Source organism: Perissodus microlepis, chromosome 23 (assembly GCF_051167445.1).
Source record: "Perissodus microlepis isolate ML-2025 ecotype Zambia chromosome 23, ASM5116744v1, whole genome shotgun sequence".
Classification (NCBI taxonomy): Eukaryota; Metazoa; Chordata; class Actinopteri; order Cichliformes; family Cichlidae; genus Perissodus; species Perissodus microlepis.
Window position 1 is genome coordinate 228,012 of NC_140482.1, and position 72,089 is coordinate 300,100.

The 72,089-nt window shown below is 41.0% G+C and overlaps 1 long non-coding RNA gene across 1 annotated transcript; it reads left to right on the forward strand.

Annotated features, from left to right (window-relative positions):
- The first annotated feature begins 1,126 nt into the window (after positions 1–1,126).
- LOC146360585 (uncharacterized) lies at positions 1,127–38,394 on the forward strand. The gene is made up of 4 exons (XR_014799459.1): positions 1,127–2,018; positions 36,650–36,690; positions 37,007–37,117; positions 37,387–38,394. It is a non-coding gene; the product is annotated as an uncharacterized LOC146360585 (long non-coding RNA).
- The last annotated feature ends 33,695 nt before the right edge of the window (positions 38,395–72,089 follow it).

Consider the following 72,089-nt stretch of genomic DNA (forward strand, 5'->3'; position numbering starts at 1 on the left):
GCACAAACACTTTAAAGGTGATAATTAGGTCTACAACAATAACACAGACTGCAATGTAGTTAAGCGTCTTACAGTTAGTTTTGAATGAATGAACTTAAAAAACAACACAAGCAAAGATCTGTCTCCTCCTGTTTTTTGTGTCACATAAGAAAGAAGCATCAATATCTGATGAGAAGACTTATTCATTTGGCCTTTCACGTGGTCTTACTCAGGTGATGCGAAGTGAAATATGCATCCTTTTTATGGTAATGTGCTGGAAAAGTTTGAAAATGGACATTAAACGTGCTTACAAAGTGCTTGAATTTGACCCTGAAAGGTGTATGAACCCAGAAAAAGTCACACTTGGACTAAAAAACTCTCATAACAAGTTAATCATATTCAATTGATTTGATGCTTTCAGCACTAAATTTAGCCACACAGTCAGGACAGCGTCTGATTTGCCTAAAAAGACTTGCTATTAATGATCAAGGCTTTTTTAATCACATGGATCGGGTGTTCTTTTTATTCATGCTTTTTTCTGGGGTCTATGATGGATATTTTTGCATAAATTAAGATCTGATTAAAAATATTAGTCTCACACGTTGCATTAATTTCATTCAAAAGTGAGTCAGGTAGGTGTTAAGTAGAAATACAGCAGAATAGTGAAATTAATCTTGTATTTATCGTCTAATCTTGATCACATGTTCAGCGCTCGTAAAAATATATTTGGAAAACAAAAATATTTGTGCTTATTATTTAGTTTATTTATTACAGAGGAAAAAAACATGACACTCTTCCTCACCACTTCCATTCAACCTCTTTCCTCAGGACTCATTTTAAGCTGCGTACAGAAGGATTCAATCAGTCTGCAGAACACACACATGCATCTGCTTCAGTGGCAATGAATGAAAACATCTGGCTGTGTTATCATGCATACTGAAATAGGAAAATAAAGTAAGATGAATGAGTTGAGCGCTCTGAGCTGGATGTCTTTCTGAAGTACAACTCTCCTGCCTCTGAGCTTCATGTGAAATGTCTTTACTTGCTCAAATTTAATCTCGTAAAAGTCGATCATAAAACTTATGAAACCGTGTCTAACTTCCTGGGTTCTAACTCATTTTAGATATTTGTTTCTATGTGCTGCGTGTGTTATTTGTTATTCAGATGTGAAGTTTAAAAAGGTTTAGCTGAGTCTTCATTTAATAAATGTTATTTCTGGGGTTTTGTTTTGCTTGCTAATCGTCGATACTGTGACGGTGTGTCACTGTACAGATCCTCCAGGGAAAATGTTTTTGTTTTTTCACATTTTGACTGTTGTGATTCATTATTTCCACCTTTCAATCTTTCCCGTTTCATTATCTAACACACACATTATTCTCTCCCACTGCGCTCCGACTTTTTAATTCTTTCAAAAAAACATTTGATCTGCACAGTACTGCCGAAGTGCAGCGATACATTGTGAAGTGCACATTTCCATTTCTCATACGGTACCGAGCAAAAGTCTTGAACCACCCCCTTATTTTTTCATGTTTTGCCAGGTCAGTCTGTGTTAACGGTGTTATTAACTGCATTCTTCAACTAAAGAAGTGAGAACAAATGATGTGGGGTCTTGTTTTTTTGCAATAGGCTGCAAGTAAATGTGTAAAGATACAATTTCAAATTGGTTCTTTGTTAAGTTTTCTGGTCCTTTCCGTGACTTAGGTGTCTGTTTATGTTTGAATGTTTCAGAGATTAGTGTGAAGGGTCTTAACAGAGAAAAACTGGTCAAATACAAGCCCTGGATTAAAAATCAGAAACACTTTAAAAAGCCTGGAGAGCTATTCCTTAATACCACTTTAAAGATTACAGGGAAGTCCGGATCCCTGGAAGCAAATGAGGGATGGCTCAAGACTTTTGCACAGTGCTGTACATGTCATGTTCCCTGTTTTATAGCTCAGCTCAAACTGACACGTTCTCACTAACTGCTTCTCATTTTCTCCACAGTAAACTTTGACCACTTCCAGATACTGCGGGCCATCGGGAAAGGAAGCTTTGGAAAGGTAATGCGGCCTCCATTTTTCACGCGACTTGTATATTGTTTGCCCTTAATTACCCACCACAGTCGTCATCTCTAAAGAATCGGTGCAAGCGAAGCGAAATGTGCTGGGATTACACTTTAGTTCTCGTGTGCTGCTGTTATTTAATAACAGTTATAAATGCAGCTTATGTAATTATTTCTATAAAGTCAGTTAGAGGAGAGCCGATTTATATTTCATCTCACTCAATCTAGGTGGGAATTTTGACCCCACGTCTCAATTTAATTACACAGCAGCAAAATTCTGCGGCTCTATTTGTCATCGCGCTCAACGGTTGGGCTGAAGGCAGGAGGAGAACTTAGTGTGTGTGTGTGTGTGTGTGTGTGTGTTTGTGTGTGTGTGCGCGCGCTGCATTTTGTGAGACCAAATTACCCACAGCTCTTTTCAACCTTGTCACAGGTGCCAAAATCACTGCTGGTGGCCATTGTTGATAAAACCGTCATTTTGGATTAACTTGTGGGCCATTTTCTTTCACCTCCTGCCGAAGAATTCCTTTGTGTACACATTGAACGTCTGGATGAGACTTCAGTAATGAATTCAGGACTGTGTGTGTGTGTGTGAGATACACAATTGGGGCTCCAGAGATTGGAATAGTTTACCTTCATTTTAAATATCACTGCCCTGTGCACATTGTCGGCTTTAAAATTCAAACTTAAAGAGTTTGTAAGTAAACTGGCTGAGATGAGACAGACGATGCACCGGGTCCTCGTCTGAGTGCTGGCTTTCAGTTGTGCTGTCTCTCTTCCCCAGCCATGCACACACAGACACTGTGCTACACTTACACAGTGAGACAGATGCTCACAGAGACGTCCAGATACATTTTGTCCTTGCTGGAGGTCATCTTGTGTGTGTTTTTTGGCCCACTGTGGCCTCACACCGAGCTCCTGCTGTTTTTTGAACACTTTAACAGCACCAGTCTTTAGCTTCCTGTTGAACACACAGTGTGGGGTGGGGGGGTAGGAGGTAATAAATCAAGTTTGATTATCCTAATGTATAGCTGTCTTTATGTTAAGGATTAAAATGAAATTCACAAGAGGAAGGTGTTGGTGTGTGTGGTTGGGAAGAGAAGGGAGAAGCTAGAATGAAGCACAAACAGAGGGAGGTGTTTGCCTCTCGCTGTAGCGCTGTGAAACATGATCTGTATATTGCAGCTTGTGTAGGTGCTCCAAGAAAATGGGTTCATCGGCATGCAGCACTGTAGATGTGCACGTATGCACTCGCGAAAGAGAGAGGATGCTTGTGTTGCTGAGCTCGTTCTTGCACAGCGGGGAGATGTGGGTGTGGCGGAGGTGTGGTCCCGGGCGCGGCTGCAGGGGAGGAGTGGTGTGGTGAGCTCAACGGGGCCGTGCTGGAGACGCAGGTGAGAACAGCTGATGGCGTTTTGGACTGATGATGGTTTCCTTCCCTTTTATAGTGAGACGGGAGAGGAGCGGGAAATCATCTGAGACCGACAGCTGTCAGACTGTGGTCGGTCATAACACAGGAAACTATAAATAAACGTGGCATCTGGAGACAAAGACCTGTGCGTGTGTGTACCTGTGTGTAGTGCATTTCACAGTGAGGTAGGTTGGGGCTACCTCATAACTCCCCGCTGTGAGGCTGCCAGATGGGAAAAAGAGGAAACCGCCTCGTTCTCCTGAAACGCTCATTTTCCTCTGCTCACTTTTCATCTTTACAATCTCAGCACTTGGGTGTGTATCTTCTTGCAGTGGGCCTCTCAGTTTCATTCTTATTCATAAGAGCTCCTCTTTGTGTTATTTAGTTTGTACCTGAAAAGTCTAATTTATGCCTGAGTACACAAGTACAAATAAAAGGAGTACCACGTAATTTAATGGGTCAGCTTGGGTCCAGAACTGAATTAGAGATAATGTAGGGCTGTTTTAGGTCTGAGCCACTAACCTGACGAAAACGCAACACAACTGCTGGTAAGTGCGTGTTGTTTAAAACAGATAGTTGGAGAGGCAGGTCAGTGCTTTTAAAGGTTTATCAGGTGCCAAATCATTTTATAGATGTGAAATGTAGGACTGTGCAAAAGTTTGAGCCACACCTTAATTCTAACATATAACTTGCTGGGTAATGGGAAACGGGTGCAACAGTTTAAATTTGAAAAGTTTACATGAAAATACAGTATAAAAGGCGTCATACAGAGTTGATATAATGAGCTAATGAGCTTGAGCATCTTTATCTTCAGCACGCCCTGAACTCTCTTAGGCACATTTCTTTGGAATTCCTTTAAGTAGTCTTCAGGAATAGTTCTCCGGGCTTCTTTAAGGACATTCAGAGCTCTTCTTTCGATATTAGCTGCCTTTTTGTTCCATTCTCTGCCGAGATGATCCCACACGGCTCAGGTCAGTCCATGAATGATGGTGTTTCGATGTGTTTAGTAAGCTGCTGCCGATCAGACGCTTTCCAGATGGTATTGCATGGGGCATCAAAGTCTGGTGGTACTTTTCATAATTCCATCAATTTTGACGAAATCCCCAACACCCTGGCTGAAATGCAGACCCAAACTATGACAGAGCTGTACAGTAGTTTACAGGTGGTTGTAGACATATTACCAGCAATTTCAACCAGAAATGTCAAATTTTGGTTCATCACTCCACCAGACCTGCTGCCACTGATTTTCAGTCCAGTTCTTGTGTAATTTGGCATCCCTCAGACTTTTCTCCCTGTTCCCTTCCTTAATAATGGCTTCTTGACAGCCACCCTTCACTGACACCATGAGATGAGGCTTTGGGTAACACTAGATGGATCAACTGAAGGACCAAGTGCATCTTTCAGGTCCTGTGTCAGGTGTTTGCTGAATTTTTTTTGACATGACTTTCAGGTACTGTTCCTCCACTGTAGATAGATTTTTCAGCCTGTCCCCTTTTTTTCTGTCTCCTACTTTCCCAATCCAAAGAAATTAAATGGTGTGTTTCTGTGACAGGTTGCTAGTAACAAAGTACCTAAAGATAAAATTTAAAATTGGTTCTTTGCTAAATTGTGTGTTTTGTATTGTATTTGACAACTCGGGTTTGTCCCCTTGAGTTAGGTTAAGTGGTTTAACCCCCCCAAACAACAAAAATATCGCTCTGAAAGTGATCAGGTACAAGGACTGGACTGAAAATGGGTGAAAAAGCAGTTAATGTCCAAAGAAAAACTCTAAATGACCTTCAGAAAGTCTAAAGAAAGGAAGAAGAAGAACATCTGGCTCAGTACAGGCAAAATATAAAGAACCGAGGAGAGGCTCAAGACTTATTCACAGATAATCAATCAAATTAATCAAGCGTCATCTGGAAGCAGCCTCCTGGCTGTAAGAGCGTCTCGTTTTTTGTCTCATTAACTGTCTGGTGGCGCTCACAGTAGTCTGCTGTGACGGGGTCCTCGAGGACTAATGTTACAGGGAAATCATTAGGAAAGTGCTTTGGACTGAGCTTTACTGAAATCTCAGTTTTCCCCCTGTCGGAGAGCTCCACCACCTCCACCCCCCCCCCTCCTCCTCCTCCTATTCCTTCTTTTTAAACGTCAGTACAGGTACCGTCTCCCTCCCATCCCTGTATTTTTGTTACATAGTACTTAGTGGCTGTGCTCACTGTTCAATTCAAGTTGGTTTAAGAGAGATGGTAGTTTAAAAAACACAAAAACAAGCTGTTTTGGTAAAGCAATATATATGATTATTAAAGATAAAATATAGTGTTAATTTTGTTTGAGTTCCTGCCGTCTCTCTTTACTTCTCACTCTGTTTTGAAGCATCTGCCTTCCAGCAGATGGGGGAGACTGTAATGGCAGCTGCTTTCCAGGAGGATGTAGCTCATCTGTATCATGACTGCTCTCTCTTTTCCTCTCTAACTTTTCCCTGTGTGCATCAGACTTTCGCCCCCCTCTTCTTTGTCACTCCAATGTTCTCAGCTCAGGCTGCATAGGAAGCTGGCATTTCTCTTGCCGGGCTTATTAAAGCCTGTGCTTTAGAGCTCTGGAGGGGGGCTAACACTCGAGGGGGACATGACAGTCATTGGCAGTGACAGCAGTTTAGTGACAGCTTCCCAATGTCAACAGTCACATGGACAGGTAAACATCTAAACGGATAGAAGAGAGGTGGATGGAGAGAGACAGGGAAGGTCAGAAGTTGTGGATGACTCAGCGTGCGGTTCCTGCGTCTTCTTTCCCTGCGCCGTGCAGCTGCTTCAGTGGGAATAAAGCCTCATTAGGATGGAAATGGGAAGGCAGACTAACAGAGACGGCTGCTGGAAATGAGTGGGAGTAAAAACGAGATGGAGATGAGGGAGTAGATGATCAAGCCTTCAACGTTTTCAACTTTTTTTCTTTTTTTTAACATCCGTTGGGCTCCCAGACGGCCAATCAGTCCTTCTGTCTCTAAAGACTGACAGTAGCTGCTTTTTACTTCTCATCCCTCCCTTCTTTGCACCTCTCAAAACCAACTCTCGTCTTTACTTGATGAAAGTTGGTTTTGCAGAGTTAATCTTGCAGCTCAGCCACAGCATAGCCCTCGGCAACCAAGAGCATGCTAGCAGGCCGTTGTTATTATGTTATTACTGTGTTTTTCGGAAAATAAGGCACTCTAAAAATCAGTCCTTTGATTTTTCTGGAAATCGACAGTGCTCCTTATAATCCGGTTCGCCTTATGTCTCTACCAGCTTTGCACATCTACAGACTGAAATCTTTGCCCATTCTTCCTTCCAAAACAGCTCCAGCTCAGTCAGATTAGATGGGCAGCGTTTGTGAACAGCAGTTTTCAGATCTTGCCACAGATTCTCGATTGGATTTAGATCTGGACTTTGACTGGGCCATTCTAACACATGGATGTGTTTTGTTTTAAACCACTCCATTGTTGCCCTGGCTTTATGTTTAGGGTCGTTGTCCTGCTGGAAGGTGAACCTCCGCCCCAGTCTCAAGTCTTTTGCAGACTCCAAGAGGTTTTCTTCCAAGGTTGCCCTCTATTTGGCTCCATCCATCTTCCCATCAGCTCTGACCAGCTTCCCTGTCCCTGCTGAAGAGAAGCGCCCCCAGAGCACGATGCTGCCACCACCATATTTGACAGTGGGGATGGTGTGTTCAGAGTGATGTGCAGTGTTAGTTTTCCACACATAGCGTTTTGCATTTTGTCCAAAAAGTTCCATTTTGGTCTCATCTGACCAGAGCACCTTCTTCCACATGTTTGCTGTGTCCCCACATGGCTTGTGGCAAACTGCAAACGGGACTTCTTATGGTTTTCTGTTAACAATGGCTTTCTTCTTGCCACTCTTCCATAAAGGCCAACTTTGTGCAGTGCACGACTAATAGTTGTCCTATGGACAGATTCCCCCACCTGAGCTGTAGATCTCTGCAGCTCGTCCAGAGTCACCGTGGGCCTCTTGGCTGCATTTCTGATCAGCGCTCTCCTTGTTCGGCCTGTGAGTTTAGGTGGACGGCCTTGTCTTGGTAGGTTTACAGTTGTGCCATACTCCTTCCATTTCTGAATGATGGCTTGAACAGTGCTCCGTGGGATGTTCAAGGCTTGGGAAATCTTTTTGTAGCCTAAGCCTGCTTTACATTTCTCAGTAACTTTATCCCTGACCTGTCTGGTGTGTTCTTTGGACTTCATGGTGTTGTTGCTCCCAATATTCTCTTAGACAACCTCTGAGGCGTCACAGAGCAGCTGTATTTGTACTGACATTAGATTACACACAGGCGCACTCTGTTTAGTCATTAGCACTCATCAGGCAACGTCTATGGGCAACTGACTGCACTCAGACCAAAGGGCCTGAATAATTACGCACACCCCACTTTGCAGTTATTTATTTGTACAAAATGTTTGGAATCATGTATGATCTTCGTTCCACTTCTCACGTGTGCACCACTTTGTGTTGGTCTTTCACGTGGAATTCCAATAAAATTGATTCATGTTTGTGGCTGTAATGTGACAAAATGTGGGAAAGTTCAAGGGGGCCGAATACTTTTGCAAGCTACTGTATGAATTCTGGTTGTGTTTACTGACCTCGAAACGATTTTATGTACACGGCGCTCGAAAATCTGTCAAATGTTTTAGTACGACTTTGCTAAGCTACGAACCCGCACCGTTTAATGGATTGTCGGAGCATTACGGCTATCGTAGGCAGGAGCCTCGCGGAGTGATACGTACTGTGCTTCAACATAATATTACTGTATTGTGTGTTTGTTTAACCTCTTTTTAAGTTTTGTGGATATTTACATGGTTATGCTGAGGATATGTCGGCCAATTTCCACTGGAAATGCCCTTTGGTTAAACTGTCAGCAAGGAATTTGCATTTGCACCGTTACATTTTTATATAAGTTTAATGCACATGAAAAACAGCTGCTTGTTTAAGTGAAAATACATTGATGGGTTTTTTTCACAAATGAAGTGGAGTTGTAAAGTATTTTGTCTCGTGTCAGTTATATCGTTATCGCACATTTTCAAATTTATATCGTGATGAATATTTTTGGCCATATCGCCCTGCTCTACTTCTACAACACGCCTTGTGTAGATGAGTTAGTGAGGCAAACGGACCAGCTGTCTTATTGTGTCTGTTGAGTGTTTGGTTTTGTGAACGGCCTCTTTAATGCACGAGGGTGTGACCATCCACATCCTTGTATCTGTCCACTGTCAGCCATTCATTTTGTGCAAATTTGGCCAAGTCTTCCAAGTGTGCGTGTTTTTTTCCTTCTGACCAGATGCAGCTTTCTGCAACATCACTTTCATGTCCTTATACTGATCACCACACTGTGTATGTGCGCTAAAACAGAAATCATTTCACTGCTCCTTCGTAGTGGCAGGTTACAAAACGTCATTAGATGCTGCGTGGCCGTACAAGATAGACTTTGGTTAGCAACAACTCTCTGAGGCCTTTACTGTGAAACAGAACGCTGTCTTATCCGGCTAACTTCAAGGTTTAATGTGGGATTTTTTTGTAATCCAAGACATAATGCCAGGTCAACTCATGCTTTGAACCTAATCTGCTCCAGAGCAAATCATGTTCAAATGTGAGATCAACAGGTAGAAAATCACAACCTACTAACCAGGAAGACCAAAAAGAACAAAATAAATAAAATCCCCGATCCTGGAAGATCCCTCAGACCGCTGTGTGCAGAGAGTAGGAGGGTGTAAAATCTTTTAGCAGAGTCTGATGTCTTTGTCTTTCCATGATGAGCAACAATAATGAATATAGATTCTCTACAACAACTTTATTGTTTTGGAAGTATTAATATATTATCCTAAAACTTCTACATTTAACCTTTTAATCAGACCAGCAAAAATCTAGTATTGAATTTTAGCGCAGTCATAAAAAATTGTTTGCTAAAAGCATTTTTGCAGCTGAATATTTTAAATTACAGTTAACTTTACTTTTTGGCTTTTTCACCTGTAAGACATTAAAATAACATGCTAAGGTTTAATAGTCTATAAGGAATACACTCTGAGCCCTGGGCAGTGTTGTGCTAATAAGAGAAGGTTTGTGTGTGCAGTGAAACAGTAATTTTTGTATTTCACAATTTATTGATATGTTTGATCCTTTCTGACCTGCGTTAATGAAGCAGCCATTAGAGCACCATGTCCGCTACAATAGTTCTGTAGTTTGATGCTTGAGTCGTTGCAGACTTGTTGAAACTCCCTCACCCGTCAAAGCAGCGTCTGTGTTATTCGAGTCCAGCAGATGGCAGTGTTTCACTGTCATATGACGGCTGTCTGAAGCTTCAGCTGGATTATTCGTTTAAATTAGATCGTTTTATAAAAATTACAACAACAGGCCTGAACCTGCTTAGCTCCAAAGAGCTGGCTAAACAATGGGGCATGTTCAGAATCTTCCTGAAGTTTAACAATTCCCCAAAAAGCTACACAAAGTGAATTTCCATATAAGACAAGAAAGAAAGAACAGGGTGTGACGTGGAAGGGGCACTCTGGCAAACAAATTACTGCTTTTATTAAGTTACAAAACTCGCAGTCTTGTTCACGAGTGATCGGAGAAGGGAACAGGAGATCGACAGATGGATTGGTGCTGCGGCTGCAGACTCTTTACCAGTCCGTCTTTACCAGTCGATTTACGTCCTTACCCTCTGTCACAACGGGACTGAACGGACTCACGCGTAGGCTCTGAGTAGGGAACAATAAAGGGTTTTTATTTACAGAAGCACCAGGTGATCTATTTACAAAGTGGGGAAAAGACGGGTTCTGGGACTCCACACACGAACAGGAGGGGGGAAAGACACTTGCAGTCCACACACGCTCCAAAGTCCTCACTCCATCCACGCTCCACGCTCGGCTTCACACTCCACAAGAAACACAAAAGCTCGCTCCAATCCTCACACACTTGATCGCTCAGGTAACACAGGGGCAGGTCCAGGGAAATCTATTCACAGAGATGCAAAAGGTTACTGTAAGAAGATCGCTAGGGAAACACGAGAATGAACTGAGCTGGGGTTAACACTGACGAGAGTCGGCAACGGTCCAGCGACGAGAAATACAGGGCTGCCATCTTATAAGGGGACAGGAACACTGTTGGGTGATGAGCCACAGGTGTGACCAGGTGCGTGGGCCAAGGGCAGGAGCCCACAGATGAGCTCCGCCCAGGCAGTGAGAGAAGGAGGGACAGAGAGGGAGGGAGAGAGCGGGTACAAAATCAAAACAAAAAAACACATGTAGCCACACTGAGGCGACCGGGTATACACAGGGACCCTGACACCTCCACAGGACAAGACTCAGCAGTCCATCTGCATCTTAAGGATAAAGGACACTCTTTCGAGGATGCCAATGTTCACATTTTGGACCGAGAGGACAGATGGTTTGAAAGAGGAGTGAAAGAAGCATCTATGTCCACTGTGAGCGACCATCTTTGAACAGAGGCGGTGGTTTACGACACCAACTCTCTGCCATCTATAATCCAGTTTTGAGTTCCCTCCCCAGACGCCTTAACGCCCACTCACATCCTGGGCCATCTGACCTCAGGAATTCGCATGATAAGGTGGGGCCAGGTTTCACAATGAACTCACCCGAAACTCTGGCTGATTGGGACCCACACCCACTTTCACACCTTGGCTCAGGCGATTAGAGGATCATCAGGGGGTCCTTTTGTCCCTCTGTGGGGGGAAACTCCCACTAGGTTTATATCTGGGACTCTCCACCATTTGACCTTAGAACTGAAGAAGCTTCTCGGATGAGAGGTGAAACGTCTTCAAGTAACTTAAAGAAGTCCAGACGCTTTTCTTTGCAAGCTCCTTTGACTGACACCCTCACCTTTTTCAGAAATGTCATGTATGAAAATCTATAATAACTCCAGTTATACGGTTATCAATATCCTCATATACTGAAGACTTCATAATTTACCACATATGGACATGACTAACGGACGTGTTCAGAAATTCGAAAACCAGCATATCAACATGATCCCACAAGGGGGATGTGATGATCTGATAGCAAACGGAGATAATAATGGTAACTGTAAGCGCAAGAATACCTTTATCATTGGTGACTTTAATCAAGTTAGAACAATTTGTGATCCAAGCAATCGTATCAATGCAAATAGAAATCTTTATGAAAGCCCCACAGACATGCACATTCTGTATTGTAAACTGCTGGGACAAACAACCGATACACATTGTACATACAAACAGATACAGATGAAAAGGCGTATTGTAATTGCATGTGATAAAATCAATAATTTCCTTCAGTCTGTACGCTTTGAATGTTGCTCTTGAGTTGAGAGATGCTGTAAGCTTGCTGCTATCTTTAAACATCACTTCATGATTCTGGTGTAGATGCTTTATAAGACTTTGTTACGTTTCTTAAACAGTGATGAAAATAATAAAGAGGAAATATGAGAGAAGTGATTTTCAGTGAATGTTGAAAAAAATACCACAATAACAAAAATTATGGCAACATTGCTACACTTTGCTTTCTTAGCTTGCATATTATACATTTTCACAGTTGTTTCTAATTGGCTACATCTTCTCTCGTTGTCACAGCTATTGCTCAACTTTCAGCACTCATTAAATTAAAAAAACAACAAAAAAAACCAAGTTGCTGCTGGTAAGGTTGGCATTCTTGCAAGACTCAGTAACACATCTAGAACTACATAAAAAAATAAATAAAAAAAATGCACATCCCATGTTTATCCCGTGTTATTCCAGGCTGAGTTTATGCATTTATGCTTATTTGTTTGTAAAATATTATAAGCTGGTCTGAGGTCATTTGTTACTAAAGAAAAACAAACAAACAAACACTGTGTCATTATTTAATCCACTAAAACTAAGACACAATGCAGAAGCAGTGTGTGAAAACTAAGTGCACCTTCACTGGTGTAGCATCTGCCTTAGAAATAATGAACTCAAATTAAACTGTTTAATCATCTCTATGTGCTAAAGGCTCATTTTAATGCAGCATTAATCACGTTGCTTTAACAGTGCTGCATTTTAATAATGTTTATCATGTTCTTTGTAGATTTTAATTATCACCATCGTCGCTGTGATAACATGTCTGGTTGGAGCAGGCGGCACTCAGGGATCATGTTGTGTGGAAGAAGAGTCATGTGATTGTTTTTTTTAAAGATTTTTTTATATGAGTGCACAGAGTGTGAAACAGAAAGATAGGATTGACAGAGAAAGCTGATCATGTCTGTTGTGACACCTGCAATCCCTGACTAGAGTTTTAGGTTTTGTCAGGCAGCTAACACGAAGAAAGCCTGGCTTCATTGTACAAATACAACTTACATATACAATACATGACATATTACACAGAGTCGTTATTTATTCAACAAAAACTAAGCCAGATGCAGTTTTTGGATTTTATTTAAAAATGTTCTTATTCTGATTGTTTACTTAATATATTTAGACACATTTGGTTTATTTATATAAAAATGATATTTTACACAAAACTTCAAATAGCTGCCTGCAAACATGGCTCTTTATTGTAAAGCCAGGTATGAACAACAACCTGCAGCTGCATGCTGTTGTGGTCATTGGTGTCACATTAAGTTCTGAACCACAAACAGAGAAGTTTCTTAGAACTGCTGGGCTAGTGATGTAGGTGTTGATGCAAATGATTGCTTAGGGTGGTGCTACAGCAATGTATAAAAACTGAAGCTCCCAGAGCCAAGTTTTATTTGTTCTTCCGTAACTGAGGTGAACTATAACCTGCTCAGGTAGAATTTAATAACAGCGAGTCTGAACTGCTCATCTCCAGGCTTCACGTCTCATTCTGTAAGAACTTGTTGTTTGTTTATTAACTTTTTATAAACAACAGGCTTTTGTATACTTCCAAGAAAGAGGGAGAACTTACTCTTCTGCCACACTCACATTCATCTTTATCTGTCATCAGTTCAGATAAAAGCATCACTGATTATTCTGAACACTGTTTTAAAGCGTCTGCGTCACTCTAATTTCTTCTTAAAGTTGGCAGACAGGATTGTGAAGAAGGACATAGTGGATCCCCCCTTTAATGAGCATATTATCAGTGAACACTGAATACAAACAACCCAAATGCTCATTAAAGAAGCAGGTTGGCTCATAAAGTGCTCTGTACTTATTTTATGCAAGTGCTGTTTGTTTCTGGAAACAACCACCATCTGTAATCAACACAGGACTTATTGAACTGTCAGGTGTGCAGACAACATGGCACATTTTGGGAACACCTATAGTTGATGTCTTAATTATGAAAATAGCTACTATGTAGTTGATGCTTCCTGTTCTGCCAGAGCAGGTGCAGCCTTTGTGGAAGTGGGTTCCACTGGACCTGCGTCTGTGAACGATCCATTGTGGGTGATTTTTTTTTGGCCTTGCATCTGTGTGTAAGGACCAACCACAACCATCTAAAATCTTTGCATGTTATTTTATCTTCTGTGTAAGAACATACACAGCATACCCCGATGATCAGCTTCAAGGGTTCTCAGCGTAGGATGCATACAGTATGTCATGCTGAAATATAGAGCACTTACAATAGAACCCACTAGAAACCAATTATTTTAGCCTAGTTCCTTAAATCTATGGCATTTTTCCATGCTGACTGATATGCTGCTCAGTGTCTTTTGCTGTCTGTGTCATGATCCTGGGCCATGTTGGCCCAGCATTCTTAGTTTCCGTATGTTTTGTGTGTTGTTCTTTATTTATGCCATGGTTTCTGTTAAGATGTTCCTTATTTGATTACCCCCTGTGTGCCCCTCTGTATATCTGTGAGCCCTCGTTTCCCCTCCTTGTGTTTTATTCCATGTTTTCCCCAGCCCGTTATGTCCGTGCTCTCCCCGTGCTGTCTCTCCTCCTCTCTGAACCTCCGTGTACTTCCTGTTTTACTTTGACAGTCTCCCGTCAGTTTTGCGTTTACTCCTGCCATGTCTCGTTATGATTATCAGTGTCACCTGTGTTCCCCGTGTGCTCCCACTTCCCTCGTTGACCCTCTGTGTATTTATGTCTGCGTCTCCCTCAGTTCTGTGTCGTGTTCTCCCTCATTCATGGCCGTGTGGTTCTCTGTGTATTACGTTATAGTTTCCCAGTTTAGGTTGTATGATTTTTCTCTCCAGCAATAAAGCTGTGTTTTGAGTTCATTCCTGCCTCCGTGAGCTTGCGTTTGGGTCCTCATCCTGCCTGCACACAGCCGCAACCATGACAGTCTGCTTTTAAATCAGATGTCACTCTGAACATAAACACAAGCTACAGCAGCCCAGCTGTCTTAGCTGAGTACAAGGATACATTTACTCTCTTTGTGTAAAATATTGTGATGATTTTACATTATATTAGGCAGGCAGCTGCCCAAATTAAACCGTGACTATTAGCAGTTTGGTTATTTTGAACGCCTCGGCTGGAAAAAATTCAAAATGGTTTGTAAGGTTGGCCACAGCTCTGTATGTAAAGGGGAGTTAGAAGATTGCTTCATATTTTAAGATTGATTAATATTTTTAATTGTTTTATTTTACATCTCACCTTTTACACTGCATTGAGTTGCTGCCATGTGATTGGCTGAGTGTGCATCGTTCTTTGTTTCAAAATGGACTTAATGCTTGGTTGAACATACAGTCATGTTTGTCTAGTTGTGATGTTTATCTCCTTTAGATTCATTTTTTATTTTCATGATGAAAAATGGTTTGTTGGTTCATACTTGTTACCAAAGTAAACTTCAAAACAGACTTTATTATATGATATAGTTTTAAAATTGGATAAAAATTGACTTCAATTCAATTCAATTTTATTTATATAGCGCCAAATCACAACAAAAGTCGCCTCAAGGCGCTTCATAGATACAGAGAAAAACCCAACAATCATATGACCCCCTATGAGCAAGCACTTTGGCGACAGTGGGAAGGAAAAACTCCCTTTTAACAGGAAGAAACCTCCGGCAGAACCAGGCTCAGGGAGGGGCGGCCATCTGCTGGGACCGGTTGGGGTGAGAGAAGGAAGACAGGATAAAAGACATGCTGTGGAAGAGAGACAGAGGTTAATAACAGATATGATTCAATGCAGAGAGGTCTATTAATACATAGTGAGTGAGAAAGGTGACTGGAAAGGAAAAACTCAATGCATCATGGGAATCCCCCGGCAGCCTACGTCTATTGCAGCATAACTAAGGGAGGATTCAGGGTCACCTGGTCCAGCCCTAACTATATGCTTTAGCAAAAAGGAAAGTTTTAAGCCTAATCTTAAAAGTAGAGATAGTTTCTGTCTCCCGAATCCAAACTGGAAGCTGGTTCCACAGAAGAGGGGCCTGAAAACTGAAGGCTCTGCCTCCCATTCTACTTTTAAATACTCTAGGAACAACAAGTAGGCCTGCAGAGCGAGAGCGAAGTGCTCTAATAGGGTGATATGGTACTACAAGGTCATTAAGATAAGATGGGGCCTGATTATTTAAGACCTCGTATGTGAGGAGCAGGATTTTGAATTCAATTCTGGATTTAACAGGAAGCCAATGAAGGGAAGCCAAAACAGGAGAAATATGCTCTCTCCTTCTAGTCCCTGTCAGTACTCTTGCTGCAGCATTTTGGATTAGCTGAAGGCTTTTCAGTGAGTTTTTTGGACATCCTGATAATAATGAATTACAGTCGTCCAGCCTGGAAGTAATAAATGCATGAACTAGTTTTTCAGCGTCACTCTGAGACAGGATATTTCTAATTTTAGAGATGTTGCGCAAATGGAAGAAAGCAGTCTTACATATTTGTTTAATATGTGCGTTGAAGGACATGTCCTGGTCAAAAATGACTCCAAGGTTCCTCACAGCGTTACTGGAGGCCAAGGTAATGCCATCCAGAGTATGAATCTGGTTAGATACCATATTTCTAAGATTTTCAGGGCCGAGTACAATAACCTCAGTTTTATCTGAATTAAGAAGCAGAAAGTTAGCGGCCATCCAGGTCTTTATGTCTTTAAGACATTCCTGCAGTTTAACTAATTGGTGTGTGTTATCTGGCTTCATGGACAGATAGAGCTGGGTGTCATCTGCATAGCAGTGAAAATGTATGCTATGTCTTCTAATGATGCTGCCTAAGGGAAGCATGTATAATGTAAACAGAATTGGTCCTAGCACTGAACCCTGTGGAACTCCATAATTAACCTCAGTGTGTGAAGAGGACTCTCCATTTACATGCACAAATTGGAGTCTATTAGATAGATATGATACAAACCACTGCAGCACAGTACCTGTAATACCTACAGCATGTTCTAATCGCTCTAATAGGATATTATGGTCGACAGTATCGAACGCTGCACTGAGGTCTAGCAGGACAAGCACAGAGATGAGTCCACTGTCAGAGGCCATAAGAAGATCATTTGTAACCTTCACTAAAGCTGTTTCTGTGCTGTGATGAGCTCTGAAACCTGACTGAAACTCTTCAAATAAACCATTCCTCTGCAGATGATCTGTTAGCTGTTTGACAACTACTCTTTCAAGGATTTTTGATATGAAAGGAAGGTTGGAGATTGGCCTATAATTAGCTAAGACTGCTGGGTCTAGAGATGGCTTTTTGAGTAAAGGTTTAACCACAGCCAGCTTGAAGGCCTGTGGTACATAGCCGACCATTAGAGATAGGTTGATCATATTTAAGATCGAAGAATTAATCAATGGCAGGACTTCTTTGAGCAGTTTTGTAGGAATGGGGTCTAAAAGACACGTTGATGGTTTGGAGGAAGTAATTATTGAAGTTAACTCAGAAAGATCAATTGGAGAAAAAGAGTCTAACTTAACACCAATGGTACTAAGAGTAGCTGTAGATAATATTACATCTGTGGGATGATTACTGGTAATTTTTTCTCTAATGATAAAAATTTTATTTGTGAAGAAGTTCATGAAGTCATTACTAGTTAACGTTAAAGGGTTGGTTGGCTCAACAGAGCTCTGACTCTTTGTCAGCCTGGCTACAGTGCTGAAGAGAAACCTGGGGTTGTTCTTATTTTCTTCAATCAGTGATGAATAGTAAGATGTTCTGGCTTTGCGGAGGGCTTTCTTATAAAGCAGCAAACTATTTCTCCAGGCTAAATGATGATCCTCTAAATTTGTGACACGCCATTTCCTCTCCAGATTACGAGTCATCTGCTTAGGGTACGTGTTTGAGAATTATACCACGGAGTCAGGTACTTCTGATTAGAGACCTTAGTTTTCACTGGAGCTACAGTATCCAGAGTCGTACGTAGTGAGGAGGTGAAATTATTAACAAGATAATCAACCTCTGTTGGGGTAGCGTTCAGATAGCTGCTCTGCTCTGTGTTGGTACAGGGCATTGAAGATGATAACAGTGGGTGGATTATATTCTTAAACTTAGTTACAGCGCTTTCAGAAAGACATCTACTTTGATAAAATCTACTCTCCACCGCTGTGTAATCAATTATTGTAAATGTAAATGTTATCAGGAAATGATCAGACAGGAGAGGGTTTTCAGGAAACACTGTTAAATGTTCAGTTTCTATGCCATATGTTAAAACAAGATCTAGAGTGTGATTAAAGTGGTGGGTGGGTTCTTTTACATTTTGAGAGAAGCCAATTGAGTCTAATAACAGACTAAATGCCATGTTGAGGCTGTCATTTTTAGCATCTACATGGATGTTAAAATCACCCACAATAATTATTTTATTTGAGCTCAGAACTAAATTAGATATAAAGTCTGAGAAATCAGACAGAAACTCTGTGTAAGGCCCAGGTGGACGATAGATGATAACAAGTAAGACTGGTTTCTGAGTTTCACAGCTGGGGTGGACAATGTTAAGCATCAGGCTTTCAAATGAATTAAAAGTCTGTCTTGGTCTTTCATTAATTAATAGGCTGGTGTGAAAAATTGCTGCCACACCGCCCCCTCGGCCTGTGCTTCGAGGTTTCTGGTAGTTAGAATGACTCGGGGGTGTTGATTCATTTAAACTAACATAATCATCCTGCTGCAACCAGGTTTCTGTAAGGCAGAGTAAATCAATTTGTTGGTCAATTATTAAGTCATGTACTAACAGAGACTTGGAGGAGAGAGACCTAATATTTAATAATCCACATTTCACTGTTTTACTCTTTGGTTCAGATGTGGATACTGTACTGTTCTTTCTTTTTGATTGTTTATGTTTAAGTTGTTTGTTGCTGGTTTTTAGTTTGTTTTTTGTCTTTTTGGAAGCTGACACAGTCTCTATGGAGATGGGTTTTTGGGGGGGTAGCAGGAGGAGAGAAGCTGCAGAGAGGCGTGTAAGACTGCAACTCTGCTTCCTGGTCCCAACTCTGGATAGTCATATTTTGGGGGGTTTAATAAATTTGTCCATATTTCTAGAAATGAGAGCTGCTCCATCCAAAGTTGGATGGATGCCGTCTCTCCTAACAAGACCAGGTTTCCTCCAGAAGGTTTGCCAATTATCTATGAAGCCCACATCGTTTCTGGGCTTCAGCATAATATAAAATAATGTGTTTTCACGATACCTGATTTTTAGCACTATGTATGCATTGGTCAACTTTCAGATCTATGAAGTTCAGCTAAGTTATCTATGTTTTTATTTTTAGTTTCCATTTGCATTTAGATGCACGGCCGATTCTCTGATGTGTGATCTGTTTCTACCTGTGCTGATGCTAGCAGGACTGAAGCTGATCAAGCAGCAGTAAATATGTGAAGCAAGGCTGAAGGATACACTCATAAAATGAACAGAATCATAAGAATATAACAGCACGAGCACTGCAAATGCAACTAAAACATGTTGACATCAAATGGTATGTTATTTGAAATCTACATGAAATAATGACACATCTATGTTTTCCATTTTTTTTTTTTTTTTGTATTTATTTAGTTTTTCCACAGTTGTGTAAATCAGTCTGTCTGTGGACTGGTACAGCTGAAAAGCCGACGCAGCCAGTTCCTCTTCTTCTTCTTGGGTTTTTTCTCTGGCACAGTCTTAGCTTCAGTTTCGAGTTCAGCTGGATTGGTAGTTATCATTTTCTCTCTGTCTTCTGTTTGTTGTAGAGAGTCATGCAGAGACATATCAGTTGATGTCAGGGAGTCTTCTTCTTCTTCCTTGTCCTGTTCTTTGGTGTCTTTTTCCACCAGAAGCTCAGATTTTCCATTTGCTGAGTTGGAATTTTGTTCATTTTGCTCCTGTGTGATGTTAATGTAGGACGCTTTGACTTCTTTCAACTCTTGATAAAGAGTCTCTACTTTCATGTCATGAAGCTCGTTGTTGGAGCACAGCTGGGATTTAAGCTCACTGATTTCCATGTTCAGTGTCTCCTGGTCCTGCCTATGTTTATCTTCCTGTTCCTTGAGTTGGTGTTGAGCTTCTAGGAGCTGTTGTTGGAGTGTTCCTATTTGCTCTTGTTGAGTCTTGTATTGGACTTCAAATTGAGCCTCCTTCAGACCTACACAGTCCGTGTGTGAAGCCTCAGTGGTTTGGGTAGAAGAATCCACACACTGCTCTGTGGTAGGGTCGCTGACGTCTTCGTGCAGGACACGGATCATGTCATCCAGCATGACAACTGCTTGGTTGTCCTTTGCTTGAACCTCTGTTTTGCTCGTATCAGGCTTATTATTATCATTAGCCTCCTCCAGTTGCTCTATGAGCTCTTTAATTGTTTCTTCATGCTGTTTTTTGTCGGCGATCATCTGTGCATGAAGTTTGGTCACCTTAGACTGGTAATAAGAAGCCCTCTTATTAGCAGCTACCAGTTTCCAGTAAAGCTCATTCTGGTGGTTTTGGGAAGCTTGTAGTTGATGCCTGAGAGCAGCAATCTCACAACATGAATCATACTGGACTCTGCCATGATGGGGTATAAATCTGGGATTGGGCTGATGTTGCCACGTCCCTCCATTTGGCCCAGGGTTTTGTCCACTGGCGTTATTCATGTTTGCCTCTGTCTCCATAGTCATGTTTGCCTCTGTCTCCATATTCACGTCGTCCTTTGGTTCTGACATAGGGAGGGATTCAGGGTTTTCCCTTTCAGAGGTTCCTTCAGGGTTTTCTGACACTTCTTCATTTCTCAGGTTGCTTCCATCAGCCACGTTGTTTTGGGCTTCTAGAAGAGCCCGAGCATACGCCCGAGTAATCGGTCGTCTGGCTTCTTCAGCCACTCTTTTCTGTTTTTGCCCCCTTTTTTTCTTGCCTTTCACGACCACTTCGGTTTGAACTTGTGCCAGAGGACGTGTTTCAGGATTTGGTGTTTGGGGTTTTTTGAGGTCATTTTCCGATCTTTGCAAAACTGTTATATTTGGGCTCACGACCACTTCCATCTGTGCTTCTGCCATTTTATATGCGTCTGCGTCTGCTTCTGCGTCTGCTTCTGCTTCTGCTTCTGCGTCTCTGTGTCTTCCTTATCTTGGTTTTAACAAACAGGTTGTTTTGTTGTTCTGCCACCAAAGAGTTGCTACAGTTGACTGAATTTCTCCTTCCAATGACAGAATGTGATGACATCACGAGCTTTGTGCCTTTGATTCTGTGATTGGATAATTCCAAAATAAAATGTACACAAGTTTACTTTTAAAAAAGTTATTTTATTTTGTAGTATATGTTGAATTAACACTATAAAAGCTACTCGACCAGAATTGCAGTTAAAAATAAAACAAAAGCAAAACACAAGTTTTTATAAATGGTTGTTACAAACAAACCTAACCAAAGGAGAAGACGACTGTTTAGTGGAAAAATATTAGACATGCTCACTCATAATAACTGTGTAATAATGTAAACTAAGACATGTCGAAAACATTGATATTTAGTTAAAGGTATTTATTCAAACTATCCAATGACCAGCATGTTTTACTTAATGTCTGTAGGCACTGGGAGCTTGGTGGTTGCCTAGGCGACAATATGTCATCTATGTTTTGTTTCTAATTCAGTTTCACTGGTGAAACTAAGAAACAACAGGCTGTAGAGGGACACGTTAACAGAGCTTTACTAACTCTTACTGTCATATCCAGTGTGGACAAATCTGTATAGATTTATATTAATATATTAATCATTCATTTGAATAACCAAGGATGCAAAATAAATATCACAGGAGAGTTTATGAGACCACAAACACTGATGAGGTCCAGTTCAAAGAAGCAGATTTTTTGGGGGGGATTTTGTGCAAGATTGATGGTTATTCTACATTTTAATAGTTTTAATGATAACATTATCACACTCCTTTTTTAACAAATGTAAATTAAATGTTTCAGTCTGTATGGAATTCAATTTAAATTCTCATCTATAAAATTGTGTAAAAGTATTTTTTTTTACTTCTTAAGCATGTTTTATTATTATTATTACTAACCCTGGTTAATGTAGCAGTTTGAGGAAAAATCCCACTGCAGACGCTCTGGTGCTGTCTCAGGATCGTTAATTGTTTTTGCAATATGTGTGGAAATAAAAGTTGATCACATGTTTAGCAAAATGTTTGCACCTGGAGATAAGACCAAAGTATATGAAAAACATCTTTCCAGTGACTTTCAGGTAGAATTTATGACACATGTAGTTTTTTTTCTTTCAAAACTGTATATTTGCTGTTAAAATGGAACAAATAAAGCCCGGCCCATATAGCCCTCCGTACTTCATGCAGACGTGCGGTCTTGAAGCTACATTTCACATTAGTTCTCCCTCAAAGTGCATTCAGAAAAAAACCCCACTTGTGATAAACCACGGCAGACCCGGAGACATTTTCAAGCTTTTCAGTATGCTTTATTGAGGCACACGGTTGCTGAATACACATGAATGGCTGCCGCATCCCAGCTGCCAGCCAACACATCCACAACACCAACAAGTCAGACAGCGGAAAGCCTTTTAAGTTGGCGAGGCGTGCTAGCAAATGCAGCGCAGGTACATCCATCTCACCTGCAGCAGCATCGCTGACCACGCCCCCCTCCACACCACTCTTTCCTCATAGTTGCTCGCCATCGTTGCTCTCAGAGGGCAGAAGGTCCCGATCAAAGTGCACAGGTAACTTCCCTTCACATTTCACGACAATGATCCTGTTAGTGAGAAGCCTGCCTTCATACTGGCAGCTGGGTTTCCTGGCTCCCTGATGCTTTAGCTTACATTTAATTATGCGAAACGTTGCGGTACTATACGTCATGCCGCTATTTTCATCGTACCTCCCATCACCTCTACAAATGGATTTGATCTTTGCTGGAATGCTGAGGATGAATGTGTTGGTTTCCTTACAACTGTTGTCAATGTTGTAGATATTCCTATTTGATATTTCTGTGTTACACTGCTTTTCAGTCATCTTAGCATCTACATGCTGTCTTCTAAACTTTTCATAAGGTCTTTCTTCAGGTCGGTTCTTGCTTGGTTGAAAATTGTTCACTTTGGAAAATCCCTTTGCAAAGAGCAGCACGAGCATCATGCAGACAAACAGTGTCTTCATTGTCTCCTGGAGAAGAAAACACATGGGCATTTTTTCACATTAAGAATTTGGTAGATACATCCTTTTGGATCCTGAAGCTCAGTAAGTCGTCTTTGTGAGCTGCAAACACACAAGACAAGAGGGCTGATAGACCTTTTTCTTTAAATGAAAGAAGTAGTTTTATTTATAGTTTTCTTTTTGATTTATTTATAATCTTATATAGAAATTTGTTCTGTTTATTTTTCAACTGTTAGGACGATTGAAAACTATCAAGCTTTATAAATATCCTGAACAAGCCTGATGTGGACAGACAGACTCCTGGAAGCAGATTCAGGCGTGATGATGTCATTTTCAACTGGAAAAAGAAGCTTTGAAAAGCTGAAGTAGTTGTCTTTGAATGTTTAGATATTTAACCTTGTTGTATTACTTTATATTTTATATTTATCGCATTAAGACATGAAGATATTTGTTTTTGCCTTAAAATTTAGTGTTTTCATTTGTACTTTTTGTCTTTTTTTTTATTGTGTCATTTTGCCTTTTTTACTTGATGTGATTTGGATAAATATATATTTATATCTACAGATATATTGAGAGAGTTTTTCTCTGGGTTTCACAAGCCCATTTTATAGATAAAAGTCCAGGTCATAATAAATCTGGTTCATTAAGAACAAAGTTTAAATCCTATTTAATGGAAATGCCTTTCTGCACTCAGTTATTCTTTCCTGTCATATGTTTCAGTGTGCTCTGCAGTAACAATGACACACTGCAAAATAGAAATAAAACAGAACTCAAGACACAATGGATTTTCCTTCAATTTGTATCTGTTTATGTGTAATTTATAGGATTTTTTATTTCAAGCTTTTCCAAATTAAGACACTCACCTTTTTTTTCCTTTACTAATGAGCAGTCGGCTGATTAACCTGCAGTGGTTCAGGTACAAGTTGGTTGTCTGGAACAGCAGGTGATGAAGATGTCGTGAAGGGTCTGTGGTTAATGTATATAGTGGGTTCATTACATAACTGGATAGGCAACATCTGACATTCAGTTCAAATACAAAAAGATCTTATTTAAACACAAATCAGCAAAAACAGGTCTCTCACCGTGCAAGCATACAGCTTACGTAAGTTTAGTATGCTCACCGAATCCAGTGTTTAGTGTAGCAGCAGAATTATCACAGTTTATGGAGATGTTCAACGTGAGCCTGCTGCCCAGCTTTAAAAGGAAAATCATTTAAAATTATACATAATAAGTTCTTACCAAAAGAGGAATGCAGACGGAGATGAGCAGAGATCTCTTCTAGTGCAGTTCAGATGCTGCTGTGAGTTATAGTTCACTTCTGTCACAGAGGAACAAAGTGTGTTTGGATCTGGACACTTTGATTTTTATACTTCTGATCAGCACCACCTCAAATAATCCTTTGCATCCACACCTACATCACTAGCCCACCACTTCTAGGAAACTTTAACACTTCCCTGCTTGTGACTCAGAAAGATAATGCAAATATGATGATCACTGACCACAAGAACCTGCATGTAGATGCAGCCTGTTTTTCCACATCTGGCTTTAGAAAAAAAATTCATGCACAAACAAATAGATTTAAAATAAAAAGACGTGTTGGTATATTTTGACCTTTCAAATAAACTATTAACACTTCTTTTTTCCCTTTTTTAAGTATATGTTTTGGCAAATAAAGTGAGTGTATTGACCATTTGCAGTTAAAATGTTGGACAATCTTTTTATTTTTGTTTTACTACCAGTTGGTTGTAATAATTTCATATGAGGATTTAAATGGATGTATAACAAAACAAAGGATAAAAGTGTATATATAAAAGTATATTTAATGAAGCTGATCGAACAACAGTGCAATATGTCATGATGACAGTGTTTACAATTTTGGCAGGAGAACAAAAGATAAATATTATAAAATACAAGACATGAAAATCTCAGAGGTCAGGGGTCGGGGGCCCAGGAAGTCTGACCCGCAGATTCCAGGTCTGACTTCAAGTACATAAAATATCATCTTTCTTGTGGGGAAGGAGCCTGAGTTAGAGCAGGAAGTTACACCATATTGATATTGTTGGGGTAGCCTCAATGCCAGTATTGGACTCTCCAGTTTCCTTGAAGGAGGTTTGACTTTGTGCCATTGTTGGCTGGACTCTGTGCTCATTGATATCCCAGTATCAGTGAGTTAAGACAACATGCATTTATTTTCTGTGTGGCACACAACAAGAAAACAAGCCAAGAGAGAACACATCAGCCTCCAATGACAGTTTATTAAAAAGTTTATTGGAGGTTATTTGTTGTGTTATTGAACCTCTGTGTTAATGAAAGTGTGTCCTTAATAAACGTACTCCATAAGGAAGTGTGTTCACAAGTGCACAGAACACATTAGGGCACAGGTCAATGATCGATTTTACAATTGTATTGTTAGATCGATGGACACTCTCGGATACTTGGATACTCAGGTGATTAGAGGAGCAGAGATGATCAGCTGATCAGGATTTGGTGGGGAGTTGGATCAGGTGGTGGAGAGATACAGGACAGGCCTGACATACACAAACGTATAGTGAAGGTGCAGAGGCTCAGATCTGTGACATCGTTAAGTCCCAGCTCAGTGTCCATATTTAGATGTAACAGTGCTATATAGACTTTACCTGGTAACTTGTATGAGTAATGTTTTCATCTCAGGCATGTAAATTTCATTTGTGAATATATTTTTAATACTTGTACAACAGATTTCTTTGAGTGTTAAATAGAAAATATATGCTGAAAATGAAGTGATGGGTAGCACTGTTTAGTTCACCCCTGCTCTCGAAACAACGTAGGTGGTCCAATTAACATATTTGCATTTTTTCATTTGCTTTTGCTGTTTCACTTGCAAAATATTTCCAGTGTGACATTTGATCAGGTCTTGTAAACCTCGTCGTTAACCAAGGCTGCTGTACTGATCACCGGATCTTAACTTAATTGTCACAGTGCACTCAGAACAAAACAGCCATGCAGAGATATGAGTCACAGTGACATTAAAACTGATGAAGACAGTCGTCGTTAGAACCAGCAACCTGAATGAACTAAAAAAAATAACCTAAATTCAACTGGTCTAAAATATCAGGATCTCAGTGTTAAGTCCATATTTTTGAAGTAGAAGCTTTTACTGGTTTTACTTAAGAAAAAGAAATAATAAGGATGAATATGATGATTATGTTAGTTTAAATGAATCAACACCCCCGAGTCATTCTAACTACCAGAAACCTCGAAGCACAGGCCGAGGGGGCGGTGTGGCAGCAATTTTTCACACCAGCCTATTAATTAATGAAAGACCAAGACAGACTTTTAATTCATTTGAAAGCCTGATGCTTAACATTGTCCACCCCAGCTGTGAAACTCAGAAACCAGTCTTACTTGTTATCATCTATCGTCCACCTGGGCCTTACACAGAGTTTCTGTCTGATTTCTCAGACTTTATATCTAATTTAGTTCTGAGCTCAAATAAAATAATTATTGTGGGTGATTTTAACATCCATGTAGATGCTAAAAATGACAGCCTCAACATGGCATTTAGTCTGTTATTAGACTCAATTGGCTTCTCTCAAAATGTAAAAGAACCCACCCACCACTTTAATCACACTCTAGATCTTGTTTTAAGATATGGCATAGAAACTGAACATTTAACAGTGTTTCCTGAAAACCCTCTCCTGTCTGATCATTTCCTGATAACATTTACATTTACAATAATTGATTACACAGCGGTGGAGAGTAGATTTTATCAAAGTAGATGTCTTTCTGAAAGCGCTGTAACTAAGTTTAAGAATATAATCCACCCACTGTTATCATCTTCAATGCCCTGTACCAACACAGAGCAGAGCAGCTATCTGAACGCTACCCCAACAGAGGTTGATTATCTTGTTAATAATTTCACCTCCTCACTACGTACGACTCTGGATACTGTAGCTCCAGTGAAAACTAAGGTCTCTAATCAGAAGTACCTGACTCTGTGGTATAATTCTCAAACACGTACCCTAAAGCAGATGACTCGTAATCTGGAGAGGAAATGGCGTGTCACAAATTTAGAGGATCATCATTTAGCCTGGAGAAATAGTTTGCTGCTTTATAAGAAAGCCCTCCGCAAAGCCAGAACATCTTACTATTCATCACTGATTGAAGAAAATAAGAACAACCCCAGGTTTCTCTTCAGCACTGTAGCCAGGCTGACAAAGAGTCAGAGCTCTGTTGAGCCAACCAACCCTTTAACGTTAACTAGTAATGACTTCATGAACTTCTTCACAAATAAAATTTTTATCATTAGAGAAAAAATTACCAGTAATCATCCCACAGATGTAATATTATCTACAGCTACTCTTAGTACCATTGATGTTAAGTTAGACTCTTTTTCTCCAATTGATCTTTCTGAGTTAACTTCAATAATTACTTCCTCCAAACCATCAACGTGTCTTTTAGACCCCATTCCTACAAAACTGCTCAAAGAAGTCCTGCCATTGATTAATTCTTCGATCTTAAATATGATCAACCTATCTCTAATGGTCGGCTATGTACCACAGGCCTTCAAGCTGGCTGTGGTTAAACCTTTACTCAAAAAGCCATCTCTAGACCCAGCAGTCTTAGCTAATTATAGGCCAATCTCCAACCTTCCTTTCATATCAAAAATCCTTGAAAGAGTAGTTGTCAAACAGCTAACAGATCATCTGCAGAGGAATGGTTTATTTGAAGAGTTTCAGTCAGGTTTCAGAGCTCATCACAGCACAGAAACAGCTTTAGTGAAGGTTACAAATGATCTTCTTATGGCCTCTGACAGTGGACTCATCTCTGTGCTTGTCCTGCTAGACCTCAGTGCAGCGTTCGATACTGTCGACCATAATATCCTATTAGAGCGATTAGAACATGCTGTAGGTATTACAGGTACTGTGCTGCAGTGGTTTGTATCATATCTATCTAATAGACTCCAATTTGTGCATGTAAATGGAGAGTCCTCTTCACACACTGAGGTTAATTATGGAGTTCCACAGGGTTCAGTGCTAGGACCAATTCTGTTTACATTATACATGCTTCCCTTAGGCAGCATCATTAGAAGACATAGCATACATTTTCACTGCTATGCAGATGACACCCAGCTCTATCTGTCCATGAAGCCAGATAACACACACCAATTAGTTAAACTGCAGGAATGTCTTAAAGACATAAAGACCTGGATGGCCGCTAACTTTCTGCTTCTTAATTCAGATAAAACTGAGGTTATTGTACTCGGCCCTGAAAATCTTAGAAATATGGTATCTAACCAGATTCATACTCTGGATGGCATTACCTTGGCCTCCAGTAACGCTGTGAGGAACCTTGGAGTCATTTTTGACCAGGACATGTCCTTCAACGCACATATTAAACAAATATGTAAGACTGCTTTCTTCCATTTGCGCAACATCTCTAAAATTAGAAATATCCTGTCTCAGAGTGACGCTGAAAAACTAGTTCATGCATTTATTACTTCCAGGCTGGACTACTGTAATTCATTATTATCAGGATGTCCAAAAAACTCACTGAAAAGCCTTCAGCTAATCCAAAATGCTGCAGCAAGAGTACTGACAGGGACTAGAAGGAGAGAGCATATTTCTCCTGTTTTGGCTTCCCTTCATTGGCTTCCTGTTAAATCCAGAATTGAATTCAAAATCCTGCTCCTCACATACGAGGTCTTAAATAATCAGGCCCCATCTTATCTTAATGACCTTGTAGTACCATATCACCCTATTAGAGCACTTCGCTCTCGCTCTGCAGGCCTACTTGTTGTTCCTAGAGTATTTAAAAGTAGAATGGGAGGCAGAGCCTTCAGTTTTCAGGCCCCTCTTCTGTGGAACCAGCTTCCAGTTTGGATTCGGGAGACAGAAACTATCTCTACTTTTAAGATTAGGCTTAAAACTTTCCTTTTTGCTAAAGCATATAGTTAGGGCTGGACCAGGTGACCCTGAATCCTCCCTTAGTTATGCTGCAATAGACGTAGGCTGCCGGGGGATTCCCAAGATGCATTGAGTTTTTCCTTTCCAGTCACCTTTCTCACTCACTATGTATTAATAGACCTCTCTGCATTGAATCATATCTGTTATTAACCTCTGTCTCTCTTCCACAGCATGTCTTTTATCCTGTCTTCCTTCTCTCACCCCAACCGGTCGCAGCAGATGGCCGCCCCTCCCTGAGCCTGGTTCTGCCGGAGGTTTCTTCCTGTTAAAAGGGAGTTTTTCCTTCCCACTGTCGCCAAAGTGCTTGCTCATAGGGGGTCATATGATTGTTGGGTTTTTCTCTGTATTTATGAAGCGCCTTGAGGCGACTTTTGTTGTGATTTGGCGCTATATAAATAAAATTGAATTGAATTGAATTGAATTGTGTTGGAATTTGTCCAGTTTAACAGCTGCAGTTTAACAGATGAAATCATGTTCAGCGCTTTGTCCTGTCAGTAAACAGATTCTTTATTTGCACTGAATGGGACAGCATATATTTTCACTGCTTTTGGCATAATGACAATAAAAGATAAATAAAAGATAGTTTCAAAGTCTGACCTGCAAAGCCCGTCCACCCAGTGTCCTCCTCAGTCATGCTGGTTGCATGATTGCTGTAGAAGTGCTAAACTACTGTGACCTGATTAATTGAACTGAGCTCACACTGCAATAACTAATCAGTGAGGTGGTAGTTTAAGTACTTCATTACCAGAATGTATAAATGAAGTACATCAGAAGATGTTGGGGAAGAAGGACTTTACCGGGTGGGCCTGGACCCCCGAGGCCTGTCCCTGTGCCGACCTCGTCTGAGTCTAATAGATTTATAAGATAGAGCTCATCAAAAGACTAAGATATGAATATAAACATGATATTTGTCAGTTTAATTTAATGTTAAGTTAACCAGAAACCTTTACTCTTCCAACTCCTCTACTTTGTCTAACAGTTAGCTTAGCTTAGCCTAGCCAAGTTTTCTTTGGGTTTCTCGTGTTTGTTGTTCTAGCGTGTAAAAGAAGTCATCTTGCATCACTTCTGATTGGTGAGCATGACTAGTACAAGAGAGACCATCAGTTTATATAACATCATTTTATATAACACTGTATTTCAAACCTCGATCAGGCAAAACATGGAGGCTAATTGCAGTTTTTGCAAATTGCTAATTGCATGGTTTCAAATTGCAATTTTGATTTTAAGTTGACTAATTGTTCAGACCTGCTCTGGGGCCTGTCTGAAGTATTAAATTGACATATATTTGTCTCCACACCTACGCAGGAGAACTTTTTTGTAAGTGTGAAATGGAAAATAGAAGAAGTAGAGATGTGGGTGTTCCTATTTACATATTTTTATTTTCTGTTTCTTTAGCCAAACATGTTATTTGATCAGAGCACCTGCCTGTACACCTGCTGTTAACCAAGCAGTTATTTTCTAGCTGCTACACTGATCACAAAATCATGACATATGAATGACAAGAAGTGTCCAGTGTCACGTACCGATATTAATGACAACAATGATGGGTCAAAGCAACATATGATGAACATTTATTACGATATCATGATAAATGTAATGCAGTGGGATAACTTCTACAGTTATTATGTTAGCGATGATGCCTCTTTGCTTTTCATTTATACACAGCTTTGTGGCGTATGATGGAGTGTCAGGGCCACATTAAGATGATAACCTGCCACGGCTGCTGTACCCTCTACAACACGGCTTGTGTCGATGATTTAGTGAAGCAAACTGATCAGCTGTCTTATTGTGTCTTTTGTGTGTTTGGTTTTGTGTTTTCAATGAACTGAAAGCCCTCTTTAATGCACGAGGGTGTGACCATCAGTGTTGGGTAAGTTACTTTAAATTAGTAACTTAGTTACATTACTAGTTACTTCCATCAAAAGTAACTCAGTTACTTCAAGTTACTCGCTACTTTCAAAGTAACTAGTTACTAGGGAAAGTAACTTTGGTTTTACTCAGACTTCTCTTGTTAATGTGTTGCTAACTGGATACCCAGCAAGAGTGCCAGTCTTCTAGCTTGCTTACTTGCCACAGTGCACTGTGCTACCTACCAAAGGAAAAAATAATGTGCATATTTCCACGAGAGAAATCCCACGCCTGGACCGTCGTTGACCGCCGCATGATTCTAGCCTACGTTACAGCGTCATGTGCGCTTTTTACATCCAACACAAAAACTGCAGTCGTGGTGCTTTCGATTGTATTCAGAACTCAGAAATTCTGCCTTCCGAATAGGAAGATGTAGGTAACACCAGACTGCAGATGAGTTGCATACAGAGCTGGACTGGGACAAAAAATCAGCCCGGGCATTTTGACTAGAGACCGGCCCACCATTATAGCAAAAATCATAAAGCCTTTGAATGAAAACAAACACTGTTGTGACAGTGATGTTCACTGTCTTGATGGTATACATGTATCAATCTATCAATCGTTTGTTGTAAGACTCAGATAATTATTTATTAAAAGCTAGACATTTTAAATGAGAATAAGAAGGTATTTCTTTGTGCCCCCCTTTCCCTGTTAATGCCCTACCTGGCCCCCTGGCAAAACTTTGCTAGATCCACCCCTGCACAGTTACCAGCTGTCAGCTACATAGAAAAGGATCCTGGTGTTATTTGTCTCTCAGATCAGTTCATAACTTCCCTTCAACTCATTCATGTCACCTAAAAGGTAAACCTGTTTCTCCATCACCTGTTCAGCTCTGATGATTCAGTAAGGACATCTCCTGGTCTCATCTTCATGTTTCCCTCTCACCACATATCCAAACCGATATCATGACCAGCAGCTTTACAGCTGTGGCTCCAGCAAACATCAGCTGATACTAGAAAGTAATATTAAATAAATTCTAACAACAGCTGATCAAACGTGCTGCTGTTGTTTAACGTGACATCCGGTGGTTTTCTCTTTCTGGCGCAAAGCAGATGATAAATAAACAAGAGGGAAAAGCCAATCAGCTGATCATTGATCAGTTTCATGATTAAAGTAGCAACAGGAGAGGGAGGGGAGAGAATGAGAGAAGAAGAGGCAGCTGTGCAGCGTAAACACAGAATAAATCCAGCTTTGTGTCTTTTTCATTGTAGCTGAAGTCCGGGACAAACTGTGTTCCTTTTCACCTAAATACGAAACCCGTAATATTTTGTCTGAATACGAGACGATTCCGTTTTTTAGGGAACGGTTGGCAACTCTAATAATTAACCGTATGAACAAAATAAAGTTCAACATCAGTAACATAGCACCACCCAGCTGTATAGAAACTCCGTCATGCTAGCTAGCACGCAGTACGAAAAAGTCAGCACAACGAAAATAAACTCCACCTAAACTTGGTTCATATCTGACCCAGATAGACTGCAGGTTATAACTTCTTACCTGAAGTTCAGTTCACCTGACACTCAGACGGGCGGCCGCTTCGGGTCTCTCCTCCTGCCTCCCCTTTCTCTCATCCACCTGCTGGCTTCCACCACTTGCTAATGTTACTGAATCTGTGGAAGCTCCGCGATAGCCACCACACGAAGTAACGAATAACGAGCCTATCTAAATCCCAGTAACGAGTAACGCGTTCCTGATTTTGGCATAATAACTAGTTACCGTGCTCGTTACCACAATAATAACGTAGTTACTGTAACGCGTTACTTAATAACGCGTTAGTCCCAACACTGGTGACTAGGGATGGGTACCGGTATCCGGTGCCATGATGGCACCAGTTCTGACATAAACGGTAGTAACCAGACCGAAAAGCAGCGCACATTTCGGTGCTTTATTTCGGTGCTTTTTTTTCCTGAGCTGTGATACACTTTAGATTCTAGCCAATCATTTTACGTTTCCGAGGATAGTAGGCGGGTCCAGGTACGTACGTTCTTTTAGAGCAGAGCTACAGATTAAAAATGCCCAAGGAGGACCAGTCAAATGTATGGCTGTACTTCACAGCAAAATATGCAAACTCAGCAGCCTGCAACAAGTGCTTTAAGCTGATACTGTGATACTGTCAAAGGAGGTAACACCTTGAATCCGATGAAACACCTGGCGACGCATAGCGTTTTTTTTAAAAGCCGAGAAATGCGCCGTATTTGATAGCTTGCTGCGAGACCTCACACCGTGCACATCTACTGCGGGTGGGTTGCCAGTTATCGACCCGGAGTTAGCAACATCCCCCAAAAACCCGAAGAATAGAGTCCTGGCCCCTAGCCCTGCCAGTGTAGCAGAAATGATGACGGATGATGATGGCGGCAGCAGCCGTTCTTCTCTGCGTGAGTAGCGTAATGTTGTTCGTGTGTAATTTACGTTGAGTAGGCTAACCACGTTATTACATTAATGCATGTAAGGTGAACTAGCAAACATCATCATAGCTACATGCGGCTGTCTTGTTTGATGGCAGATACTCCCTTCACCCTGGCCAAAAAGGCTAAAATGACCAAAGAAAAAGTGGAAAACAGTTAAACATGAGAGGTTTTTGGATAAAGTTTGTGTTTTTTCCATTGTTTAAGCACTGCTTCCAGCCAAGAGTGATACCATATATGCCCCATAGCTGCAGAAAAGGCTAACATTGTTATCTTTTTACAAAAAAACAGCTGAACATGAGAGGTTTTTGGACAAAGTTGGTGTTCTCCATTCTTTAAGCACCGGTTTGAGTACCGTTTAAGCACCGGCACCGTTTCAAAAGTACCAGTTTGGTACCGGTATCGGATAAAACCTAAACGATACCCATCCCTACTGGTGACCATCCACATCCTCTCATCTGTCCAGTGTCAGCCATTCATTTTGTGCAAATGGTCTTTTTGCACCATAACTTTATTGTCCTGATACTGATCATCACACTGTGTATGTGCGCTAAAACAGCAATCATTTCACTGCTCAGGTTACAAAATGTCATAAGATGCTGCGTGGCCGTACAAGATAGACTTTGGTTAGCAACTCTCTGAGGCTTTTACTATGAAGCAGAACGCTGTCTTTTCCGGCTAACTTCAAGAGTCGAGTTATCCTTTGAACCTAATCTGCTCCAAAGCAATTTATGTTCCAAATGTGAGATCAACAGGTACAAAATCACCACCTACTAACCAGTAAGACCAAAAAGAACAAAATAAAATCACCAGTCCTGGAAGATCCCTCAGACCGCTGTGTGCAGAGAGTAGGAGGGTGTAAAAATTTTTCAGCAGAGTCTGACGTCTTTGTCTTTCCATGATTAGCAATGATAATGAATATAGATTCTCTACAACTTTACTGTTTTGTACGTATTAATATATGATCCTAAAGCAGGACACCTGCACTGTAATTAATGACCTCACATCACATGTTTAAATTACGCTTTTACATTTAACCTTTTAATCAGACCAACAAAAAGCTCATACTCCATTTTAGCAGCGGTCATTGTGACACTGATGATAAAACTTGTGTAAAATTGCAAAACTGTAAAAAGAAATAAAAAATAATTAATTTTAAAAAAAAAGCATTTTTGTAGCTCAATGTTGAAATTACAGTTAACTTTACTGGTTGGCTGTTTCACTGGTAACACTTCAAAATAACATGCTAAGGTTTAATAGGTTATAAGGAATATACTCTGAGCCCTGAGCCCTGGGCAGTGTTGTGCTAATAAGAGAAGGTTTGTGTGTGCAGTGAAACAGTAAGTTTTGTATTTCATAATTTATTGATTTTCTATTATCCTTTCTGACCTACATTAATGAAGCAGCCATTAGAGCACCATGTCCGCTCTAATAGTTCTGTAGTTTGATGCTTGAGTCATTGCACACTTGTTGAAACTCCCTCACCCGTCAAAGCAGCGTCTGTGTTATTCGCGTCCAGCAGATGGCAGTGTTTCACGGCTGTGTGAAGCTTCAACTGGATTGTTCGTTTAAATTAGATGGTTTTATAGAATAGTTTGTGTTTGCCATGTTACAGTGGGGAGGAAAAACTCCCTTTTAACAGGAATATCTAGACATGAATGAGTATTCCAGTGGGGCACTATCTGTGCTATCTATAAGAAATATTAGGAACAACAAAACAAAGGATCGCGTCCAGTGGCATTTTAAGAGAGTGAATACCGACGCTAAATGTCTTTGTAAAGCAAAAGCACTTTGTTAGCCTTTACAGTGTAAAGCTATGGATCAATGTGCAGTGAAGAAAAATCGAGGTAGCCAGTCTGTCCTTTCCTAACCAATCACAGAGCTCCTTACATTGCACCATGTGGCTAATTTGCATTTTACTGATATTGCTGGGCTGCTGTCAATCATTTTGTCTTTATATTACAACAGAGCATTGACCTTTAACCTGTTTAATTCATACTGAGTATTTAAAAAAATGTATTGTCATAATAAATTCTGCCTCACTGAAACACCATTTTGCATTAGCACCTGACTTGTCACTGATGATATCACTGCACGAGCAGCTTTTAGGGCAAAAGGGGAAGCTACATTTAAAGGCTTTACTATCTGGACTTTTTGTATCCCTCCCATCTGCTCATAGCAGATGGCTAACCCTTCCCTGAGCCTGTATCTGCTGGAGGTTTCTTCCTGTTAAAAGCGTGTTCTTTCTTCCCACTGTCACCAAGTGCTTGCTCAAAAGTGATCATTTGATTGTAGAGGTTGTGTATTTATGTTGTACTCACTGGCCTGCATAATGCAGGGTGAATACTTATTTTGCTGTAATATTATCTTAGAAAAACCTGGTTGACAAAAATTTACACATTATAGAAATATAAAGCTAACATGGCCACCACTTCTGCTACTTTTACCACAAATAATTTCCTGAAGCACAGTAAAAGTCTCTCTGTTACCGACTGTTAGAAACCCAGCTCATATTTGGAGACAGTGGCTTGTAGCCTCCTAAAGGAGAGAGAAGGACATTTGTTTTAGTAATAATCTAATAACAGGCCAATTTTCTTCCTTCATCCAGACTTCATTCAGCAGAGAGCCATAAGCACAAGAAATGAGATGATGAGTGAGATCCACATTTTTTTTCTCAAACCCAGAGATTTATTGCTACGTGATAATGCCCACTTACAAAGCATGGAAGCTTAGTTGCAGTTTACACTCACTGATCACATTAATCAAATGTCTTTATGTTACAGGTTTAAAAGTTTTATCCAAGCACATCTTCTCCATCACTGCTGGCTGGACACCTGTTCCATGGATGTGTCCTCTCTCTCTGTTTTCCACCCTTTCCCTGTGTGCCAGTTCCCCTCCGTCTGTCTTTTATGCGCTCGCTGTCTCTCGCTTATTTTTGTTGTGAAATGTATGAATTTGTAACCGTGTTAAGAAATGACATCAACTGAATGCAAGCAAAACTTCCAACAACAGTCAAGTATTGCTTCACTGTAAATCTGCAACCTCTGAACAAAGATCCACAAAGTTCCTTTTCCAGGACGTCTTTTTAATTCAGGAAAGTCTTCAGTTTTCATGTCTTGAATTTTCTTTTATTATAGTTATTAAAATGTACTGAAGATCGACCGATGAGCTAAAAGTCAAAGCAGAAGAGAGGACTTCTAGCTTTTTGCTTTGTCTTGCCTTGTTTTAACGCTGTGAAAACGCAGTGCAGAAAGAAAAACTAAAGCTTGTAGTGAAACAAGCAGCAGGTTTTACAGTTATTTACTCTTAATTATACAGTGACTCTGCTGTAATTCTATTGTAAAGTGCATTTTATAGCAACTCATGAGTCAGATGTTTTTCTTTACTTCTGTGGGGTTTTGTTTGTTTGTTTGTTTGTTTATTTCCAGTATAGGTTTTCAAATAAAATGGGGGGGATGTGGTTGTTAAACTGTTGCTTTGTGGAGCGGTGACACTGATGACTAGGACAGTGTTGTAAAAGGTGTAGCATAAAAAGAAGTCACAGAGGAATCCGTGTCCTTTTTCTTTCTGTTGCCTCCACAGGTCTGTTCTCTCCTTTCTGCATGACCCTCAGCTGCACACAGGTCAGTCTTTGGACTCGTCATTTTGATCTTCTATAATGTTTTGCTTGAGCATGTCCTGCTTTTCTGTAATGTTATTTCTACAGTTTTAGCAGTTCTTCTTGAGGGAAAGAGAAAGATCTAAAAATCTTATACGTTATATATGTTAAATAACATGTGTAGTGCTCACATGTAATGCAGATGTTAGCTTTGATCTAACTTCCAATAAATCCTGATTGGATGTTGTTAGCGTTAGCACTTGTGTTTGCTTCTACACGTTAATAGGAGATGCCCATATAACCAGGCTCTGCATAATGAATTCACTGTTACCATTTACCAGCTTCAGAGAATTTCACTCAGCAAAGACGTCTTTACCAACTGGTGCTGCAGACGAGTGCCTCCTGATTGAACAACTGGAACCAACCACTCATAAGTCAAGGAAAAAATGAAGGTAATCTTTAAAAATGGTGTTACAAATGCTGGGCAAAACAGAAGAAGGTGTTTCTAATTAAATACTAACATTTATGAGATGAGGTTTATTCTACTGCGTAATTATTACGCAGTAATTACGCAGTAATTACGTAGTAATTGCTGCGCAGCATTAACTAAACATTTCCAATAACGTTTTTTACTGGAACTCAACAAGCTCTTAAACACCGATTTGGGAAAGTTGATCATGTCCTGAGATTTCTAATGTAATTCTGTGTTTTTCTTCCTCAGGGAATCACGAGGGTTCAGTGTTCCTGCTTGCTGCTGCTTCTGCTCTCTGCTGCTGTGCTCACACAAACCTTTGAGTTCAAAAAGGAACACATCCTTCCAGAGGGGTCAAAAACGTGCAATGACATGATGAAAAAGATTAACAAAGAAAATACATGCAAGGCAATAAATACTTTCCTGAAAGAGAAGGTGGCATCAATTAAGGCTCTGTGTGAAGACAAAAAAAAATGACACCATCTCCCACACGTGTGACGTCATTGACTGTAAGAGGACGAGTGAGGAACCTTGCAAATACAAAAATCTAGACCTTGTCAGATTATAATATTATTTTATGCCATGTTAGACCCTTAATTAAAGATGGTGAATTATTATGTAGTTTTAGTTTGCATTATTCTCCTGAATTAGAAGAAGGTGATAACTATTGCATTTGTTAAGCTGAGTTGCATTACATTAGACTGCTGGTTTATTGTGAATGAATGATATTGTTTTATGATGCATTATACTGCTGAGTTATGAGAAATACTGTTTGCAGAAAGTCATCGCCTTATTTGTCTGATTAGAAGAGAACAGAACATACTGGAGTTTTCTGCCCCATCTCAGCAGGAGCAGATAAACAGGGAGCCAAGGTTGTAGCTTAGGCACTGTGTGAGAGAAAGAATGTGAATGTTTAGGCTTTTATGATTAGGTGGGGCCACTAGAGGCTATAAGAGTTTGATCAATGCTCCACCATTTTGAGATCTGATGCTGTCTGCGTACGGTGTCCATCTCCCACGCGTGTGATCATTAAAATCATCGTTTGACTCAACCCGGCCGGACCAGTGTTGTTATTGTGGTTTTTCCTCTTGTATCCATCCCCAATATTTGAATCCGTAACAGTTTGGGGGCTCGTCCTGTGGTATTGGGGTGGAATTTTGGAGGTTTGGACGGTCCGAGGTTGTCGAACGGACAGGCACAAGCCAGTGGTCTGACGTGAGTGGGCATAAGCCGGCTTATACAAAGGTAAGGCACTACCTGTTGAATTGCCAAATTGGACATGATAAAATTAAAGTCTACTCACTGAAAGTACTGGTAGATGTCTGTTTGGATTTTGATGAAAAATCTCATGAGAACTGTGACAGTACTGAGTAGTTAGAGCAGTTGGACTGCTGAGTGAATTTAGTTTGATAGGGAATTGGTCATTTTGTGGGTTAGAGTCCCCATTGGTCAGACAGGTTGGACCTGCGTCAGTCATACACTTGTTTTGGGGTGTTGACTGTTGTTTCAAAGTATTATAAATTTTTCAAGAACGGCAGTTGGACTGCTAAGAAGCGCATAGCCCGGAGGTTACGCTCCCTCCTGGCCGTGGACGCGCGACCTTGACCTGTCGGCGAACAGGGTTAGTTCAGTTTGGCTTAACTGTGGGGTACGGGGCATCCTGGAATAAGCTAGGAGTTAGAGGCTCCTTACCGTTTGGAACGGTATCTGCGCTTTTTTGGGCAGCAAAGGTTGGACCTTGGGTGTCGGACACTTTTAAATTGAGTTAGGGACTTTAGAAATGAGGCCAGAAACTGTTGGACAGATACTGGTTAATTGATCACAAAAAAGTTGGACTTTTTCGGTTGGACCGTTAACTTAAATTTGTCAAAATTGTGTAGGCGCTAAATCTGTCAGGCCTGACAGTGGTTGTAAATATAAGACGTCTTTGTAATATAAAATAATAGAACTGTGTGTGAGACGAGGCTGTGTGTGACGAGAACGCGCTGCAGCGCTGCGAGCTATTTTTAGACGGTGTGTGAACATGCAAATGAGGTGGCTGCTGTGAAGCGCACGGAGGACTTTTGCTTCCTGTTTAGCGTGTTTTTTGAGTTTTATAATTATAATTTGCAAATACTGTTAAAGACCTGTAAATAAGACGCTGATTTTGCTGATTATAATATTACAAATAAGGTTTTGAATGACTAGGGTGAATGTTTGATGTCTGGCTGAGGTTTGAAATAGACGAGACAAATCGTGCATGATTTAGACCGACACTTCAGTCGGCAGAGTGAGATTGTGTGAGAAATACAGCTGTGATTTGTTTCAGTTTTATGGTGTGAAGCAGGATTTATAAGATTTTTAAAGTGACTCTTGGTTCAGCCCAATAATATAAGCGGTTACATTTGATTTACTGTTGGTTTGATCATAATATAGGGTGTGATCAAGCACGAATTTCAGCTGTGTGTGTGACAGGAACTCTGCATGCCCATAAAAGGCAACGGCCAGACTGTGAGAAGTATGCACCGAGAGAGAGAGAGAGAGAGAGAGAGAGAGAGAGAGTAAAATCTAGTCAGATGAAGTGAGTGGATGTTTTCAGAAAAGTAATAGTAAGTGAATGTTTTAGTGTGTTAATACAGGTGGATTTCTCCCAACCTGGAAACCTGAGTACAGCGACAAAAGCATAAACAGAATTGGGACGACAGACAGGCCAAGCTTTGGCTCAAAAGTTTACAGCTTGACCTCACTTTGTCCCCACCCGGAAAATAAGCTTAAAGGACATCTTCTCCTCCAGTTATCAGTTACCATCACTGGAAATTTGCAGGCAAGTTTTTGACTGAATTGTTATTGGCACCATGTGTCCCTGAATCTCACAAGCAAGCTCTGACTCCTGGCTGAAGACATGGAAAGCTGTTATTTAAGGTGGGAAATCAAAATTTGGGAAACAAAATAAAAACACACACACAACCAAAGAAATATATGAGAAAGGCACGTGTTAGAGAAATGCCTCGTTTGAGAAAAAAGTTAAATTAACCCACCTACAAACGCACACACACGCAATGAAGAAACAGCTTTGGGTGCCTTGAAAAGCGCTATATAAATCCAATCCATTATTATTATTATTATTATTATAATTATTACATTCATGAACACGTGAAGATTTTCCAGCAAGGTTAAAGCAGCGAAACTTAACATACACCTGTTGTTGAATGAAAAAGTTTATCCACTACTAACAAATAAACTCTCTGGGTTGCAGGACAACAACTTAACTTCAAAAAAAAAAAAAAAAGACACTGGTCTGACCAACCAGTGATGACACGACAAATTTAGTGGTTAAAAGATTCAAATTGTGACATGTTTTCTGCTGATTGATTAATACAAGTGATTACTGAATGAAAGAAAATTCCTTTTTGGGCTTTTAAACATGATCTTAAGAATTTTAACATGTACCTGTGTTGTCCTGTCAGCTTGGTGGGTTATGAGTTGATTATATAGTGAGAAAAAAAACAAAAAAAAGGGGGAGAGAAGGCTGACACAGGGCCTGGCTCCGTTGTTTCTCCCCTCTCTGAATAACACAGCCAACACAACATCATTTTCCTGTTCGTCTGTTTTTGTTTTGTTTTTGTTTTGTTTTTGTTTTTTCTCTTTATGCTTGATTACAGGCTGCTTTGCCGAGGCTGACCTGGACTCCTGCTCTCCCCTCTACCATCTTTGATGTGACCCTGACCAAATGCTACAGCAGCTGGACCCACAACAACAACCTGAAAATGTCAACAGAGCGGCAGGAAAACGATCTCATGCAGCGGAGACGGAGAGCATTAAATCCAAGGCCCGTTTCACTACACGGGGGAGATTTCCAGACAGCTTCAGCTAACAGAGCTCTGACGAGACGCCCATTAAGCCCAGAGGAAAAGTGAGGCCGAGCAAAAGAATGCTGACCTTAACAACTCTGCATTAAAACTGTGCAGGACAGTGACGGACCAACACGGATGATCGGGCAGCAAAAAGGGCGTGCCAGAGACAGGAGGAGTAACTGAGGTCAGGAGGCACCTCAGAATGGACAAAAGCACCAGAAGAAAATAAGCTGAAGGCACAGGTGTCGGGGCTCGGCCAGGAGCTGACCTCTGAGAAGAGCCGGACAGCAGAGCTGCAGAAGGCCGTGGAGCAAAGCAAGGAAAACATCAATAAACTTCAATCTGACGTGTACGGAAAAGACTCTGAGGTTTCTGCCCTCAGTAAGAGCTCAAGGCATCAGAGCAAAAACTGAGCATGGCTCAGGAGGAGCTGGCTGCTAATCGAACCCATCAGTCAGGCTTGGAGCCCCAGACACAGGACTTGAAACCAGGCTGGAGCTTGCTGGAGCAGGAGGTCGCCAAACCTGACAAGAAGCTCCTACAGCAGGAGCAAGCCCTGAAGGAGCTACAGAAGCAAAAGGGTCAAGTTAAGGAGGAGCTGGACAAGGAGAAGATGCAGGACACTGGAGAAAAGGACTGCCTCAATTGGGGCCAGAACCAGTATGGACAGAACTTTGAGCAGCAGCACCAATGGATGCAAACAGACTGAAATGGAGGAGGGCAGGACCCCAGGGCACGCCTCAGGCCGTGGTTTACCCAGAACACCAGAACAGGAAAGTGACGAACACAAACACACACAAACACACACACATCTACATGCACTGACTCAGAATGAAGAGAAACACACATATGAACACATATGCACTCGTTGATTCACTGACACACACACACACACACGCGCTGAGTCAATTGAGTGAGAAATGACACACACACATGCACACACTTGTGCAATGAAGAGTGATACACACACACACACACACGCTGCTGCAATGAAGAATGCTTTACTAACAAATGCTTATGCTGACACGCAAAATGCTGCACACAAACATCCAAATACAGAATCTGTTACAACAACAAGAAGCCATTGATTGTTTATTGGTTAAATGCATTTCATGTCACCCAGAGGGCGTTTGTGTAGATTTAGGGGACAGGGTCTAAGGCAGTTTGGTTATGAAAACAATGTCTGTGCGTGATGTCTGTTTATGGCTCAAGGCCTCGACTGAATTGTTTACTGTGCTTCACACAGCCTGATAAGGAGCAGTGGTACAGAGTGAAAATGATGAATTAACGGAGTGAGATTTATATCGGAGCGCCACATTTTTGTGATTGAGATTTACTTGAAGGAGGAACACACTGAAAAAGAAATAAAATAATAATAATAAAAAAAATAGAGAAAAAAAGGGGCCAGCCCTTGGATTTACGTAAGCATCTCGTGTGTATTTAACACAATTGCCTCAGGCTTTAAAGATCTGTACGAAATCCAACAACTCAATTTGTTCTCATTGAGATGACACGATACAATCTAATAAGAGTGGTTAGCTGCTGAACTCACGGAATCCACAACACCGCATAAGATTTCAAACTACAGGAAAATCACTGGAGTTATAAGAGGCAGACAGCGACACACACACCACATGCATGCTATTGCTATTTATTGTGAATTAACCTGTCAAGGACAAGAACAAAATAATTCTGCATCAAATACAGGAAATCATAGCTTTCCTGTATTTCCTACATTGTTGGCATGCTGGTTGGTGCTGTTGCTCCACAGTAAGAAGGTCTTGGGTGCAGGTCCACAGTCTGGCTAGTTTGCAGTGGTTTCTCTCTGGGTGTTCTGGTTTCCTGCCACAGTGAAAAGTCATGCAGCTATTAGAGCTAGGTTAATTGATGATTCTAAATTATCCATGAATGTGAGTGTGAATGGCTGTTTGTTTCTATCTGATAGACTGGTCAGCTGTCCGGGGTGTACCCTGCCTGATAACCTATCACTTTAGGGTTATTTCCCGGCCCTGCTGCAACCAGGATAAAGATAGGAGGATGGTAGTTGTTGTAGACCCATTCAGTTTTTATGGTAACCAGGATCTAGACTTTGTTGAACCGCATGCAATATGAAGACAACATGTAGTATTTAAGTGACCAAGTAGAATTTGAATAAAAGTTATTGAATAGTGTTGAAATAAACTGACAGAATTGAAGGATCAAAATATTCCAGGATCTCAACTTACTCCATCTGAACATGTTTCAATCGTGTTTTATGAACACAAAATGCAGGTTTGCTGAATATGAAAAGGTTGTGTTGATTTAACTCAGTTGTTTAAGTTTCTGTCGGAGCAAAACATTTGTGTGCAACCAGTGTCCACTATTGAATCAAGTAAATCCAACATGCTTTTGTCAGGGCAAAAAGGAGTTACGGTCCCTGTATTCCTACACAATATTGTCCCAGGAGGGAGAAAAACTTTCTGGTGAATTTTAGTTGATTTTTGGGTTTTGCTTAACACTAGGTTGATTTCATCAGTGAGGTTTGGATTGTTTTCTTTCTCTAAGAGAGAGAAAGATGGTTTTATGCTTGGACATGTTTGCAATGGGCCCCAGTATTTGTTATTATATGAGTATTTTATTGGTTACGTTTGTTTTTGCTTTTGTTACAGTGCACTGAAATAAGAACATCTGAGAGGTGTGATCCACCGGTGGCGATATTTTGGTATTTTGTGAGTTCCTGATTTAACAAATCAGCTCTTTAATCCAGGCCTGAGAGATTGAACTTTAAAGCGCTATAAAATATTCTTACTGAAGACAGTCGCAAAGTGTTTTTCTCCATGATTATAATGGGCTGGGGAGAAATTCACTTATATGGGACACTGATCACATGAGAAGTCCTGAGCCTAAAAGGATTGCAGCGAGTCAATCCAGTCAAAAAACAAGGAACTGTTTTCCTTTAAAATGATGACGTCATCTTGCTGGTGAGGGAGGCTTGAATAGGTTGCGCGTGAGACTCCATTATCAGCAACTTCTGGTATGAATGTGTGTGGATGTATGCATGTGGTTGGACTGTGATGGACTGACGACTAAAAGTTCTAATGGACTTGATACTGAGACAAAAACGGTGCCGACTTTAGGATTAGTAAATGTCCACAAACAATTCACCCAGCCTGTAAAAAAAGGTGGATGTTTTGTCTTGCTTTGTTTTGTTTTTACAGGAACAGAAGGATGACAGAGACTAAAGGGGGAGACTGTAGCTTCACATGAGCGTGAACTGCAGACTGAACCCTTTGGTGGCTAATTTTGAGTTACTGATGTTTGCATTAAGAAAATTGTGTTTTAGTAGCTGTGTTTCGATTAATGTATCACATTATATTGTTGGGAAGGTTAAATGCTAAATTGAAGAAAAGGTTTGATTTCACTCATGACTGAACATGTTATTATTAACCATAGCAGCCCACTGTAAAAAGTCAATTAACTTTTATAGAGGAAAAAAAGAAAAGAAAAAAGCCAAAAAAAAAAAAAAAAAAACACTCTATTGAGGTCTGTGAATAACAGGGGAATGATAGACTTGTCACATTCAAAATGGAGATATGTAAGGATAAACACTGGTCCCCATCTTTTAGGTCCTTTCATTGAAATAGTCAATAATTCAGAAAAGTAGAGATATAACCGACAGGGGCATGTGCTGAGAGGTGGTGCTGCACAGGAACAAGAGCAAAATAAAGAAAATTTTTGTGTTTAGCTTTGAGAAATTCAAATTAAAATGTACCATTACACTCAGAGGATCAATATGAAATCAAATATATGCTAATTTTGTATGAAGTACATGACTGGTGACTGTTCTGTCCTGGGCTTTTGTTTTTACAGCACCCACTTGACCACACCAACAGTTTCTCGCCACCAAAAGGGGGTACTTGCAAAGAATAGGGAGGAATATCATCAAAACTGGGAAAGGTAAGCCCCAAAAAAGGGGGTGATAACACCATAACTTTCACTTATGGTCAAATTCTCAAAATTTGACCCCCGGCTTGAAAAATTCTTCAAAACATTTAGAGACGGAGTGGAGTTTTAGATAAATATAATGTGCCAAACCACATGCGGATGGAGAGTTGGAATCGATACCATGGTGAAATAACACGCAGGAAAATATTGACCATGTTGATTATGTTGATTCAAGTGTGCAGAGATTGGCTAATCTGACAAGGAAATGTTATAAAATGAATTGTCGGAACAGTCAGCGTTAAAGTCACCTTTGACAGTCCAGAGCAAGGTTATTATCGTTCATAATTCGGTCTAAACTGCTGCAAGTGAATTGGAAACAAAATTTGAATGAATTTAGGACACTTCATACTTATAACACAAGTGATGGTAAGCCATAACTTGATTAGGTAAAGCTATTAAGATAATTGTGAGCTGCCTTGACACAAAGAAAGTGGAGTCCTTCACCCTGAAAGGATGGAATGATGCTCTGCCTCTGTAGTCAAGTTCAGACATAGGCCTTAAGCAATCATGAGCCACTAATAAGCATGACAGAATTAATAAGCTTAAATAAAGCACATTGGGTGAGCGACCCTGACAAAAGAAAATCTATGAGCACGCAATGAAGTGGATTTGTTAGAGCCCGTTTAACATCTGTCTTTCAGAAAGATAAATAAATAAATTGATTTGCATTAACAGACACACATTAAAAAAAAAAAAAAAAAAATCCCATTTGACACTGATCAATCCCTGTTCAAATAGAGTACATGTAAACGAAATATCGAAAACTAGAAGTGAAAGAAAAAAAACATTTTCATTAACAGAAATAAAAATAAGAACAAAAAAGGAAAACTAACTAAAACTGTAATGAGCGTTCACAAAACTAACTAAAATTAACTGAAGTTATAGCAAAGTGTGTTTAGTTTTCATTGAGGTGTGCGTGTCCTACCATAGTCAAGGGTGAAAATGAAGTTTAGTTTCCAGATTTTTTCTTGCCGTCTCATTATGCCAGCAGGTGGCAGCACGTTAGGCGAGTCGTCTGTGTTGCTGCTCCGTCCACGCGCAGAATCATGTCAGGAAAAGTCAGGAGAAAGCGCCAGAGTCCAATTTGGGATTACTTTGAATATGACTGTGTTTTGGATAAAGTAAGTGTCTTGTAGTGAAAAGAGACAAATTATGAGGGACACTTCTAAGGGGAAAAAATCCCACTTTACAAACCTTAAAGTGCACTTGAAAAGCTCACACAAGAAGGCTGACCTGGCTTACCTTGAAAAGGTAAGGGGGAGCACACTCCCCCTTTTGTTTTTTGACTCCCCCTCCTCAGAGAGCTCCCCCCACTCAACCCTCATCCCCAGAAAACAGAAGCTAACCCCATGCAAGGCAGCGTGATGCATCCCGAGACAACAGGACGGGGACATCTACATAACTGTGTGAGTCAATTGCCTTCTAAAAGTTTATCAATTCACTTGAACCAAAATTACGAACACCGGCGCTGCAAGAGTTTATAGTTTCAATACCCAAGGATAAGCAGAAGAGCATGACTGATATGATGAAACTGGGATTTTGTTACACTTAATTATTGCAAACACAACTAAAACTATAACTGAAACTGATCAAAACTAAACTGAAACTAAGGATTTTCAAAAAATAAAAACTAGACTGAACTAGCAAACAATTGGTAAAAACTAATTACAACTGATATAAAATTGAAAATCTGAAGTCGAAACTAAATCATAGTCAAAACTAATGAAAATTGCAAATCTATTAGAACCCTGATCCAGACTAAGATGGCATTGGACATCTTCAGGGCGGAAAAGGGTTGGTGTGACCAAGGTGTGGGTTGGCTTGGTGTATGTATATTTCGAGATGATATGGCTCTGGATGGACCAGTTACCAGGGCATGGAAGGAGGACTGACTTATTAAATGAGGAGAAGGAATTTTCTGGGATTGAAGATCCTCTGGGTGAGTGGTTGACTAAAAGCATGCATAACATAAAAGCTATTTTTCGTTATTGCTTGGTTATAGATTGATAATTGGCCACATTTACAGCTGTATTGACTTGTTGTGGACATAGTCTACTTCATGTTTAAGCACTCTAATTAACAGATTGAAAATAGAGACATTGAAGGAAGAGTATGCAGCGCCACCCTGTCAGACGCCAGTGACGATGGGGCTCAGTGATGAATCAGGTGAGCTGGATTCATGGCTGAAGCAAAACAAAGTTTCCCCTGCTGTGGTCAGTGAGGGAAAAACAGGGGGACATAAAATTAAAAGAGGCATGGATAAACGTTTATTTGTGAAGTTTGTAAACAGGATAAAAGGGGGTGTTTTACTGTTATTTTAGCATCAGCATTATTATTGCATCAGTATCATATAACAAGCATTGCATTAATGATTTATTGAAGCTTTTGACATTATATTAACATTTGTGTTCCGGTGATTGTCATAACCTCAGGTTAATCTTCTATTTACAGGTGTCAGGATAATCGTATGATCTTTCATTGCAGGTGTAACCATGATCATTTTTATACATATTGCAGTTTGTTGCTCATTATAGAGTTGTGCTCGAGTTAATAAGGGTTAAAAGCTACAGTCAGCGCGATGTCTGGCTGATCTATGGACTGGAGTGACTTTGAGCATAGAAGGCCGCACGCGCTTACACAACACAAATATCATGCTTTTCTTGGCTCCGGGCGGAGCCTACTGGAGCTACGACACTGGATAGGAGAAAGTCTGATACTTTCTGAGAGATGAGGTCACTGACCTTTTCTTTTAATTTTCTAGCTCCGTTGATTTGACACATTGGAATGTGTCAAAAAAGGGGGGGGAGTTGGGTTTTAACATCAAACAAGGGTTATATGAACATTTTTATGACTACATTTGTTTTAATAACTTAGGTATGGTAAAGCTTGGGCTAATAGTGACCCAAAAGGTTTCCGGACCTTTTTTAGAGAACCAGTGAGAAGCATAAATCATTTTTCCATGTTTAAGCATTAATCACTGAAATGAATTGAATAGCGTTTAGAAGATAAAATGCCTGTGTTCACGAGAAGCTGAGCACCACACTGGAGAGGAAACCGTGGGACAGTAGGCGGAAGGAAACACATGAGTGGTTTTAATAATTTTCTTACACACCTTGCAAATGTGCTTATAATGAGTTGGCACTTGGTCTTTTGAAGGTCATAAGCTTCGTCCGGCGTGATGGTCCGGACTGATATATTGCAGGTATTGACTTTGAGTGCAGAGGGCTAAATGCAAACACGCTTACACACACATAGGATATGATTAGAATAAGTCCCTGGGACATTCTGAATATTCTAAACCAATTCTGAATCACCAGAAGGTCAGTAGATAACAACAGTAGATTATTAGGGCTAGGCAGAGAGGTGTTTTGGTTTTCTGTCTCTTACAGAGAAAGGAACAGACACCAGACGAGGTCACAGATATACGAGGATCCTTCGCAGCAGAGGCAGACACAGTGACTGCCGAGACACCAACTGGGTCCAAGTGTCATGGCGTTTGGGCTCTGATAAGTCACCTCAAAAGGATGGATCCCATAAACACAGCAATAACCATGAATGGGTTGGCGGAGATCCAGGAACACCAGACCAACGAGGTTCGAGAGGCTCTTGGGCAAAAGGGGGACACGTTCCTGTTCCTTTTTCTGGGGAATACACGGGATACACAGGACCCGAGGATACACAGATTGTTGTTTGACATCGGGGCAGAATAATCCCCTGATCTGTGCAACGACTGAAGGGTTGTCTAACCCCTGAGGTTAAAGAAAGAAGAGCAGTGGATCACCCAACTGGAAGACACTGGTGGCTGCAGCAATAAAATAAAGGCTAAAAGCTCCTCGGACAGAGGTTCTAGTCTGAGTACGTCTGAAGGGTATAAGGTAGCACCAAAATAAAGCTGTGGGAGAACTGGGGAGTGTCATCTGTACCTGCTACTGTTGGAATAATAGTTCTTCTTGCACCTGGACTGCGCAAACACAGAGGTCATCTCACATATGGTTCGTCCAACAGGGGGACAAAGGGCCTCAGGGGTAAGAAGAAATGAACCCGGCCGCATTGGACTACAGGGTGTAGGTGTGCTCTTTATTCTAAAGAGCACAAAAGGGGGAGTGTCAGATTATAATATTATTTTATGCCATGTTAGACCCTTAATTAAAGATGGTGAATTATTATGTAGTTTTAGTTTGCATTATTCTCCCGAAATAGAAGAAGGTGATAACTATTGCATTTGTTAAGCTGATTTGCATTACATTAGACTGCTGGTTTATTGTGAATGAATGATATTGTTTTATGATGCATTATACTGCTGAGTTATGAGAAATACTGTTTGCAGAAAGTCATCGCCTTATTTGTCTGATTAGAAGAGAACAGAACATACTGGAGTTTTCTGCCCCATCTCAGCAGGAGCAGATAAACAGGGAGCCAAGGTCGTAGCTTAGGCACTGTGTGAGAGAAAGAATGTGAATGTTTAGGCTTTTATGATTAGGTGGGGGCCACTAGAGGCTATAAGAGTTTGATCAATGCTCCACCATTTTGAGATCTGATGCTGTCTGCGTACGGTGTCCATCTCCCACGCGTGTGATCATTAAAATCATCGTTTGACTCAACCCGGCCGGACCAGTGTTGTTATTGTGGTTTTTCCTCTTGTATCCATCCCCAATATTTGAATCCGTAACACTCTCCTGTTACACTTTATGGACACCTGAGCTTCACCATGAGGGCCTGTCTTTATTCACTGAAATGCACTTTTATAATGAATTCACAGTAATCACTGACACCTTCAGAGCATTACATTCATTAAAGACGTCTTCTACACCTACTCTTCCAGACGACCGACACATACTTCAACCACTGCAGGTTAACCAGCCACTCATCAGTAAAGCAAAAACTAAATGTAAATGTCCTCATGTGGAAAAGACTGAAACACAACTCCCATATATCACTAATGTAACAGATCCATTTAGGGAGAGTGAGAACACTAGGCTGGATGTGTTTTAATGCAGGAACATTCATCATGTCTTGAGTTCAACAAATCATTTACATTTAATATGTGAGCTGGATGGTTACACGATACAATATGATTGTCAACAATAACTGCAATGAACGCTGGTTTGAGGGCGGAGTCAAGGAGGCCATTTACGTGAAAAGGGAAAGACCCTCTCTGAATCGAGGAGGGGGCCTAAGGGTACATCTGTCACCATCTTACAATGCTGTGATTGCAGCTGTTCTCCAACTCTCTGTGAATGGTACTCAAGACCATTGATCAGTGGTTGTTGATCAATGGTCATGAGAATTTGCATAATCATGATTAAGGAACTGACCTCCCAGCCCATTGTTCCTTCAGTCGGCTGGTTTCTCTGACTGAAAACGCTACGTCCAGAAGAACAAAATCAACTTTTGGAGATTTACTTCCCTGGATGATTGAGCACGCATCAAGACCTTTTAATCAGGCCAACAAATATCTTGTACTCAATTTTAGCAGCAGCCATTGTGACACTGATGATAAAACTTGTGTAAAAGTGCGAAGCTGTAAAAAAGTAATGATAAAAAAGCATTTTTGTAGCTGAATGTTACTGGATAGCTGTTTCATCTGTAACACATCAAAATAACCTGCTAAGGTTTAATAGGCTATAAGGAACACACTCACTTCCTGAGCCCTGGGCAATAAGAGACGTTTTGTGTTTTATAATTTATTGATATGTTTGATCCTTTCTGACCTGCGTTAATGGAGCCATTAGAGCACCATGTCCGCTACAATAGTTCTGTAGTTTGATGCTTGAGTCGTTGCAGACTTGTTGAAACTCCCTCACCCGTCAAAGCAGCGTCTTTGTTATTCGAGTCCAGCAGATGGCAGTGTTTCACTGTCTGACGGCTGTCTGAAGCTTCAGCTGGATTATCCGTTTGCTATGTTTGCCATGTTACAGTGGGGAGGAAAAACTCCCTTTTAACAGGAATATCTAGACATGAGTGATTACTGCAGTGGGGCACTATCTGTGCTATCTATAAGAAATGTTAGGAACAATAAAACTCTGAGGATCAGGGCTCCATTTCACTCCAGTGTTCAGTGGCATTTTAAGAGAGTGAATACCGACGCTAAATGTCTTTGTAAAGCAAAAGCACGTTGTTAGCCTTTACAGAGCAAAGCTATGGATCAATGTGCAGTGAAGAAAAATCGAGGTGGCCAGTCTGTCCTTTCCTAACCAATCACAGAGCTCCTTACATTGTTGCGCTGGAGAATAACTAAATATAATATAAATATAATATAAAGATGATATTGAAAATAATCTTTTGTAGAGTCACTACTTAGTGGGCAGAGGACAGTTATCACTTTGCTGGATGCTTTAAAGTCGCATGTTCTGTATTTGCTGTATGCAGATTAACAGGATATTAACAGATTAACAGCTTTCATTAGACTTCATATGATAATCAACAGTGAAGTGTTTCTCTTTCAGTGTTTATTCTTGCTCATTGAATGATCTCTGTTCAGATAATATGCTGCACTCATCTCATGTTTCTTTAAATACGGCATCACTTGTCCAGCTGTCAAACTCTGAAAGAGTTACAGTTTCACCACTGAGCACTTTGAACGGTTATTCTTTTATTTAAAAGTATTTATTTGAGCTGCATTATCATCAATACGACAAAAACAGTGACTTCAACAAAAATGTATCTAAAAATATTTAGGGGGAAATGTTCCTACACCCCTCATGTAAATGTTACACCTCCAAAAGGGAGAAATAATCAGAATAAGGCGTAATCATTGTCTTGATAATAATGACCATGAAAATGAAACTAGGCCTACCTTTAGTTCAGCACACTCAGTGTTATATAAAGACATGCGAACATCCCATCATCCATTCTGGAGCCTACTTTTAAAAGAGCGAGCTGTTTATTCTGGCTGAGTAGCAAACAGAACCAACCATGAAAACCTAAACTGGGAAAACACTCGGAAACCTTGAACACTGGGAATATGGAGACACAGGGGGTAGGTGAACAGACACTCTGACAAAGGACAGAGGAAAACAGAGACAATATATATAAGACAAGAAGTAACACAGACACCCTTTTCGGTGACAAAAAAGAGAAAATATCCAGTGAAAGGCAGTTCTCTTGGAAAAACTGCCTTATTGATGTCAACGGTCAGAGAAAAATGTCTGATAGGAAGGCAACCGTAGCTCATACAACCATTTGTTCCAACCAAAGAATGCAGAAGAGCGTTTTGGTCAGCTAAGAACAGGAAATTGAAGCTACAGTTCTCAAAATTTGACATGAGTAGATTGGATAAATGTTGCCTGGTCTGATGAGTTTGATTTCTGCTCTGACATGCAGATGGTCGGGTCAGAATTTGGCATAAATAGCATGAAAGGATGGATCCATGCTGCCTCATGTCAGCTGTGCAGACTAGTGGTGGTGGTGTCACTGTGGGGGGGAGGGGGGGTATTTTCTTGCTGAAACGTTACATAGTGTGTGTGTGTGTGTGTGTGTGTGTGTGTGTGTGTGAGAGAGAGAGAGAGAGAGTGAGTGAGAGATAGTAAGAGAGAGCTTGAGAGAAGCTGAGCTTTATTCAAAGTGATTTGAAACAAACTGCAGCAATAAGGGCAAACTAGTGCACAGTTATGTTTACGTGAGCGTTATTTTGTATGCATTTGACAGTTCCATAACTGTGAGAATACAATGATAGCATTTAACTCTAGTAACAGGCATTTGTACCAGTAAGCATGAAAAAGTAGGGAAAAGAACTAGTATGTAAGCACTGACTAGTACTGTAAAGTATATGTGTATATAGGGCAATCGTGGCTCAAGAGTTCGCAGTTCATCCTGTAATTGGAAGGTTGCCAGATTGAGCCCCGCCTCCGACAGTCTCGGTCGTTGTGTCCCTGGGCAAGACACTTCACCCGTTGCCTACTGGTGGTGGTCAGAGGGCCCGGTGGCGCCAGTGTCCGGCAGCCTCGCCTCTGTCAGTGCGCCCCAGGGCAGCTGTGGCTACAATGTAGCTGCCATCACCAGTGTGTGAATGTGTGAATGACTGAATGTAGTGTAAAGCTCTTTGGGGTCCTTGGGGACTAAGTAAAGCGCTGTACAAATACAGGCCATTTACTGTGCGTGTGTTTATGCTCAAGTGTATGAATAAATTAGTCAGTATTAAACAGTTGCAATTTAAACAGTAGAAGAGTGGCACTATATTTATATATTTATAAAGAATTTCAAACAACAATTAATTGATGCTCAAAGCAGGTTTATTTAATTAATATTCAGATTTCCAATTAGTTCCGAATTCATTCAGCAGCAAATCACATCACCAGTCACTTCAAGGCTGTATGTATTATTGTAAGGTAGACCCTACAATAATACATACAGAGAACCCAACAATCATATGACCCCCTATGAGCAAGCACTTTGGCGACAGTGGGAAGGAAAAACTCCCTTTTTACAGGAAGAAACCTCCAGCAGAACCAGGCTCAGGTTGGGGCGGCCATCTGCTGCGACCGGTTGGGGTGAGAGAAGGAAGACGTTTGTTGTAGGTCTGATTGAAGGACTGATGTGATGGTAAGTTGTCTGCTGCTCCGCTTTGAATATTGAGAGATTAGTTGATGGATTTCAAGCCAAATTGTGCCCAAGTTTAAGACCATATTCATTGGTTGTTTTTGTTGATGTTATTGTTTTGGGCTTTTTTTCCACAAGAATTTCTAGCTCCCCTAGAATTCTGGCCACCCAAACGATGATTGCTGCTGAGAGAGCACAAGGTTTTGTCCCCCTGTGTTATTCATATCAGTGCAGGGGGTTCTCCTTGAGAGGCCAGGGTCGAAAAAGGGATGCTTCAGAACCTCCGAGGGTGTTATGCGCTGATTTGCATCCAAGGCCAACATTTCTTTGATTAGCCTTACAAATAATGATTGGCCGTTTTCCGGTCCTCGCCTAACCTTCAGCAGTTGTTCGAGGTCATCGAGACGCTTAAGTTTTATCCATCGAGTTTCCTTGGATCGATAATCTGTCTCGTATTGAAATTGTTCTTGGGTCTTAAATGTCCAGCGCTGTTCGTTGTAGTTATCCTCGATGAAATAGCAGTCAGTGTAGAAGCCAGACTTTAGAAGATGATCTGGTAGCTGACCCTGAGTTTCAATTATGAATTTCAAAACATCATAATCGTCTTCCCCAGGATAGAGAGGCACCCCTGTAGCAAGCTCCACAGCTACCAGCCCCAGAGACCACATGTCAATTGCTTCATCGTATGGAATGCCAAGCATAACCTCAGGTGCACAATAACCAACCGTCCCCACACGGTCACCAGGAATCACTGCAGAAGCAGGACATGCGAGGCCAAAGTCTATGAGTTTGACTTTGACGGGAGACTCACTGCGGTTCACAACCATGATGTTTCCAGGTTTGAGGTCAGCATGCACTATTCCCACAGAACCCAGGTGGAACAGAGCATTTGCGAGCTGATGCAAAATTGGCCTGAGTTCTCTCATTGGGAGACCTCGGTTATTCCGGTCCCCAATGTAGTCCCACAGGCTTTGGTCGAGGAGTTCGAAATTCAAGCAAATGCGCTCTCCATCGAGGAAATAGCCGTTCCATTCGACAATGTTGCACCTGTCTGGATCCAAGCGTCGTAGCTGCTCCAGGATGAAAATTTCCAGTTTTGCCTGGAGCAGAATTTCAGGGTCGCTCTTGTTGACTTTAATAGCAACAGTTTGGTTCTTTTTTGTATCGCGACATCTGGTTACCAAACCAAAGCCTCCTTCTCCAAGGAAGGCCTCTACCACGTGGTGATCTCCTAAAATGGTCCCTTCCGTTATTTGAAGATCATCTTCAGAGGCAGATGGGTTGGCTGAGGTGTTGATGTCTCCTTTTTGAGGAAATTCAACTGAGTTTTGGAAACTGCAGCTGAATTTTTGCGATCCCTGACTTTTCCAGCTTGAAGGCTGCTGAGAGAGCACAAGGAGTTCTCCCCCTGTGCTATTCATGTCAGTGCAGGGGGTTCTCCTTGAGAGGCGAGGGTCGAAAAAGGGATGCTTCAGAACCTCCGAGGGTGTTATGCGCCGATTTGCATCCAAGGCCAACATTTCTTTGATTAGCCTTACAAATAATGTTTGGCCATTTTCCGGTCCTCGCCTAACTTTCAGCAGTTGTTCGAGGTCATCGAGACACTTAAGTTTTATCGATCGAGTTTCCTTGGATCGATAATCTGTCTCGTATTGAAATTGTTCTGGGGTCTTAAATGTCCAGCGCTGTTTGTTGTAGTTATCCTCGATGAAATAGCAGTCAGTGTACAAGCCAGACTCTAGAAGATGTTCTGGTAGCTGACCCTGAGTTTCAATTATGAATTTCAAAACATCATAATCGTCTTCCCCAGGATAGAGAGGCACCCCTGTAGCAAGCTCCACAGCTACCAGCCCCAGAGACCACATGTCAATTGCTTCATCATATGAAGTGCCAAGCATAATCTCAGGGGCACAATAACCAATTGTCCCCACAGCACCACCAGGAATCACTGCAGAAGCAGGACATGCGATGCCAAAGTCTATAAGTTTGACTTTGACAGGAGACTCACTGCGGTTCACAACCATGATGTTGACAGGTTTGAGGTCAGCATGAACTATTCCCACAGAACCCAGGTGGAACAGAGCATTTGCGAGCTGATGCAAAATTGGCCTGATTTCTCTCATTGGGAGACCTTGGTTATTCCGGTCCCCTATGTAGTCTGACAGGCTTTGGTCGAGGAGTTCGAAATTCAAGCAAATGCGCTCTCCATCGAGGAAATAGCCGTTCCATTCGACAATGTTGCACCTGTCTGGATCCAAGCGTCGTAGCTGCTCCAGGATGAAAAGTTCCAGTTTTGCCTGGAGCAGAATTTCAGGGTCGCTTTTGTTGACTTTGATAGCAACAGTTTGGTTCTTTTTTGTATCGCGACATTTCGTTACGACACCAAAGCTTCCTTCTCCAAGGAAAGCCTCCACCACGTGGTGATCTCCCAAAATGGTCCCTTTAGATATTTCAAGCTCATCTGAGCCGAAGGATGGGTTGGCTGACATGGTGTAATGTGTCTGTTTGCGCTGTAAATTGGTGAGAAACAAAACTGAACTTGTTTTGGTTTCTCCTGTAAATTGCTCTCAAAACTTCTCGAAAGGGTTTTAGTTGCTGCAGGTCAACGTCCGTTAAGCATAAAGTAACAGGTGAGCGCTCCTATTTATGGGTTTTGGGATCAAAGCAAAGTTATGACGTCAGAAAAGATCGAAGCAAAGTTACCACTCAAAAGCGATCGAAGCATTCTAATATGTGCGCATGCGCACATATTAGAAGCGATCGAAGCGATTCTAATATGTGCGCATGCGCACACACGTGCTTGTTTGTGTAATATTGTTCACACTAAATTTGACCCTAATCAATTTAATATCAGTCAATCAAAGAAAATGTCAGTTTTGGAAAATTTTAAAATGACATAACTGACAGTTAAAACATTTTTTGTTCATGTATTTGTATTGTTTTCGGGGTTTTTTGCATACCATGTCAAGCTTTTCTGTATATAGTCATGTCGTAGATTTCGGAGCAAACAAGAAATTGAATTGGATTTTAATATTGCAGTGCTTGGATTTCGGATTTGGTGCTTAAAACTTCTTGAAACTGTAACCGTATTTCATTCACCACAAATAACTATCTGACTGAATATTTTCTTATCAGATAGAGAAATAAAATGAGTCGCAAAGTCTAAAAGCAACATTTCTCTGCCTGGGCTGTACCTCTGCACGTTAGTCTGTTTCAATGTGTGACCCCCCACCCCCTCCCTGATCAGTCGGGGGTGAGTGCACTAATGTGCCTGGAGGCCGTTTTAATGAGTGTTTGCTGGAAAACGAAAAATACAAGAAGGATTTGTACGTTTTCACAACGGGGGAGTTGCGTAAGTACTAGTAAATAATTTTCTCGAGTGTGTACGTTACACATGTTATTTTTTAAAAATTGGTATTATTATTTTGCTAGCTAGCAAACTCGCGGGATAAAGGATTGAAGTGCACTCAGTGCGATACAATACGGTGCCGCTATTCTAACAGTTAGTTATTGCAGGGTAACTTGTAGAATATGCTGTGAATTTAACCAAGATTACACAGCAGTAGCAGTAATACGAGTTACTTCCCTCAAGTGAAAGCGTTAAACGTTAGCCCGATGCTTAACTAGCCAACGTCAGGCTTTCTGATTGAAGGCTAAAAGCGACGTTGTCACCAAGTAAACAGAATATTGATGATATTTTTGTGTATTGCTGCAGCTTTTTCAAGTATTAACCTGGTGTCTTTGGGAACACCTTAGGGGGAAATGACGGTAATATGACTGAACCATATGGGAACAAAGAATAGGCACTTTTTTGTGCTACCGAAGTTTCCTCCTTTCATTCAAAATCTGTTTATCATTAAACAATTTAAACATAATGGCTTCAAGCTCACATTGAGGCCTGTGGGGCACTATCAGCCACTGAGACAGTAGACAAGTGACTATTTCACACTTTAAGGCTGCCTGTTTATTTAAGGGAGATGAACAGTACATTATAACTGTACATAATAATATCAATGATGATAGATTAAATAAATAGGTTTTTGAAAGACGCTTGTGCATTTTTAAAGTCTAAAGTGTTGAATTGATCTGAGTATGTCATCTGTTCAAAGCCTCTCCCAGTCAGTGCTGTTCTCTATGCCTGTCTTACTCTACATGATGTTATTAGCACAAACACTTTAAAGGTGATAATTAGGTCTACAACAATAACACAGACTGCAATGTAGTTAAGCGTCTTACAGTTAGTTTTGAATGAATGAACTTAAAAAACAACACAAGCAAAGATCTGTCTCCTCCTGTTTTTTGTGTCACATAAGAAAGAAGCATCAATATCTGATGAGAAGACTTATTCATTTGGCCTTTCACGTGGTCTTACTCAGGTGATGCGAAGTGAAATATGCATCCTTTTTATGGTAATGTGCTGGAAAAGTTTGAAAATGGACATTAAACGTGCTTACAAAGTGCTTGAATTTGACCCTGAAAGGTGTATGAACCCAGAAAAAGTCACACTTGGACTAAAAAACTCTCATAGCAAGTTAATCATATTCAATTGATTTGATGCTTTCAGCACAAAATTTAGCCACACAGTCAGGACAGCGTCTGATTTGCCTTCATCGGTAAACGTGTTTATGCAGTACATAGTAACAGTGTGGCTGAGTCCTCTGGTTCAAATCAGTTCCAGTACATTTGGAGATGTAAGTCTTAACCTTTCACATGCATCGGGAAGGAAAATACAACCAACATTTAAATGTCTTAATTCAATTTATTTTAAGTGTCTTAATGAGCTGCTGCATGTGAAAGTTAGCAACCGTTGATTTTACTGGCCAACAGTTACTCAGTGTTAGCTCATTACTCTTTACTCTGAGTTGTTGGAAGAAAGCTTGTCTGTTGTTGGTTAATCTGATTCCTGAGCGCTTGTGTTTGTGCTCAGCCAAAGACGTTGTTTTTTTAAAATGATGAAGCAGCTCCGCTCTCTATAGTATTTATTTGTTGGAGGGAATGTGTTTTGATCATCCTCATGTTCATTTCCAACATGATATTCTTATTCTTGGACTCTACTAGAGTAGCTTTGCATGCTTCTTTATCTTAAACGAAGCTCCTCTTTTTCTCCTCTGCCTGAAAAACAGGGGTTGTGGCTTTAAGCTAACTTTACTCTTATTGGTTGATATTAAAAAGACTTGCTATTAATGATCAAGGCTTTTTTAATATCATGGATCGGGTGTTCTTTTTCTTCATGCTTTTTTCTGGGGTCTATGATGGATATTTTTGCATAAATTAAGATCTGATTAAAAATATTAGTCTCACACGTTGCATTAATTTCATTCAAAAGTGAGTCAGGTAGGTGTTAAGTAGAAATACAGCAGAATAGTGAAATTAATCTTGTATTTATCGTCTAATCTTGATCACATGTTCAGCGCTCGTAAAAATATATTTGGAAAACAAAAATATTTGTGCTTATTATTTAGTTTATTTATTACAGAGGAAAAAAACATGACACTCTTCCTCACCACTTCCATTCAACCTCTTTCCTCAGGACTCATTTTAAGCTGCGTACAGAAGGATTCAATCAGTCTGCAGAACACACACATGCATCTGCTTCAGTGGCAATGAATGAAAACATCTGGCTGTGTTATCATGCATACTGAAATAGGAAAATAAAGTAAGATGAATGAGTTGAGCGCTCTGAGCTGGATGTCTTTCTGAAGTACAACTCTCCTGCCTCTGAGCTTCATGTGAAATGTCTTTACTTGCTCAAATTTAATCTCGTAAAAGTCGATCAGAAAACTTATGAAAGCGTGTCTAACTTCCTGGGATCTAACTCATTTTAGATATTTGTTTCTATGTGCTGCGTGTGTTATTTGTTATTCAGATGTGAAGTTTAAAAAGGTTTAGCTGAGTCTTCATTTAATAAATGTTATTTCTGGGGTTTTGTTTTGCTTGCTAATCGTCGATACTGTGACGGTGTGTCACTGTACAGATCCTCCAGGGAAAATGTTTTTGTTTTTTCACATTTTGACTGTTGTGATTCATTATTTCCACCTTTCAATCTTTCCCGTTTCATTATCTAACACACACATTATTCTCTCCCACTGCGCTCCGACTTTTTAATTCTTTCAAAAAAACATTTGATCTGCACAGTACTGCCGAAGTGCAGCGATACATTGTGAAGTGCACATTTCCATTTCTCATACAGTACCGAGCAAAAGTCTTGAACCACCCCCTTATTTTTTCATGTTTTGCCAGGTCAGTCTGTGTTAACGGTGTTATTAACTGCATTCTTCAACTAAAGAAGTGAGAACAAATGATGTGGGGTCTTGTTTTTTTGCAATAGGCTGCAAGTAAATGTGTAAAGATACAATTTCAAATTGGTTCTTTGTTAAGTTTTCTGGTCCTTTCCGTGACTTAGGTGTCTGTTTATGTTTGAATGTTTCAGAGATTAGTGTGAAGGGTCTTAACAGACAAAAACTGGTCAAATACAAGCCCTGGATTAAAAATCAGAAACACTTTAAAAAGCCTGGAGAGCTATTCCTTAATACCACTTTAAAGATTACAGGGAAGTCCGGATCCCTGGAAGCAAATGAGGGATGGCTCAAGACTTTTGCACAGTGCTGTACATGTCATGTTCCCTGTTTTATAGCTCAGCTCAAACTGACACGTTCTCACTAACTGCTTCTCATTTTCTCCACAGTAAACTTTGACCACTTCCAGATACTGCGGGCCATCGGGAAAGGAAGCTTTGGAAAGGTAATGCGGCCTCCATTTTTCACGCGACTTGTATATTGTTTGCCCTTAATTACCCACCACAGTCGTCATCTCTAAAGAATCGGTGCAAGCGAAGCGAAATGTGCTGGGATTACACTTTAGTTCTCGTGTGCTGCTGTTATTTAATAACAGTTATAAATGCAGCTTATGTAATTATTTCTATAAAGTCAGTTAGAGGAGAGCCGATTTATATTTCATCTCACTCAATCTAGGTGGGAATTTTGACCCCACGTCTCAATTTAATTACACAGCAGCAAAATTCTGCGGCTCTATTTGTCATCGCGCTCAACGGTTGGGCTGAAGGCAGGAGGAGAACTTGGTGTGTGTGTGTGTGTGTGTGTGTGTGTGTGTGTGCGCGCTGCATTTTGTGAGACCAAATTACCCACAGCTCTTTTCAACCTTGTCACAGGTGCCAAAATCACCGCTGGTGGCCATTGTTGATAAAACCGTCATTTTGGATTAACTTGTGGGCCATTTTCTTTCACCTCCTGCCGAAGAATTCCTTTGTGTACACATTGAACGTCTGGATGAGACTTCAGTAATGAATTCAGGACTGTGTGTGTGTGAGATACACAATTGGGGCTCCAGAGATTGGAATAGTTTACCTTCATTTTAAATATCACTGCCCTGTGCACATTGTCGGCTTTAAAATTCAAACTTAAAGAGTTTGTAAGTAAACTGGCTGAGATGAGACAGACGATGCACCGGGTCCTCGTCTGAGTGCTGGCTTTCAGTTGTGCTGTCTCTCTTCCCCAGCCATGCACACACAGACACTGTGCTACACTTACACAGTGAGACAGATGCTCACAGAGACGTCCAGATACATTTTGTCCTTGCTGGAGGTCATCTTGTGTGTGTTTTTTGGCCCACTGTGGCCTCACACCGAGCTCCTGCTGTTTTTTGAACACTTTAACAGCTAACAACTTTTAGCTTCCTGTTGAACACACAGTGGGGGGTGTGGGGGGGGGGGGGGGGTAGGAGGTAATAAATCAAGTTTGATTATCCTAATGTATAGCTGTCTTTATGTTAAGGATTAAAATGAAATTCACAAGAGGAAGGTGTTGGTGTGTGTGGTTGGGAAGAGAAGGGAGAAGCTAGAATGAAGCACAAACAGAGGGAGGTGTTTGCCTCTCGCTGTAGCGCTGTGAAACATGATCTGTATATTGCAGCTTGTGTAGGTGCTCCAAGAAAATGGGTTCATCGGCATGCAGCACTGTAGATGTGCACGTATGCACTCGCGAAAGAGAGAGGATGCTTGTGTTGCTGAGCTCGTTCTTGCACAGCGGGGAGATGTGGGTGTGGCGGAGGTGTGGTCCCGGGCGCGGCTGCAGGGGAGGAGTGGTGTGGTGAGCTCAACGGGGCCGTGCTGGAGACGCAGGTGAGAACAGCTGATGGCGTTTTGGACTGATGATGGTTTCCTTCCCTTTTATAGTGAGACGGGAGAGGAGCGGGAAATCAGCTGAGACCGACAGCTGTCAGACTGTGGTCGGTCATAACACAGGAAACTATAAATAAACGTGGCATCTGGAGACAAAGACCTGTGCGTGTGTGTACCTGTGTGTAGTGCATTTCACAGTGAGGTAGGTTGGGGCTACCTCATAACTCCCCGCTGTGAGGCTGCCAGATGGGAAAAAGAGGAAACCGCCTCGTTCTCCTGAAACGCTCATTTTCCTCTGCTCACTTTTCATCTTTACAGTCTCAGCACTTGGGTGTGTATCTTCTTGCAGTGGGCCTCTCAGTTTCATTCTTATTCATAAGAGCTCCTCTTTGTGTTATTTAGTTTGTACCTGAAAAGTCTAATTTATGCCTGAGTACACAAGTACAAATAAAAGGAGTACCACGTAATTTAATGGGTCAGCTTGGGTCCAGAACTGAATTAGAGATAATGTAGGGCTGTTTTAGGTCTGAGCCACTAACCTGACGAAAACGCAACACAACTGCTGGTAAGTGCGTGTTGTCTAAAACAGATAGTTGGAGAGGCAGGTCAGTGCTTTTAAAGGTTTATCAGGTGCCAAATCATTTTATAGATGTGAAATGTAGGACTGTGCAAAAGTTTGAGCCACACCTTAATTCTAACATATAACTTGCTGGGTAATGGGAAACGGGTGCAACAGTTTAAATTTGAAAAGTTTACATGAAAATACAGTATAAAAGGCGTCATACAGAGTTGATATAATGAGCTAATGAGCTTGAGCATCTTTATCTTCAGCACGCCCTGAACTCTCTTAGGCACATTTCTTTGGAATTCCTTTAAGTAGTCTTCAGGAATAGTTCTCCGGGCTTCTTTAAGGACATTCAGAGCTCTTCTTTCGATATTAACTGCCTTTTTGTTCCATTCTCTGCCGAGATGATCCCACACGGCTCAGGTCAGTCCATGAATGATGGTGTTTCGATGTGTTTAGTAAGCTGCTGCCGATCAGACGCTTTCCAGATGGTATTGCATGGTGCATCAAAGTCTGGTGGTACTTTTCATAATTCCATCAATTTTGACGAAATCCCCAACACCCTGGCTGAAATGCAGACCCAAACTATGACAGAGCTGTACAGTAGTTTACAGGTGGTTGTAGACATATTACCAGCAATTTCAACCAGAAATGTCAAATTTTGGTTCATCACTCCACCAGACCTGCTGCCACTGATTTTCAGTCCAGTTCTTGTGTAATTTGGCATCCCTCAGCCTTTTCTCCCTGTTCCCTTCCTTAATAATGGCTTCTTGACAGCCACCCTTCACTGACACCATGAGATGAGGCTTTGGGTAACACTAGATGGATCAACTGAAGGACCAAGTGCATCTTTCAGGTCCTGTGTCAGGTGTTTGCTGAATTTTTTTTGACATGACTTTCAGGTACTGTTCCTCCACTGTAGATAGATTTTTCAGCCTGTCCCCTTTTTTTCTGTCTCCTACTTTCCCAATCCAAAGAAATTAAATGGTGTGTTTCTGTGACAGGTTGCTAGTAACAAAGTACCTAAAGATAAAATTTAAAATTGGTTCTTTGCTAAATTGTGTGTTTTGTATTGTATTTGACAACTCGGGTTTGTCCCCTTGAGTTAGGTTAAGTGGTTTAACCCCCCCAAACAACAAAAATATCGCTCTGAAAGTGATCAGGTACAAGGACTGGACTGAAAATGGGTGAAAAAGCAGTTAATGTCCAAAGAAAAACTCTAAATGACCTTCAGAAAGTCTAAAGAAAGGAAGAAGAAGAACATCTGGCTCAGTACAGGCAAAATATAAAGAACCGAGGAGAGGCTCAAGACTTATTCACAGATAATCAATCAAATTAATCAAGCGTCATCTGGAAGCAGCCTCCTGGCTGTAAGAGCGTCTCGTTTTTGTCTCATTAACTGTCTGGTGGCGCTCACAGTAGTCTGCTGTGACGGGGTCCTCGAGGACTAATGTTACAGGGAAATCATTAGGAAAGTGCTTTGGACTGAGCTTTACTGAAATCTCAGTTTTCCCCCTGTCGGAGAGCTCCACCACCTCCACCCCCCTCCTCCTCCTCCTCCTATTCCTTCTTTTTAAACGTCAGTACAGGTACCGTCTCCCTCCCATCCCTGTATTTTTGTTACATAGTACTTAGTGGCTGTGCTCACTGTTCAATTCAAGTTGGTTTAAGAGAGATGGTAGTTTAAAAAACACAAAAACAAGCTGTTTTGGTAAAGCAATATATATGATTATTAAAGATAAAATATAGTGTTAATTTTGTTTGAGTTCCTGCCGTCTCTCTTTACTTCTCACTCTGTTTTGAAGCATCTGCCTTCCAGCAGATGGGGGAGACTGTAATGGCAGCTGCTTTCCAGGAGGATGTAGCTCATCTGTATCATTTCCTGCTCTCTCTTTTCCTCTCTAACTTTTCCCTGTGTGCATCAGACTTTCGCCCCCCTCTTCTTTGTCACTCCAATGTTCTCAGCTCAGGCTGCATAGGAAGCTGGCATTTCTCTTTCCGGGCTTATTAAAGCCTGTGCTTTAGAGCTCTGGAGGGGGGCTAACACTCGAGGGGGACATGACAGTCATTGGCAGTGACAGCAGTTTAGTGACAGCTTCCTAATGTCAACAGTCACATGGACAGGTAAACATCTAAACGGATAGAAGAGAGGTGGATGGAGAGAGACAGGGAAGGTCAGAAGTTGTGGATGAACTCAGCGTGCGGTTCCTGCGTCTTCTTTCCCTGCGCCGTGCAGCTGCTTCAGTGGGAATAAAGCCTCATTAGGATGGAAATGGGAAGGCAGACTAACAGAGACGGCTGCTGGAAATGAGTGGGAGTAAAAACGAGATGGAGATGAGGGAGTAGATGATCAAGCCTTCAACGTTTTCAACTTTTTTTCTTTTTTTTAACATCCGTTGGGCTCCCAGACGGCCAATCAGTCCTTCTGTCTCTAAAGACTGACAGTAGCTGCTTTTTACTTCTCATCCCTCCCTTCTTTGCACCTCTCAAAACCAACTCTCGTCTTTACTTGATGAAAGTTGGTTTTGCAGAGTTAATCTTGCAGCTCAGCCACAGCATAGCCCTCGGCAACCAAGAGCATGCTAGCGGGCCGTTGTTATTATGTTATTACTGTGTTTTTCGGAAAATAAGGCACTCTAAAAATCAGTCCTTTGATTTTTCTGGAAATCGACAGTGCTCCTTATAATCCGGTTCGCCTTATGTCTCTACCAGCTTTGCACATCTACAGACTGAAATCTTTGCCCATTCTTCCTTCCAAAACAGCTCCAGCTCAGTCAGATTAGATGGGCAGCGTTTGTGAACAGCAGTTTTCAGATCTTGCCACAGATTCTCGATTGGATTTAGATCTGGACTTTGACTGGGCCATTCTAACACATGGATATGTTTTGTTTTAAACCACTCCATTGTTGCCCTGGCTTTATGTTTAGGGTCGTTGTCCTGCTGGAAGGTGAACCTCCGCCCCAGTCTCAAGTCTTTTGCAGACTCCAAGAGGTTTTCTTCCAAGGTTGCCCTCTATTTGGCTCCATCCATCTTCCCATCAACTCTGACCAGCTTCCCTGTCCCTGCTGAAGAGAAGCCCCCCCAGAGCACGATGCTCCCACCACCATATTTGACAGTGGGGATGGTGTGTTCAGAGTGATGTGCAGTGTTAGTTTTCCACACATAGCGTTTTGCATTTTGGCCAAAAAGTTCCATTTTGGTCTCATCTGACCAGAGCAGCTTCTTCCACATGTTTGCTGTGTCCCCCACATGGCTTGTGGCAAACTGCAAACGGGACTTCTTATGGTTTTCTGTTAACAATGGCTTTCTTCTTGCCACTCTTCCATAAAGGCCAACTTTGTGCAGTGCACGACTAATAGTTGTCCTATGGACAGATTCCCCCACCTGAGCTGTAGATCTCTGCAGCTCGTCCAGAGTCACCGTGGGCCTCTTGGCTGCATTTCTGATCAGCGCTCTCCTTGTTCGGCCTGTGAGTTTAGGTGGACGGCCTTGTCTTGGTAGGTTTACAGTTGTGCCATACTCCTTCCATTTCTGAATGATGGCTTGAACAGTGCTCCGTGGGATGTTCAAGGCTTGGGAAATCTTTTTGTAGCCTAAGCCTGCTTTACATTTCTCAGTAACTTTATCCCTGACCTGTCTGGTGTGTTCTTTGGACTTCATGGTGTTGTTGCTCCCAATATTCTCTTAGACAACCTCTGAGGCGTCACAGAGCAGCTGTATTTGTACTGACATTAGATTACACACAGGCGCACTCTGTTTAGTCATTAGCACTCATCAGGCAACGTCTATGGGCAACTGACTGCACTCAGACCAAAGGGGCCTGAATAATTACGCACACCCCACTTTGCAGTTATTTATTTGTAAAAAATGTTTGGAATCATGTATGATCTTCGTTCCACTTCTCACGTGTGCACCACTTTGTGTTGGTCTTTCACGTGGAATTCCAATAAGATTGATTCATGTTTGTGGCTGTAATGTGACAAAATGTGGAAAAGTTCAAGGGGGCCGAATACTTTTGCAAGCTACTGTATGAATTCTGGTTGTGTTTACTGACCTCGAAACGATTTTATGTACACGGCGCTCGAAAATCTTTCAAATGTTTTAGTACGACTTTGCTAAGCTACGAACCCGCACCGTTTAATGGATTGTCGGAGCATTACGGCTATCGTAGTCAGGAGCCTCGCGGAGTGATACGTACTGTGCTTCAACATAATATTACCGTATTGTGTATTTGCTTAACCTCTTTTTAAGTTTTGTGGATATTTACATGGTTATGCTGAGGATATGTCGGCCAATTTCCACTGGAAATGCCTTTTGGTTAAACTGTCAGCAAGGAATTTGCATTTGCACCGTTACATTTTTATATAACTTTAATGCACATGAAAAACAGCTGCTTGTTTAAGTGAAAATACATTGATGGGTTTTTTTGCACAAATGAAGTGGAGTTGTAAAGTATTTTGTCTCGTGTCAGTTATATCGTTATCGCACATTTTCAAATTTATATCGTGATGAATATTTTTGGCCATATCGCCCTGCTCTACTTCTACAACACGCCTTGTGTAGATGAGTTAGTGAGGCAAACGGACCAGCTGTCTTATTGTGTCTGTTGAGTGTTTGGTTTTGTGAACGGCCTCTTTAATGCACGAGGGTGTGACCATCCACATCCTTGTATCTGTCCACTGTCAGCCATTCATTTTGTGCAAATTTGGCCAAGTCTTCCAAGTGTGCGTGTTTTTTTCCTTCTGACCAGATGCAGCTTTCTGCAACATCACTTTCATGTCCTTATACTGATCACCACACTGTGTATGTGCGCTAAAACAGAAATCATTTCACTGCTCCTTCGTAGTGGCAGGTTACAAAACGTCATTAGATGCTGCGTGGCCGTACAAGATAGACTTTGGTTAGCAACAACTCTCTGAGGCCTTTACTGTGAAACAGAACGCTGTCTTATCCGGCTAACTTCAAGGTTTAATGTGGGATTTTTTTGTAATCCAAGACATAATGCCAGGTCAACTCATGCTTTGAACCTAATCTGCTCCAGAGCAAATCATGTTCAAATGTGAGATCAACAGGTAGAAAATCACAACCTACTAACCAGGAAGACCAAAAAAGAACAAAATAAATAAAATCCCCGATCCTGGAAGATCCCTCAGACCGCTGTGTGCAGAGAGTAGGAGGGTGTAAAATCTTTTAGCAGAGTCTGATGTCTTTGTCTTTCCATGGTGAGCAACAATAATGAATATAGATTCTCTACAACAACTTTATTGTTTTGGAAGTATTAATATATTATCCCAAAACTTCTACATTTAACCTTTTAATCAGACCAGCAAAAATTTAGTATTGAATTTTAGCGCAGTCATAAAAAATTGTTTGCTAAAAGCATTTTGCAGCTGAATATTTTAAATTACAGTTAACTTTACCGGTTGGCTGTTTCACCTGTAAGACATTAAAATAACATGCTAAGGTTTAATAGTCTATAAGGAATACACTCTGAGCCCTGGGCAGTGTTGTGCTAATAAGAGAAGGTTTGTGTGTGCAGTGAAACAGTAATTTTTGTATTTCACAATTTATTGATATGTTTGATCCTTTCTGACCTGCGTTAATGAAGCAGCCATTAGAGCACCATGTCCGCTACAATAGTTCTGTAGTTTGATGCTTGAGTCGTTGCAGACTTGTTGAAACTCCCTCACCCGTCAAAGCAGCGTCTGTGTTATTCGAGTCCAGCAGATGGCAGTGTTTCACTGTCATATGACGGCTGTCTGAAGCTTTAGCTGGATTATTCGTTTAAATTAGATCGTTTTATAAAAATTACAACAACAGGCCTGAACCTGCTTAGCTCCAAAGAGCTGGCTAAACAATGGGGCGTGTTCAGAATCTTCCTGAAGTTTAACAATTCCCCAAAAAGCTACACAAAGTGAATTTCCATATAAGACAAGAAAGAAAGAACAGGGTGTGACGTGGAAGGGGCACTCTGGCAAACAAATTACTGCTTTTATTAAGTTACAAAACTCGCAGTCTTGTTCACGAGTGATCGGAGAAGGGAACAGGAGATCGACAGATGGATTGGTGCTGCGGCTGCAGACTCTTTACCAGTCCGTCTTTACCAGTCGATTTACGTCCTTACCCTCTGTCACAACGGGACTGAACGGACTCACGCGTAGGCTCTGAGTAGGGAACAATAAAGGGTTTTTATTTACAGAAGCACCAGGTGATCTATTTACAAAGTGGGGAAAAGACGGGTTCTGGGAATCCACACACGAACAGGAGGGGGGAAAGACACTTGCAGTCCACACACGCTCCAAAGTCCTCACTCCATCCACGCTCCACGCTCGGCTTCACGCTCCACGCTCGGCTTCACACTCCACAAGAAACACAAAAGCTCGCTCCAATCCTCACACACTTGATCGCTCAGGTAACACAGGGGCAGGTCCAGGGAAATCTATTCACAGAGATGCAAAAGGTTACTGTAAGAAGATCGCTAGGGAAACACGAGAATGAACTGAGCTGGGGTTAACACTGACGAGAGTCGGCAACGGTCCAGCGACGAGAAATACAGGGCTGCCATCTTATAAGGGGACAGGAACACTGTTGGGTGATGAGCCACAGGTGTGACCAGGTGCGTGGGCCAAGGGCAGGAGCCCACAGATGAGCTCCGCCCAGGCAGTGAGAGAAGGAGGGACAGAGAGGGAGGGAGAGAGCGGGGACAAAATCAAAACAAAAAAACACATGTAGCCACACTGAGGCGACCGGGTATACACAGGGACCCTGACACCTCCACAGGACAAGACTCAGCTGTCCATCTTGTCAGATTATAATATTATTCTATGCCATGTTAGACCCTTAATTAAAGATGGTGAATTATTATGTAGTTTTAGTTTGCATTATTCTCCTGAATTAGAAGAAGGTGATAACTATTGCATTTGTTAAGCTGAGTTGCATTACATTAGACTGCTGGTTTATTGTGAATGAATGATATTGTTTTATGATGCATTATACTGCTGAGTTATGAGAAATACTGTTTGCAGAAAGTCATCGCCTTACTTGTCTGATTAGAAGAGAACAGAACATACTGGAGTTTTCTGCCCCATCTCAGCAGGAGCAGATAAACAGGGAGCCAAGGTTGTAGCTTAGGCACCGTGTGAGAGAAAGAATGTGAATGTTTAGGCTTTTATGATTAGGTGGGGGCCACTAGAGGCTATAAGAGTTTGATCAATGCTCCACCATTTTGAGATCTGATGCTGTCTGCGTACGGTGTCCATCTCCCACGCGTGTGATCATTAAAATCATCGTTTGACTCAACCCGGCCGGACCAGTGTTGTTATTGTGGTTTTTCCTCTTGTATCCATCCCCAATATTTGAATCCGTAACAGTTTGGGGGCTCGTCCTGTGGTATTGGGGTGGAATTTTGGAGGTTTGGACGGTCCGAGGTTGTCGAACGGACAGGCACAAGCCAGTGGTCTGACGTGAGTGGGCATAAGCCGGCTTAAACAAAGGTAAGGCACTACCTGTTGAATTATTTCCAAAGTGTGCCAAATTGGACATGACAAAATTGAAGTCTACTCACTGAAAGTACTGGTAAATGTCTGTTTTGATTTTGATGAAAAAATCTCATGAAGCAGTTAGAGGCTGCTAAGAAATTAAATGCAGTTAGAGGCTGCTAAGAAATTAATGCAGTTAGAGGCTGCTAAGAAATTAATGCAGTTAGAGGCTGCTAAGAAATTGAGTTAGAGGCTCAAGTAGTTTGATAGGGAATTGGTCATTTAGTGAGTTAGAGGCTCCGTTGGTTATATGGTGGACCTGAGTTGGTCATGTTGTGAGTTAGAGGCTCCATTGACCACTAGGTTGCACCTGCCTCAGTCAGACTCTTGTTTTGGGGTGCTGACTGTTGTTTCAAAGTGTTATAAATTATTATAGGACGGCAGTTAGAGGCTGCTAAGAAGCGCATAGCTCGGAGGTTACGCTCCCTCCTGGCCGTGGACGCGCGACCTTGACCTGTAGGCGAACAGGGTTAGTTCAGTTTGGCTTAACTGTGGGGTACGGGGCATCCTGGAATAAGCTAGGAGTTAGAGGCTCCTTACCGTGTTAAACGGTATCTGCGCTTTTTTGGACACTGTTAAATTGAGTTAGGGACTTTAGAGATGAGGCCAGATACAGTTAGAGGCAGATACTGGTTAATTGATCACAAAAAAGTTGGACTTTCTTCGGTTGGACCCGTTAACTTAAATTTGTCAAAATTGTGTAGGCGCTAAATCTGCCAGGCCTGACAGTGGTTGTAAATATAAGACGTCTTTGTAATATAAAATAATAGAGCTGTGTGTGAGACGAGACTGTGTGTGACGAGAGCGCGCTGCAGCGCTGCGAGCTATTTTTAGACGGTGTGTGAACATGCAAATGAGGTGGCAGCTGTGAAGCGCACGGAGGACTTTTGCTTCCGGTTTAGCGTGTTTTTTGAGTTTTATAATTATAATTTGCAAATACTGTTAAAGACCTGTAAATAAGACGCTGATTTTGCTGATTATAATATTACAAATAAGGTTTTGAATGACTAGGGTGAATGTTTGATGTTTGGCTGAGTTTTGATATAGAAAAGACAAATCGTGCATGATTTAGACCGACACTTCAGTCGGCAGAGTAAGACTGAGTGATAAATACAGCTGTGATTTGTTTCAGTTTTATGGTGTGAAGCAGGATTTATAAGATTTTTAAAGTGACTCTTGGTTCAGCCCAATAATATAAGCGGTTACATTTGATTTACTGTTGGTTTTATCATAATATAGGGTGTGATCAAGCACGAATTTCAGCTGTGTGTGTGACAGGAACTCTGCATGCCCATAAAAGGCAACGGCCAGACTGTGAGAAGTATGCACCGAGAGAGAGAGAGAGAGAGAGAGAGTAAAATCTAGTCAGATGAAGTGAATCAGGATGTTTTTAGAAAAGAAATAGTAAGTGAATGTTTTCAGAAAAGAAATACTAAGTAAATGTTTTAGTGTGTTAATACAGGTGGATTTCTCCCAACCTGGAAACCTGAGTACAGCGGCAAAAGCATAAACAGAATTGGGACGACAGACAGGCCAAGCTTTGGCTCAAAAGTTTACAGCTTGACCCCAACTTTGTCCCCACGCTGAAAATAAGCTTAAAGGACATCTTCTCCTCCAGTTATCGGTTACCATCACTGGAAATTTGCAGGCAAGTTTTTGACTGAATTGTTATTGGCACCATGTGTCCCTGAATCTCACAAGCAAGCTCTAACTCCTGGCTGAAGACATGGAATGCTGTTATTTAAGGTGGGGAATCAAAATTTGGGAAACAAAATAAAAACACACACACAACCAGAGAAATGTATGAGAAAGGCACGTGTTAGAGAAATGCCTTGTTTGAGAAAAAGGTAAATTAACCCACCTACAAACGCACACACACACAATGAAGAAACAGCTTACATTCATGAACACGTGAAGATTTTCCAGCAAGGTTAAAGCAGCGAAACTTAACATACACCTGTTATTAAATGATAAAGTTTATCCACTACTAACAAATAAACTCTCTGGGTTGCAGGACAACGACTTAACTTCAAAAAAAAAGACACTGGTCTGACCAACCAGTGATGACACGACAAATTTAGTGGTTAGAAGATTCAAATTGTGACATGTTTTCTGCTGATTGATTAATACAAGTGATTACTGAATGAAAGAAAATTCTTTTTTGGGCTTTTAAACATGATCTTAACAATTTTAACATGTACCTGTGTTGTCCTGTCAGCTTGGTGGGTTATGAGTTGATTATATGGTGGACACTGTACTGCTGAACAACAAACAATTATATTGCCATCACTGTTATAATCTTACAGTGACACAAAGTCTCAGATTTAGTTATTCTGAAAATAAGTTTATCAGACCAA